The sequence below is a fragment of the Triticum aestivum genome, chromosome 1A, assembly GCF_018294505.1.
Source record: "Triticum aestivum cultivar Chinese Spring chromosome 1A, IWGSC CS RefSeq v2.1, whole genome shotgun sequence".
In the NCBI taxonomy this organism is placed as follows: domain Eukaryota; kingdom Viridiplantae; phylum Streptophyta; class Magnoliopsida; order Poales; family Poaceae; genus Triticum; species Triticum aestivum.
The window spans coordinates 411,426,808-411,498,896 of NC_057794.1; the positions used below are offsets into that span (position 1 = coordinate 411,426,808).

The 72,089-nt window shown below is 45.4% G+C and overlaps 2 protein-coding genes, 1 long non-coding RNA gene and 1 pseudogene across 8 annotated transcripts; 1 reads left to right on the forward strand and 3 right to left on the reverse strand.

Moving 5' to 3' along the window:
• The first annotated feature begins 24,282 nt into the window (after positions 1 to 24,282).
• On the forward strand, positions 24,283 to 33,133 carry LOC123053490 (uncharacterized; annotated as a pseudogene). Its single transcript, XR_006425628.1, has 15 exons — positions 24,283 to 24,449; positions 24,958 to 25,176; positions 25,268 to 25,357; positions 25,748 to 25,813; positions 26,687 to 26,752; positions 26,869 to 26,957; positions 27,045 to 27,090; positions 28,098 to 28,152; positions 28,750 to 28,826; positions 29,686 to 29,787; positions 30,076 to 30,226; positions 30,311 to 30,444; positions 30,516 to 30,620; positions 30,713 to 30,844; positions 32,111 to 33,133. The product of XR_006425628.1 is annotated as an uncharacterized protein (transcript).
• On the reverse strand, positions 33,055 to 36,231 carry LOC123053479 (peptide chain release factor PrfB3, chloroplastic). 3 transcript variants are annotated; one of them, XM_044476958.1, is made up of 6 exons: positions 35,912 to 36,230; positions 35,455 to 35,672; positions 34,953 to 35,153; positions 34,419 to 34,631; positions 33,578 to 33,758; positions 33,055 to 33,491 (listed from the first exon to the last, which is right to left on the reverse strand). In XM_044476958.1, exons 1-6 carry the CDS (start codon positions 36,048 to 36,050, stop codon positions 33,214 to 33,216), a joined length of 1,230 nt encoding a protein of 409 aa, XP_044332893.1. In that variant the 5' UTR covers positions 36,051 to 36,230; the 3' UTR covers positions 33,055 to 33,213. The 3 variants fall into 3 exon arrangements, 2 of the variants coding, with proteins under 2 accessions (XP_044332893.1, XP_044332895.1); XR_006425608.1 differs by having other exon boundaries at positions 33,465 to 33,491; positions 33,578 to 33,765; XM_044476960.1 differs by lacking the exons at positions 33,055 to 33,491; positions 33,578 to 33,758 and adding an exon at positions 33,787 to 34,269 and having other exon boundaries at positions 35,912 to 36,231.
• Positions 36,232 to 37,212: 981 nt separating this feature from the next.
• LOC123053502 (uncharacterized) lies at positions 37,213 to 40,208 on the reverse strand. 3 transcript variants are annotated; one of them, XR_006425633.1, is made up of 4 exons: positions 39,275 to 40,208; positions 39,154 to 39,193; positions 38,571 to 38,741; positions 37,213 to 37,716 (listed from the first exon to the last, which is right to left on the reverse strand). It is a non-coding gene; the product is annotated as an uncharacterized lncRNA (long non-coding RNA). The 3 variants fall into 3 exon arrangements; XR_006425644.1 differs by having other exon boundaries at positions 39,154 to 39,204; XR_006425631.1 differs by lacking the exon at positions 39,154 to 39,193.
• A 10,164-nt stretch (positions 40,209 to 50,372) lies between these two features.
• On the reverse strand, positions 50,373 to 55,054 carry LOC123053507 (uncharacterized). Its single transcript, XM_044476977.1, has 4 exons — positions 54,123 to 55,054; positions 53,777 to 53,928; positions 53,390 to 53,598; positions 50,373 to 50,867 (listed from the first exon to the last, which is right to left on the reverse strand). The coding sequence occupies exons 1-2, from the start codon at positions 54,571 to 54,573 to the stop codon at positions 53,843 to 53,845; spliced, it is 537 nt and encodes a 178-aa protein (XP_044332912.1). The 5' UTR covers positions 54,574 to 55,054; the 3' UTR covers positions 50,373 to 50,867; positions 53,390 to 53,598; positions 53,777 to 53,842.
• Positions 55,055 to 72,089: the final 17,035 nt, after the last annotated feature.

Consider the following 72,089-nt stretch of genomic DNA (forward strand, 5'->3'; position numbering starts at 1 on the left):
GGACTGACATGCAACTCGGTAGGACCGATATGGTTAGGGTTTGGGCATAACGTAATCTCGGTGACACCGATTACACAAACTCAGTGGGACCGATTTTGGTAATAAGCTAACCAGAGAGTTGGTCAGGCAAACTCGGTGGGACCGATTTGCTCTTTCGGTGAGACCGAAAAGTTACAAAAGGAAACACTGAATTTACATTGCATTCTCGGTGGGACCAATTCGCTCTTTTGGTGAGACCGAAAAGTTACGAAAGGGAAACAGAGAGTTTGCCATCCCATCTCGGTGAGACCGAGATCCCTATCGTAGAACCGAAATTGCTAGGGTTTGGCAGTGGCTTATGACAAGTGAAACTCGGTGGCGCCGGATAGAAAGAATCGGTAGGACCGAGTTTGGCTTAGGGTTTAGGTCATATGTGGAAGTGGGAAAGTAGCTGAGGATTTTGGAGCATATCATTAAGCACATGAAGCAAGAGGCTCATTAAGCAACACCTCATCCCTCCTTGATAGTATTGGCTTTTCCTATGGACTCAATGTGATCTTGGATCACTAAAATGTAAAATGAAGAGTCTTGAGCTTGAAGATTTAGCCAATCCTTTGTCCTTAGCATCTTGAAGGAGTTCCCACAACCTTTAGTCCATGCCACTCCATTGTTGAACTTATCTGAAACATACTAGATAGAAATGTTAGTCCAACAAGAGATATGTTGTCATCAATTATCAAAACCACCTAGGGAGCACTTGTGCTTTCAATCTCCCCCTTTTTGGTAATTGATGGCAACATACATCAAAGCTTTAGGTAAAGATATAAAGAACAACAAGTAAAGCTTTGGAAGGACATGTAACAAGCATAGGCTCCCCCTACATGTATGCACTCATGTAAATATGAAATATAGAGGCATGTGAGAGCATAACCATGACAGAGTAGGCAATATGTTACATGTATCTTGGCCATATGCATCAGAGCAAAAGATTATCAAGGAAAATACCTTCATGCTCATGAGTCCTTCTTGCAAACAGTATGTACATAAGCAAGAACTCCTCATACTCATGATTTTGATGCATATAATTACCTTGTGGTCTTGAGTTGGCTTAGGATGGAATGAACCTGCACAAACAAAGTTAGATAACACAGGTACATCCACTAGCCAGAGCAAACAAAAGAAACCACAAGAATACCAAGACTAGGATGACATGTAGAGAGTGAGTACAAGGTACCACATTGGATTCAACATGTCCCCAAGAATAAAGATATGCAATGAATTTGACTGATTTCTTTCCCTTAGGTGTCTTGCTCCCCCTGAATCTTACATGGGATATTGGGAGAAGATAGGGAACAGTAAATCAGAGCTGAAAGATACAAACGGATAGAACTTAATGCAAATACATGTCTTTCCCCCCAAAAGGCATGTGACATCTCTCCTCTTGAACATCAAGCATCTGGGATCCTTGAGTATTTTCTCTCCCTGGAAATCTCTCTCTCCCCCTTAATAACATCTGGGAAATCTCTCTCTCCCCCTTAACAACATCTGGGATCCTTGAGACTTTCTCTCCCCCTTGAGCTTTGATGTGCTTTGATGTGATCTCTTTCTCCTGCAAGCTTTGATGTGATCTCTCTCTCCCCCTTTGACATCAATTTCCAAGAAGGGCTTTCTAGAATCCGTCGTATAGGTTTGGTCCTTGAGACTCAGCACAAAGCATAGGATAAAATTGTGATGCTTGTAGAGGACAAGATTCATTGAGTGGAGCTGGATCAGAAGAAATGTAGAACAAGTGGCAAACTGTTTTTCTGATTGCAAAGTCGGTGGCACCGAGTGGCATATTTCGGTGGTACCGAAAAGATCCGGTTGGACCAAAAATTGCAATTTGGTGAAACCGAGTTTACACAGAGAAAAACACTTGTCACCTCAAGCTCACTAGACATGTAGGATCTCACAAAGATTTGCAATGAATTACCTGAAGGATTTGCAAGGAATTGAATGCAGAAAATGCAGAACAAAAACAAAGAGAAAAGAGAAGAAACTGAAAGATCTAGATGAAGTTTTTTTTTTGAAAAAGAGAAAGAAAATAAACATGCATGAGACAAATGCAATAACACAGAAAAGAACACAAGAGAATTTATCTAGAGTTGGGCGGTGACATAGTCACCTATGTTAGAGTATATTGACTTAGGAGTCAAGTGAGAACACTTGATCATAGGTCATACTCATCGTTTAAGCTCAAAATGGGGTTACCATTTTTCGTTTAAGCATCTTGATGTATTCACATCTTGTTGAGTTGCTTTGACTCATGTCTTGGAGTAAAGCTTCTCTAAGATGGAATAACATACCTTGGGTGGTGGTGTGGTTCTTGCTCATGTAGTTGAACTTGTGTGGGTGCTCAAGGTTGATGTAGCTCATCAAGAATTGGGAGCACCACTTGGAGTTTGAGTTCATCTACCTACATGGGTTAGTTCTTGCAAGGAAGAGCACTTGTGTATCCAAAAATGACAATCATGAAGCTCAACATAGAATTTGTCAAAGGATATGTTTGAATGGTTTTGTGCTTCCTTGTCTTCAACCACCATTGTGTAGAGTCTTGGTGATGTAGAGATTGCTCAAGATGTGAGTGAGTCGCAATCTCATGAAATTAGATTCAACCAAGCACCTACATGGGTTAGACAACATGCAAGGTGCAAATATATCCAAGACATAAGATAGTTATCATAAGAGATATATCATGGATTAGTCATAAGCTCGTGTCTTGCATGTATCCAATGGAGTTTCTACTCCAAGTTCGAAGCATCAATGATGTTCAATTCTCCCCTCAACCTGCAAAACACTTTCTCATCAAGAGGTTTAGTAAATATATCCGCTAATTGCTTATCGGTGCGAACATGCTTAAGATCAATGTCACCCTTAGCAACATGATCTCGAATGAAATGATGACGAACTTCAATATGCTTAGTTCGAGAATGTTGTATAGGATTATGACCAATTTTGATAGCACTTTCATTGTCACAAAGTATTGGAACATGTTTCACATAGATCCCATAATCTTTAAGAGTTTGGGTCATCCAAAGTAATTGAGCACAACATGAACCAGTGGCAATGTATTCCGCTTCGGCGGTGGATAAGGATACCGAGTTTTGTTTCTTGGAAGACCAAGACACAAGAGATCTACCAAGAAATTGACACGTACCCGAAGTGGACTTTCTATCAACCTTGTCTCCGGCATAATCCCAGTCGGAATAGCCAACAAGATCAAAAGAAGACCTCTTAGGATACCAAATGCCAAAATTTGGTGTATGGATTAAATATCTCACTATCCTTTTCACAGCCTTAAGATGACATTCTTTAGGAGCAGCTTGATATCGTGCACACATGCACACACTTAGCATAATATCGGGACGTGAAGCACATAGGTATAACAATGAACCAATCATAGAGCGATAAACCTTTTGATCAACCGGTTCACCATCTTTGGTCAAATCATTATGTCCACTAGTAGGCATGGGTGTATACATACCTTTGCATTCTTGCATATTGAACTTCTTGAATAAGTCCTTGGTGTACTTCGTTTGAGAGACAAATGTACCTTCCTTAGTTTGCTTGATTTGCAAACCGAGAAAGAATTTGAGTTCACTCATCATAGACATCTCAAACTTCTCTGACATTAGCTTTCCAAACTTTTCACTAAAGAGAGGGTTAGTTGAACCAAATATGATATCATCAACATAAATTTGGCATACAAATAGTTCTCCATTAACCCTTTTAGTAAAAAGAGTAGAATCAATTTTACCAATTTCAAAACCACTTGTAATAAGGAACTTGGTCAAGCATTTATACCATGCTCTAGGAGCTTGTTTAAGACCATAAAGAGCTTTGTGAAGTTTGTAAACATGATTTGGTTTCTTAGGATTGATAAAGCCGAGAGGTTGTTTGACATAAACTTCCTCCTCTATTTCACCATTTAGAAAAGCACTTTTAATGTCCATTTGGTACAAGGTGATATTATGGTGATTAGCATAGGCAAGTAAGATGCGAATGGACTCAAGTCTAGCAACGGGAGCATATGTCTCACCATAGTCCATACCTTCGACTTGTGTGTACCCTTGGGCGACGAGACGTGCTTTGTTGCGAACCACTTGTCCATCTTCATCTTGCTTGTTGCGAAACACCCATTTGGTACCAATGATGTTGTGGTTGTTGTCGGGCTTCTCAACCAATGTCCAAACTTGGTTTCTCTCAAAGTTGTGTAGCTCTTCATGCATAGCGTTTATCCAATCCGGATCTTCCAATGCTTCTTCAACCTTCATAGGTTCAATGCTAGAGATGAATGAATAGTTTTCACAAAAGTTAGCTAAACGAGTTTTTGAGCGAGTGATTCTCCCGGTTTGTATATCATTGAGGATTTACTCGACGGGATGATCTTTGGCAATTCTTGCTCGAACTCGTGAGAGCTTTTGCTTGGGTCTTCGTTGAACATCTTCTTCATCTTGTTCTTCTTCTTGGCCTTCTTCATTGTTGACGTCGTCGTTCTCTTGTCGTGGTGGAGAAAGAGGTTGTTGATGTTCGTCTTGATGTATTTCCTCATTTTCTTCATCTTGGTGTGTCCCACTTGTGGATGCTTCCATGTCAATTCTTGGTTCACTTTGTCGTGAAGTAGAAGCTTCCACTTGGACGGATGAAGTACTCTCCTTCACCTCCGTTGGACGAATTTTGCCAATGGACAAGTCTTGGATTGCTTCTGAAGGGTCTTTGTCTCCTACATCAATTGGCAATTGCTCTACTTGCGAGCCATTAGATTCATCAAACTTCACATCTACCGTCTCTTCAACCTTTCGGGTGAAATTGTTGTAGACACGGTAAGTGTGAGAGTTTGATCCATAACCAAGTAGAAAACCTTCATGAGATTTAGGAGCAAACTTTGAACGACGATGCTTATCAAGAATGTAGCACTTTGAGCCGAATACTCGAAAGTATCCAACTTGGGGTTTGTTACCGGTGAGAAGCTCGTATGCCGTCTTGTCGAGTAGCTTGTGAAGATATAAGCGATTTGTTGCGTGACAAGCTGTCTCAACCGCTTTTGCCCAAAAGTGCTTCGGCGTCTTGTATTCATCAAGCATCGTTCTTGCCATTTCGATGAGCGTCCGGTTCTTCCTCTCAACAACTCCATCTTGTTGAGGTGTGTACGTAGCCGAGAACTCGTGTGAAATCCCTTCTTCGTCAAGAAAGGTGTCCACATTTGCGTTCTTGAACTCCGTTTCGTTGTCACTCTGAACCTTCTTGATCTTCACGTCAAACTGATTTTGGGCCTTCCTAGCGAAGTTTCTGAAGATCTTCTAGACCTGCGACTTGTCATTAAGAAAGAACACCCACGTAAATCTTGAAAAATCATCAACTATAACTAGACCAAAAGAATTTCCACCGAGACTCTTGTAGGCGTTGGGACCAAAAAGATCCATATGAAGTAGCTCGAGTGGCCTTCTTGTGGTCATGATGTTCTTCACGGGATGCCTTCCTCCAACCTGTTTACCTGCTTGACAAGCACTGCAAAGTCTATCCTTATCAAATATGACATCATTAACTCCAAGGATATGATTTCCTTTAATAAGCTTGTCAAGGTTTCTCATGCCAACGTGACCTAGTCGTCTATGCCACAACCAACCTTTTGAGGATTTAGCAACAAAGCAAGTTTTAGGTTGTGCCTTTTTAGAGAAATTGACAATGTAAAGATCACCTCTACGCATACCCGTAAAGACCATTTTATGATTGTCTCGACGAAATACTTGGCAATCTACCTCAGTAAATAGGACATTCAAACCGAAATCAGCAAGTCTAGATACTGAAAGTAAGTTGTAGCCAAGAGATTCAACGAGCATGACATTTTGAATGGAACTATCATGTGAGATGGCCACTTTTGAATTATCACCAAAGGTGACATATTTTCGAGGGCCGTCATTTTCAGCAAGCTCACGGAACATCTCTTCATCTCCGGTCATATGATCAGTACATCCACTATCAAGAACCCATTCCTTTCCTCCTGACTCATATCCCCGAAGATTTGCCATAAGACCAAAATGTCTCATTGCATCATCAAGATCGAAGTCACTATCATCATCATCATAGTATCCATGTTCACCATGATCTTGTGACTCATCATTTCCTAGAGAGGGTAATTCATTAGATAAATGATCATCAAAGTGGTCACCTTTATGAATTCTTATAGCTTCGAATATGATATCACTAATGATTCCAACATCTCCTTTAGCTCGCTTGAGATTGGCAAGCTCAAATAGATAATCACCAAAACTAGGATCACTAGAGTTCATCTTACTCAAGGCAATAGATTTATGGAGAATTTCATCCAAATTTTTCAAGGAATGATCGGGAAATCGTTCCTCAAGAAATTTCCATATAGTATAGGAACAATTAAGAGTAGGCAAATTAGCAATCAAATTTTTGGGCAATCCTCTAATGATGAGCTCAATAGTTCTAAGATTGCGAATCATGTCAATATCTTCATCTAGGGTAGGATGCAAAGGATCAATATGAGGTGCACAAGGGCTAGCAATATACTTGTTCAAATGATATTGATTGAAAATTACAAGCATCTCAATTTTTCACTCATGAAAATACTCTCCATCAACAATAGGCACTCTATGTCTAAGACTCCCTAAGGTAGACACATCCATCTTCCTCCAATGGTGATTAAACCAAGGCAATGGAGACCAAAGCTTTGATACCACTTGTAGGATCTAGAAGTAGATGTGTCTAGAGGGGGGGGGGTGATTAGACACTTAGTGCTAAAGTTGCAATTTTTAGGCCTTTTTGGTTTGAGTGGAGTTTTAGGCACAACTTCAACATACACAATACATATCAAGCAAGCATGCAAAGAGTATATGAGCAGCGGAATGTAAAGCATGCAACTTGCAAGAATGTAAGGGGAAGGGTTTGGAGAATTCAAACACAACTGGAGACACGGATGTTTTTCCCGTGGTTCGGATAGGTGGTGCTATCCTACATCCACGTTGATGGAGACTTCAACCCACGAAGGGTAACGGTTGCGCGAGTCCACGGAGAGCTCCACCCACGAAGGGTAATGGTTGCGCGAGTCCATGGAGGGCTCCACCCATGAAGGGTCCACGAAGAAGCAACCACCCACGAAGGGTCCACGAAGAAGCAACCTTGTCTATCCCACCATGGCCATCGCCCACGAAGGACTTGCCTCACTAGCGGTAGATCTTCACGAAGTAGGCGATCTCCTTGCCCTTACAAACTCCTTGGTTCAACTCCACAATCTTGTCAGAGGCTCCCAAGTAACACCTAGACAATCTAGGAGACACCACTCTCCAAGAAGTAACAAATGGTGTGTAGGTAATGAACTCCTTGCTCTTGTGCTTCAAATGATAGCCTCCCCAACACTTAACTCTCTCTCATAGGATTTGGATCTGGTGGAAAGAAGGTTTGAGTGGAAAGCAACTTGGGGAAAGCTAGAGATCAAGATTCATATGGTAGGAATGGAATATCTTGGCCTCAACACATGAGTAGGTAGTTCTCTCTCAGAAATAGGATGCTGGAAGTGTAGGCTTAGTCTGATGGCTCTCTCTACGAATGAAGAGGAGGTGGAGGGGTATATATAGCCTCCACGCAAAATCCAACCGTTACACACGATTTACCAATCTCGGTGGGACCGAATCAACAAACTCGGTCAGACCGAAATAGGAAACCTAGTGACCGTTAGAGATTTTCGGTGGGACCGACTGGATCAACTCGGTGGGACCGATGTGCTAGGGTTAGGGTAAATCCAAAACTCGGTTTGACCGATTACTCAAACTCGATGGGACCGATTTGGGTAATAAGTGAAACAGAGAGTTGGCCAAGCAAACTCGGTGGGGCCGATTGCATATCTCGGTGGGACCAAAAATATTGCAATAGGTAACAGAGAGTTTGCAAGCCCATCTCGGTGAGACCGAGATCCCATCGGTTAGACTGAACTGATTAGGGTTTCTGGCAGTGGCTATGACAGGTGAAACTCGGTGGCGCCGGATAGGAATAATTCGTAGGTCCGAGTTTGGCTTTGGGTTTAGGTCATATGTGGAAGTGGGAAAGTAGCTGAGGATTTTGGAGCATATCATTAAGCACATGAAGCAAGAGGCTCATTAAGCAACACCTCATCCCTCCTTGATAGTATTGGCTTTTCCTATGGACTCAATGTGATCTTGGATCACTAAAATGTAAAATGAAGAGTCTTGAGCTTGAAGCTTTAGCCAATCCTTTGTCCTTAGCATCTTGAAGGAGTTCCCACAACCTTTAGTCCATGCCACTCCATTGTTGAACTTATCTGAAACATGCTAGATAGAAATGTTAGTCCAACAAGAGATATGTTGTCATCAATTATCAAAACCACCTAGGGAACACTTGTGCTTTCAGCCTCCAATCACGCCGCGACCATGACACCGTACACCCGCCGGAAGCAGGCGAACTCGAGGGCCGTGCTCATGGTGGCCCGAGAGCTGCTGCAGTGCAGACTGCTGGAGGGTGGCCGCGACGTGCTGTTGGAGCGGGTGGCGGAGCTCCTAGGCTTCGCCGCCTCGGGGGCTCACCCCTTCTGCACCCAGCTCCCATCTCAAGTCCAGGGCGTCCCGCGCGGGGGCTCCACGCGCGCCCGCGGGCTCCAAGGCTACCCCAGCGCCAGCGAAGCTGTCAGCACCGGACCGGTGGCGGCGCTGCCCCCGCTCCCGGTCCGCGAAGAAGGACTCGACACGACCCGTGGCCCCAGTGGGCGCGTCAGGCAGGACCGCGTGGCACGCGGGGCACTACGGCGTGGCCTTCGGGATGGCGACGTCAGAGGAATACGTGCCCCTCATGATGGACCAAGGACACCCTCACGAGAGCGAACAAGGCTCGCTCCTTAGCCCAAGCTGGGGGGACGAGGCGCCAGAAGCTGAGCCTTTCCGGGAGCCCCGGGACGGACCCACTGGCCACGCTGGAGGCAACGATTATCGGGTACCGCTAATTCTTCAGGAGCAGGCATACGCTAACCATGGATCGCAGGAGGTGCAGGTCGCCACAGCGAGCAGCTGCCCCGCTCCCACAGTCTCCTACCCCTCGGGAGGAGGGCGCAGTGGGCTGCAGGAGAGGGGCCGGGATCCGACATCACCACCGCGGTGTTCGGAGCAAGGTGTTCTCAGGAGGTAGGCCCTCCGTTGGGGAGGTGCCTCAGGGCCTGCCCCCGGCGGAGGACCCGTGGTCGTCGGGGGAACCGCTGGCGACCACTCTACCCCATCGGCGGCGTCCTGGTTTCCGGTCATCGTTGATGGCACTAGATTGTGGCGCAAGGCGGGGCCCTCATCTGGCGATATGAAGCAAGACCAGTACATGTGAAGAAGACCCAGTGCCTGTGAAGCTCGCCGCCCCGTGACACTCTCACGTAATAATGAGTGGGGCTGTACACGCCCCGGAGTCTCAGGGGTGCCGGCCTCAGGCCCTGGGGCTCCCTCCCACGCCCAGTGGCAGCACTTAGCTCCGCGCTGGTGAGAAGACATCCAAGACTAGACTAGGTGCCAGACGCGGCCTTTTGTTTGCTTTCATTGCTTTTCCCTTTGGTTGTCGTTTTCCCCCGCTGGATTCAAGTTGGATTCGAATTTGAGATTTGTGTGTGTTTGGGGAAGGGGTGCTTAGTCTCGTCCGAGCAATTTCTCGCGTTTTGGTTACCACTTAGCCTCAGCTGCCTCCCCTCGCGAGCCCCTCGCGAGCCGGGTCAGGCCTAGCTTGCGCGCAGCCCAGACTGCCGCCGACGTGTCCTCTCAGGAGGGTGTTTTACCGCAGATCCTACGAACCCAATCAGGGAACACTCGAGACACCACAACCTCCCACAGGCTGCCTCAGGGCCAGCACGGGACAAAGGTAAACTAGCCGACCAGCGCGTCGCTTAGGCCAACCACTTGACGCAGGCGCATGGGCAATGTAGCGTCTACTAATACGATGAACACAAGTTTTACATAAGGGGCTCCCCCTCTAAAATGCTCTCACTGCCATCAGGCCAAAATCTGAGTTCTATTCATGCAGGGTAAGGAAGTAGGAACGATGCACAATCAGTCGGATAAATACCCCAATGCATTCTCAGGAGCACCACCCGAGCCGTTGCTGGCGTCGCTAAACTCGCCATCGCTGTCCGCGTCGCAGCCAGCGGCGTCAGGGCCGTTCACCACGCCGCCCTCGCTGGCCGCCACGATCACATCGTCATTGTCTGAAGCGAAGGCCCTGATAAGAGCATCCACATTGTTTTCCACCCAGTGCGCCAGATCGCCTCGGACGGCCTAGGAGACTGGGGCGATGGCGGCGTCAAAATTAAAGTGGGGATCCATGTTCCGGAGGTGGCTGAAGACGCGAGAAAAGGCGCGCCCGAGCAGGGCGCGGCTCCTCTCCTCCACCAACCTGTCAGCCCTGACCGACCGCGCCTCCAGCTGCGTCACCACGTCAGTGAAGAACTGAAGATTGCCAGCATAGTTGACTGTGTGCGGCTCGCCAACAGCCACCTCGCAGATGTTGCCCAAGGCTGTGTTGGCTCTCTCCCGGAGCGTGGTGAGCATGGGGCCATGCTCATGCTCCAGGATCCGCCGCTGACGTATCTCGTCCATGTTCTGGCCCGCGACGACCTCGGCCTCCTCCACCTGCTGGCGGAGAAGGAGCACCTCGGCATGGGAGGCGGTTAACTCACCTTGCGTCACCTCAAGAGCGGCCCGGAAAGCGTCGGCCCGCCGCATCGCCTCCTCCAGCTTGGCCCTCAAGGCAGCAGTCCTGCCTTCAGCTTCGGCCCGGATCAACCCCAGCTTCTCTTCAAACTCGTGCTCGAGGTTCAAATGCGCCAATGCCACTCGACGTCTGACCTCCTCCAAGATGCGGGCTTCCTGTGCAGCGACATCATCCTCCGCCTGCGTCACCAAGCGCTCCCTCGTCTCCAGACGCTCATACTCACGGATACGTTCGGCGGCTTCCAGCGTCAGCGCCTCCTCACGCTTCTGGAGCTCTGCTGAGTCGCCGGAGGCCACCTTCATCGACGTGAGGGCTGCCTCGCGCAGCTCCACCTGCTCCTCCAGTGAGTGGCACCAGGCCAGGAGCTCCCGAGCCCGCTCCTCTGCCATCGTTCGCCGCCGGTCAGCTTTCCGAGCCTCCTTAGCGGCCCAAGATCGGGCCTCCCGAGAGGCCACCAGCGACGCCTTGGCCTCTGCGTCGTCAAGATCGCGCTGAGGCGCGCAAGGGCGATGGCGCCCTCCAGCTCGCGCCTCTCTGCAGCCAGGCGCAGGTCCTCGGCCTCAAGGCGCGCGTCTTCATCGGCAAGCTCCTCTCCAAGCAGGCTTACCGCGTCGGCCGCCCTTCGAAGGAATCCTCGGCGGAGAGCACGACGCTCCCGAGCACGCTCGAGCACGTCTTCCACACCATCATCTGCACCAAGCAAGCGCCGGGGGCCATGAGTCAGCACTCCCCCTCCGGGCTGGGGGCTGGGGGCTGGCACCCTCGCGACGGCCGGGCACGCCGCGTCAGAAGCCCGGCCTGGGGCTAGCCCGTCCCTAGGTGAAGAGCGCAGGAAGCGCCTCAGCCAATCGCAGTCCACAACTAGGCGAGAAGCCCACGACAGGCTGGCTATGCCACTAGAAGGCCCGCGAGGTGCGCAGGGCCACGATACGCCTTGGGGCGGTTCGCCTCGTCGATCGCCCTCACCATAAGGGCTCCACTGCTTGGAGCGCTTGAGGACGGTGGAGGGGGCGAAGCCAAGGGGGACGGCTCCTCAGCCGTCTCCGCAAGCTCGGCTGGAAGGGGCCTGCGGAGCAAGGGTCAGTAAGAGCAACAGAAGGATCGGGAGCTGGGAAAGGAGAAGGCTTACTCATCAGTGGTGAAGTACTTCCTACACTTTAGCAGGCGACAAGGGTAATCGTCGCCCAGGGCCTCCCTTCTCTTCCGGAGGGCCTCAAAGTCCATGCGGAAGCGGCCTAAGAGTTGGGCGCAGGGATCAACCTGCGACGAAGATGGAGCGTCAAGGCGATCTGCGTCAGGGGCGCCTGCCTGATGTGCGCTGCCAATTGCCTCGCCAAGAGAAGCCGCCGGAGCCTCAGGGGCCTCGGTCGTAGGGGCAGAGGGCAGCTGCTTGTCACCCTCAGCCTCAGCGGCACGGGCCCCAATAACTGCTTCCTCGTGAGCATCGCCCGGCGCTGTCACTCCGCCGGGAGCCCCCTTGGCCTCTGGCGCCTCATGCCTCCCTGCTCCACCACTTGAGGAAGAGTCGCCTTGGCCGACTGGAAGGGCAGTCACCACCACTGGGTTCTCGCGAGGCCCCTGAAGGCTGGCGGGGCGCGACCCCCACTCATCAAAAATAGGCATCTGCCTCACAAAATCGCCCCTGCTCTGGCAGAGGTACAACAAGGCCCCTCCCTGCTGGATGCTACCAGGGTTGGGGTCCCCCGTCAGGGTCAAGAGCGCCGTCCTCAGCACTTCAGGCGTCAGGTCCTCTTCCTGGAGCCTCATACGATCATCGCGCCCGCTGAAGGCCCACATCCGGCGGGAGTGGCATTGGAGAGGAGCAACGCGGCGTAGTAGGAACTCCTTCACCACCTTGGGCGCTGTCACGCCCAGTGACCTCAAGAACGCGAAGTGGTGCCAGACGAAGACGAGCCGGGGGCTCTCAAGCGTCTCCTGGCCCCAGCCCGAATTGGGGACAGCAGGCGAAGTTGGCTCCGACAGCAGGGGGCTGGGCACCCCAGCATCCACATACAGCCACCGCTCGCGGAACCCAGCCGCGGGCGGAGGGAGCTTGAAGTCAATCCCAGAGGCCGCCGTCTCAGACGCGGCAACGAAGCTCGCACACGCCCAGCATTGGTTAGGGTCAACAAGGCACATCGAGAAGAAGTGGCGCAGCAAGGCAACCGAAGGAAGGATGCCCATCATAGCCTCGCAAACAAAGGCGAAGACTGAAAGGAGAGTGATGGATTCAGGACCCAGATGCATCATGTGGATCTGATAGTGGAAAAGCACGACATTGAAGAAATCAGAAAAGGGAGGAACCAGACCCGCCCACAGGGCGTTGGCAAAATACGGGACCTCGGTGACTATCCTGTCGATGGAGAAGTGGGACGCGGGCCAGGCCGTCGTCCTCCTGCATTCGTTGAAGATGGTGGCCAGAGCCGAGCTGACCTTGCCCAAGCCCTTGGCAGGGGCCGCCAACAGCGGCGGCCAAGGCGGAGACACGGGTTTCTTCCCTCTTCCCTTCTTCGTCGGAGCCATGGCGATGGGAAGGGGGGAGGTTCAAGATTGGGTTGAAAACAGAAACTAGAGTTCGAGCAGAGGAAGGACAGAGGGCGCTCGAGCAACAGAAAGAGGAACGATTGTGTACGACTACGGGTCCGCCTAGCACGGCACAAAATAAGGAGGGCGTGGGGGAACAGTGCCGCCCACGTCCAATCAACCGCCACGCGGCGCCCAAGGCTGCAGGTTGTTAGGGCCCGCGGTGCTTCGCTCTTGCCCTTCGCCTCCCTGCACAGCCAAGTCCGGGCGCGCCTTGGGCCCGGGGGCTACTGTCGGCGTTCTAGGAACGGGGGTCCCCAGACTTGCCTGCCTGCGGCTTGCGGCGTGGCTCAAGGGGGGCCCAACACGGTCCATCTTCATCAACACAGACCCAACACCCTTGCGAGGGGCCAAGCCTCGCGGGGCGGACGACACGGAGCTTCCTCAGGCACGGCCTCATCAGGCTGACTCGCGAGGAGGCGGAGAGATCAAGGCGGTGAAGGAAATATGCCCTAGAGGTAATAATGAAGTTATCATTTATTTCCTTATATCATGATAAAAGTTTATTATTCATGCTAGAATTGTATTAACCGAAAACATAATACATGTGTGAATACATAGACAAACAGAGTGTCACTAGTATGCCTCTACTTGACTAGCTCGTTAATCAAAGATGGTTATGTTTCCTAACCATGGACAAAGAGTTGTTATTTGATTAACGGGATCACATCATTAGTTGAATGATCTGATTGACATGACCCATTCCATTAGCTTAGCACCCGATCGTTTAGTATGTTGCTATTGCTTTCTTCATGACTTATACATGTTCCTATGACTATGAGATTATGCAACTCCCGTTTGCCAGAGGAACACTTTGTGTGCTACCAAACGTCACAACGTAACTTGGTGATTATAAAGGAGCTCTACAGGTGTCTCCAAAGGTACATGTTGGGTTGGCGTATTTCGGGATTAGGATTTGTAACTCCGATTGTCGGAGAGGTATCTCTGGGCCCTCTCGGTAATGCACATCACTTAAGCCTTGCAAGCATTGCAACTAATGAGTTAGTTGCGGGATGATGTATTACAGAACGAGTAAAGAGACTTGCCGGTAACGAGATTGAACTAGGTATGGGATACCGACGATCGAATCTCGGGCAAGTAACATACCGATGACAAAGGGAATAATGTATGTTGTTATGCGGTCTGACCGATAAAAGATCTTCGTAGAATATGTAGGAGCCAATATGAGCATCCAGGTTCCGTTATTGGTTATTGACCGAAGACGTGTCTCGGTCATGTCTACATTGTTATCGAACCCGTAGGGTCCGCACGCTTAAGGTTACGATGACAGTTATATTATGAGTTTATGCATTTTGATGTACCGAAGGTTGTTCGGAGTCCCGGATGTGATCACGGACATGACGAGGAGTCTCGAAATGGTCTAGACATAAAGATTGATATATTGGAAGCCTATGTTTGGATATCGGAAGTGTTCCGGGTGAAATCGGGATTTTACCGGAGTACCGGGAGGTTACCGAAACCCCCCGGGAGGTATATGGGCCTTAGTGGGCCTTAGTGGAAGAGAGGAGAGGTGGCCAGAGATGGGCCGCGCGCGCCTCCCCCCTTGGTCCGAATTGGACAAGGAGAGGGGGCCGGCCCCCCTTCCTCCTCTCTCTCCTCTCCCCCCCCCCCCTGCACGAATCCTATTCCAACTAGGAAAGGGGGGGTCCTACTCCCAGAGGGAGTAGGACTCCTCCTGGCGTGCCTCTCCTGGCCGGCCGGCCCCCCTCCCTTGAACCTTTATATACGGAGGCAGGGGCACCCCCTAGAGACACAAGTTGATCCACGTGATCATATTCTTAGTCGTGTGCGGTGCCCCCTTCCACCATAGTCCTCGATAATATTGTAGCGGTGCTTAGGCGAAGCCCTGCGACAGTAGTACATCAAGATCGTCACCACGCCGTCGTGCTGATGGAACTTTTCCCCAACACTTTGCTGGATCGGAGTCCGGGGATCGTCATCAAGCTGAACGTGTGCTAGAACTCGGAGGTGCCGTAGTTTCGGTGCTTGATCGGTCGGGTCGTGGAGACGTACGACTACATCAACCAAACGCTTCCGTTGTCGATCTACAAGGGTACGTAGATCACACTCTCCCCCTCTCGTTGCTATGCATCACCATGATCTTGCGTGTGCGTAGGAATTTTTTTGGAATTACTACGAAACCCTACAGTGGCATCCGAGCCTAGGTTTTATATGTTGATGTTATATGCACGAGTAGAACACAAGTGAGTTGTGGGCGATATAAGTCATACTGCTTACCAGCATGTCATACTTTGGTTCGGCGGTATTGTTGGATGAAGCGGCCCGGACCGACATTATGCGTACGCTTACGCGAGACCGGTTCTCCCGACGTGCTTTGCACATAGGTGGCTTGCGGGTGACAGTTTCTCCAATTTTAGTTGAACCAAGTGTGGCTACGCCCGGTCCTTGTGAAGGTTAAAACAACACCAACTTGACAAACTATCGTTGTGGTTTTGATGTGTAGGTAAGATTGGTTCTTGCTTAAGCCCGTAGCAGCCATGTAAAACATGCAACAACAAAGTAGAGGACGTCTAACTTGTTTTTGCAGGGCATGTTGTGATGTGATATGGTCAAGACATGATGCTAAATTTTATTGTATGAGATGATCATGTTTTGTAACCGAGTTATCGACAACTGACAGGAGCCATATGGTTGTCGCTTTATTGTATGCAATGCAATCGCGCTGTAATGCTTTACTTTATCACTAAGCGGTAGCGATAGTCGTGGAAGCATAAGATTGGCGAGACGACAACGATGCTACGATGGAGATCAAGGTGTCGCGCCGGTGACGATGGTGATCATGACGGTGCTTCGGAGATGGAGATCACAAGCACAAGATGATGATGGCCATATCATATCACTTATATTGATTGCATGTGATGTTTATCTTTTATGCATCTTATCTTGCTTTGATTGACGGTAGCATTATAAGATGATCTCTCACTAAATTATCAAGAAGTGTTCTCCCTGAGTATGCACCGTTGTGAAAGTTCTTCGTGCTGAGACACCACGTGATGATCGGGTGTGATAGGCTCTACGTTCAAATACAACGGGTGCAAAATAGTTGCACACGCGGAATACTCAGGTTATACTTGACGAGCCAAGCATATACAGATATGGCCTCGGAACACGGAGACCGAAAGGTCGAGCGTGAATCATATAGTAGATATGATCAACATAGTGATGTTCACCAATGAAACTACTCCATCTCACGTGATGATCGGACATGGTTTAGTTGATTTGGATCACGTAATCACTTAGAGGATTAGAGGGATGTCTATCTAAGTGGGAGTTCTTTAAGTAATATGATTAATTGAACCTAAATTTATCATGAACTTAGTACCTGATAGTATCTTGCTTGTTTATGTATGATTGTAGATAAATGGCCCGTGCTGTTGTTCCGTTGAATTTTAATGCGTTCCTTGAGAAAGCAAAGTTGAAAGATGATGGTAGCAATTACACGAACTGGATCCGTAACTTGAGGATTATCCTCATTGCTGCACAGAAGAATTACGTCCTGGAAGCACCGCTGGGTGCCAGGCCTGCTGCTGGAGCAACACCAGATGTTATGAACGTCTGGCAGAGCAAAGCTGATGACTACTCGATAGTTCAGTGTGCCATGCTTTATGGCTTAGAACCGGGACTTCAACGACGTTTTGAACGTCATGGAGCGTATGATATGTTCCAGGAGTTGAAGTTAATATTTCAAGCAAATGCCCGGATTGAGAGATATGAAGTCTCCAATAAGTTCTATAGCTGCAAGATGGAGGAGAACAGTTCTGTCAGTGAGCATATACTCAAAATGTCTGGGTATAATAATCACTTGATTCAAATGGGAGTTAATCTTCCAGATGATTGCGTCATTGACAGAATTCTCCAATCACTGCCACCAAGCTACAAGAGCTTCGTGATGAACTATAATATGCAAGGGATGAATAAGACTATTCCCGAGCTCTTCGCAATGCTGAAAGCTGCGGAGGTAGAAATCAAAAAGGAGCATTAAGTGTTGATGGTCAACAAGACCACTAGTTTCAAGAAAAAGGGCAAAGGGAAGAAGAAAGGGAACTTCAAGAAGAACAACAAGCAAGTTGCTGCTCAAGAGAAGAAACCCAAGTCTGGACCTAAGCCTGAAACTGAGTGCTTCTACTGCAAGTAGACTGGTCACTGGAAGCGGAACTGCCCCAAGTATTTGGCGGATAAGAAGGATGGCAAGGTAAACAAAGGTATATGTGATATACATGTTATTGATGTGTACCTTACTAATGCTCGCAGTAGCACCTGGGTATTTGATAGTGGTTCTGTTGTTAATATTTGCAACCCAAAACAGGGACTACGGATTAAGCGAAGATTGGCTAAGGACGAGGTGACGATGCGCGTGGGAAACGGTTCCAAAGTCGATGTGATCGCAGTCGGCACGCTACCTCTACATCTACCTTCGGGATTAATATTAGACCTAAATAATTGTTATTTGGTGCCAGCGTTAAGCATGAACATTATATCTGGATATGTTTGATGCGAGACGATTATTCATTTAAATCAGAGAATAATGGTTGTTCTATTTATATGAGTAATATCTTTTATGGTCATGCACCCTTGAAGAGTGGTCTATTCTTATTGAATCTCGATAGTAGTAACACACATATTCATAATGTTGAAGCCAAAAGATGCAGAGTTGATAATGATAGTGCAACCTATTTATGGCACTGCCGTTTAGGTCATATCGGTGTAAAGCGCATGAAGAAACTCCATACTGATGGACTTTTGGAACCACTTGATTATGAATCACTTGGTACTTGCGAACCGTGCCTCATGGGCAAGATGACTAAAACGCCATTCTCCGGTACTATGGAGAGAGCAACAGATTTGTTGGAAATCATACATACAGATGTATGTGGTCCGATGAATATTGAGGCTCGTGGCGGATATCGTTATTTTATCACCTTCACAGATGACTTAAGCAGATATGGGTATATCTACTTAATGAAACATAAGTCTGAAACGTTTAAAAAGTTCAAAGAATTTCAGAGTGAAGTTGAAAATCATCGTAACAAGAAAATAAAGTTTCTACGATCTGATCGTGGAGGAGAATATTTGAGTTACGAGTTTGGTGTACATTTGAAACAATGCGGAATAGTTTCGCAACTCACGCCACCCGGAACACCACAGCGTAATGGTGTGTCCGAACGTCGTAATCGTACTTTACTAGATATGGTGCGATCTATGATGTCTCTTACTGATTTACCGCTATCGTTTTGGGGTTATGCTCTGGAGACGGCCGCATTCACGTTAAATAGGGCACCATCAAAATCCGTTGAGACGACGCCTTATGAACTATGGTTTGGCAAGAAACCAAAGTTGTCGTTTCTGAAAATTTGGGGCTGCGATGCTTATGTGAAAAAGCTTCAACCTGATAAGCTCGAACCCAAATCGGAGAAATGTGTCTTCATAGGATATCCAAAGGAGACTATTGGATACACCTTCTATCACAGATCCGAAGGCAAGACTTTTGTTGCTAAGTTCGGAAACTTTCTGGAGAAGGAGTTTCTCTCGAAAGAAGTGAGTGGGAGGAAAGTAGAACTTGACGAGGTAACTGTACCTGCTCCCTTATTGGAAAGTAGTGCATCACAGAAAACTGTTTCTGTGACACCTACACCAATTAGTGAGGAAGCTAATGATAATGATCATGAAACTTCAGAACAAGATACTACTGAACCTCGTAGATCAACCAGAGTGAGATCCGCACCAGAGTGGTACGGTAATCCTGTTCTGGAAGTCATGCTACTAGATCATGATGAACCTACGAACTATGAAGAAGCGATGGTGAGCCCAGATTCCGCAAAATGGCTTGAAGCCATGAAATCTGAGATGGGATCCATGTATGAGAACAAAGTATGGACTTTGGTTAACTTGCCCGATGATCGGCAAGCAATTGAGAATAAATGGATCTTCAAGAAGAAGACTGACGCCGACGGTAATATTACTGTCTACAAAGCTCGACTTGTCGCAAAAGGGTTTCGGCAAGTTCAAGGGGTTGACTACGATGAGACCTTCTCACCCGTAGCGATGCTTAAGTATGTCCGAATCATGTTAGCAATTGCCGCATTTTATGATTATGAAATTTGGCAGATGGATGTCAAAACTGCATTCCTGAATGGATTTCTGGAAGAAGAGTTGTATATGATGCAACCGGAAGGTTTTGTCGATCCAAAGGGAGCTAACAAAGTGTGCAAGCTCCAGCGATCCATTTATGGACTGGTGCAAGCCTCTCGGAGTTAGAATAAACGCTTTGATAGAGTGATCAAAGCATTTGGTTTTATACAAACTTTTGGAGAAGTCTGTATTTACAAGAAAGTGAGTGGGAGCTCTGTAGCATTTCTGATATTATATGTGGATGACATATTACTGATCGGAAATGATATAGAATTTCTGGATAGCATAAAGGGATACTTGAATAAGAGTTTTTCAATGAAAGACCTCGGTGAAGCTGCTTACATATTAGGCATAAAGATCTATAGAGATAGATCAAGACGTTTAATTGGACTTTCACAAAGCACATACCTTGACAAGATTTTGAAGAAGTTCAAAATGGATCAAGCAAAGAAAGGGTTCTTGCCTGTGTTACAAGGTGTGAAGTTGAGTCAGACTCAATGCCCGACCACTGTAGAAGATAGAGAGAAAATAAAAGATGTTCCCTATGCTTCAGCCATAGGCTCTATCATGTATGCAATGATGTGTACCAGACCTGATGTGTGCCTTGCTATAAGTCTAGCAGGGAGGTACCAAAGTAATCCAGGAGTGGATCACTGGACAGCGGTCAAGAACATCCTGAAGTACCTGAAAAGGACTAAGGATATGTTTCTCATATATGGAGGTGACAAAGAGCTAATCGTAAATGGTTATGTTGATGCAAGCTTTGACACTGATCCGGACGATTCTAAATCGCAAACCGGATACGTGTTTACATTAAATGGTGGAGCTGTCAGTTGGTGCAGTTCTAAACAGAGCGTCGTGGCGGGATCTACGTGTGAAGCGGAATACATAGCTGCTTCGGAAGCAGCGAATGAAGGAGTCTGGATGAAGGAGTTCATATCCGATCTAGGTGTCATACCTAGTGCATCGGGTCCAATGCAAATCTTTTGTGACAATACTGGTGCAATTGCCTTGGCGAAGGAATCCAGATTTCACAAGAGAACCAAGCACATCAAGAGACGCTTCAATTCTATCCGGGATCTAGTCCAGGTGGGAGACATAGAGATTTGCAAGATACATACGGATCTGAATGTTACAGACCCGTTGACTAAGCCTCTTCCACAAGCAAAACATCATCAACACCAAGGCTCCATGGGTGTTAGAATCATTACTGTGTAATCTAGATTATTGACTCTAGTGTAAGTGGGAGACTGAAGGAAATATGCCCTAGAGGCAATAATAAAGTTATTATTTATTTCCTTATATCATGATAAAAGTTTATTATTCATGCTAGAATTGTATTAACCGGAAACATAATACATGTGTGAATACATAGACAAACAGATGTCACTAGTATGCCTCTACTTGACTAGCTCGTTAATCAAAGATGGTTATGTTTCCTAACCATGGACAAAGAGTTGTTATTTGATTAACGGGATCACATCATTAGTTGAATGATCTGATTGACATGACCCATTCCATTAGCTTAGCACCCGATCATTTAGTATGTTGCTATTGCTTTCTTCATGACTTATACATGTTCCTATGACTATGAGATTATGCAACTCCCGTTTGCCAGAGGAACACTTTGTGTGCTACCAAACGTCACAACGTAACTGGGTGATTATAAAGGAGCTCTACAGGTGTCTCCAAAGGTACATGTTGGGTTGGCGTATTTCGAGATTAGGATTTGTCACTCCGATTGTCGGAGAGGTATCTCTGGGCCCTCTCGGTAATGCACATCACTTAAGCCTTGCAAGCATTGCAACTAATGAGTTAGTTGCGGGATGATGTATTACAGAACGAGTAAAGAGACTTGCCGGTAACGAGATTGAACTAGGTATGGGATACCGACGATCGAATCTCGGGCAAGTAACATACCGATGACAAAGGGAACAACGTATGTTGTTATGCGGTCTGACCGATAAAAGATCTTCGTAGAATATGTAGGAGCCAATATGAGCATCCAGGGTCCGCTATTGGTTATTGACCGAAGACGTGTCTCGGTCATGTCTACATTGTTCTCAAACCCGTAGGGTCTGCACGCTTAAGGTTACGATGACAATTATATTATGAGTTTATGCATTTTGATGTACCGAAGGTTGTTCGGAGTCCCGGATGTGATCACGGACATGACGAGGAGTCTCGAAATGGTCGAGACATAAAGATTGATATATTGGAAGCCTATGTTTGGATATCGGAAGTGTTCCGGGTGAAATCGGGATTTTACCGGAGTACCGGGAGGTTACCGGAACCCCCCGGGAGGTATATGGGCCTTAGTGGGCCTTAGTGGAAGAGAGGAGAGGTGGCCAGAGATGGGCCGCGCACCCCTTCCCCCTTGGTCCGAATTGGACAAGGAGAGGGGGCCGGCCCCCCTTCCTCCTCTCTCTCCTCTTCCCCCCCTCCACGAATCCTATTCCAACTAGGAAAGGGGGCGGGAGTCCTACTCCCAGAGGGAGTAGGACTCCTCATGGCGCGCCTCTCCTGGCCGGCCGCCCCCCTCCCTTGAACCTTTATATACGGAGGCAGGGGCACCCCCTAGAGACACAAGTTGATCCACGTGATCATATTCTTAGCCGTGTGCGGTGCCCCCTTCCACCATAGTCCTCGATAATATTGTAGCGGTGCTTAGGCGAAGCCCTGCGACAATAGTACATCAAGATCGTCACCACGCCGTCGTGCTGATGGAACTTTTCCCCGACACTTTGCTGGATCGGAGTCCGGGGATCGTCATCAAGCTGAACGTGTGCTAGAACTCGGAGGTGCCGTAGTTTCGGTGCTTGATCGGTCGGGCCGTGGAGACGTACGACTACATCAACCAAACGCTTCCGTTGTCGATCTACAAGGGTACGTAGATCACACTCTCCCCCTCTCGTTGCTATGCATCACCATGATCTTGCGTGTGCATAGGAATTTTTTTGAAATTACTACGAAACCCTCCAGGCGGGGTACCTCACGAGGTGCCCGTGACGCAAGCCATGACGACCAAGGGCGCCAGGCGGGTGCCAGCCCGCGCAGTGTCCTCCTTTCCTCTTTGGTGCAAAGGGGGCAAGCGCAGCCGCGGAGTACCGAGGCATCAGGCAAAGGTTGCCATTTCAGTGCAACGAGACCAGGAGCAGGAAGACTGCAAGACGGAGGTCATCGTGGAGCCCAGGACGGCGTCACCACCAGAGCTTTGTGCAGGCGAAGACTACTTTTGTCAGGGTAGCTAGTACTAGTTGCCCCCCTTCAAATTAGCCCGCCATTGTTGGCTCCCTTCCCGCTCGATATTTGGGAAGAGGACCAGGGCCTCTATAAATAGGACCAGCCACCCACAGAAGAGAGGGGGGCGGAGGGGTTAAGAGGAGAGGTTCGATAGGAGGTTGAATCAGAGAAAGACAATGAGAGAGAGACAAGGGTGGCTGAACTCCTCCCAGCAGTTCATTGCCCCAGCCAAGAACAGACCCTTGCGAGGCTGTTCCTCCTTGTATCATTCATCATCATCAGCCCAAGAGGCAATCCACCACGCCACAAACTGGAGTAGGGTATTAAACCACAACGGTGGCCCGAACCAGTATAAACCCTGTGTCTCTTGTGTTGTTTTTTCCATAGCTTAGATCTTAGCGAGGCGGAGGGGTGCAGGTAGGTAGGAAGCGAGATCTCCGCGCGCACCCCAGTGTTCGAACCTCAAGGGTCTGCCGGAACCCGAAATCCGACAGACTCGGCGCCTGATGAGCGGAGATGGACTCACGTAGGAGGGTGACGCTGCCTGGCGTCGGCGGCAGCTAGACTGTGCAAGGTTGATGCAGCAGTACAGCTCTGGTTTAGTGGCAGGTGGCTGCGGCGGCCTCATACCCGGGAGACGTCCTGGTTGAGGAGCACGCCGGACTGGTGGGTGCCCATACCCGGTAGACGTCCTGGTTGGGACCTCATGTCTTAGATGTTAGGTTTGGCTGCGAGGTATGTTTGGTATTAGGCCCAGACTTTCAGCGCCCCTTCATCAACTGGATAGAAATAGCGATATATGTTGCTTAGTCGGTGGCTTTAGTCTTACTGTTGTATGACTTTGTAAGATTTTGTGTGAATAATTAATAAAATGGCCGTATGCATTGTCCAGATGCAGAGGCTGGGGTCATCCTACTTTTCTAAAAAAAGGAAAGACAAGAAAAGTTTTGATTTTTATCTTACGTTTTGGTCACAACGTATCAAGTTTGACTTTAGTGGGCAATAACTGCGATGAGCAATGTCATTGGGCTGGCATGCCTTGACTACCTAGCGACTGCTGTAGTTATAATTCACGGTGACTGGTATGGTCGGGGTGGGGTAGCCGATCTTAGTTCAAGAAGATGGGGAAAAACCTACGATTTTTAAATCGCCCGTGAAATCGCCACGATCACGTCACTATTGCCACCAGGGAGCCTCGACGTCATGATAGGATAACCAACGCAAAGTCGTCTAAAAGTCCTGCTAAACGTGCCAAATTCAATAACAACCTTAAAATCCTCTATCTCAACTAAAGAATTGCCGTTCGTGCAAATTTGAGAAAACTAAAGAATTGCCGCCGTCACCGATATTGCAAGCTAGTATGACTGTTGAGAGCCGCCCACGAAATCCTCCCGCGTTTTTGGTCTCGTCGTGGTCTTGTGGATGATGATGCTTTGCAGCAAGATAAAAGTTTCTTTTTGGAAATAAATAAAAGTTGGTACAGTAGACCCGCAAAAAAGAAAGAAAAAAGAAACGATTGTAATTGGGGTAGACTATAAATTTGAACTATACGAAGGACCTGGGCGCACACCGCCACATTAATCCGTAACCTGATTTCTTCTTCTTCTGCTGACAAAGACCCAAATCTGCTCCCCGACCCCGTCCTCTCTCCTCAGTCTCGGAGCCAGGGGCGATCCGTCGACCTCGCCTCTCCGCCGCCGTAATCTCCTTCTTCTCCGGTGCGCCTCTCTTCCCACCTCTCCTCCACTTCGTTCCGCGAGACGTAGGTCCGTTCCTGCCCCGTGGGTTTCCGCGCCAGGGAATTCAGCCTCTTCCTTGGAGCAATTCGAGATTTAGGCCCTCCAAGAAGATGGCTTGACGCGCCGTCAGATTTGGAATTGCTCGATGATTTGAAAATCGCGACGCGATTTTATCCTGATTAGTTCTTTTATATCATGTCCATCCAGAGCCGAACCCTACTGTCCCGTGTACCTTTGCTTCCTCTTCCGCCTGAATCCTGTGACCTACCTTAGCGTTATCGCCGACGCCTCGATCCGGTCGCCGTTTCCGTTTTTCCTCGCCGGGGACACCGCGTTCCTGCCGTCTCCATTGCCATGTGTTTTACTTTTCTCTCTCTTTGTTTTACTGTAGATAGACGAGTAATAATTATAACAACATGCTGCTACTGTTCTTCATGCCTTAGATGTTGAAGTACTAATCGAGTAACTTTTACCATTGTTTTACTAGTTACTACCGTGAGCTGAGTGAGATCGATAAAGAGTGGAGGTCGCCAGTTCAGCCTCAAGAGTGAGGGGAGAGTCTCAGGCTTGGGAACCTTTTCCTTTGGACACATAGCTTGATAAAAGCAACACCCGGGTGTCGCTGAAGAAGCATAGATCGGGGAGTTTTCTTGGCCTGAGAAGTACAGGAGAGGAGAGTAGTGATAGCATGGCTTCAAAGCTTGTGGTTAGTTACTAATCCTTTTTTTATTTCACGAGATCTATTTTAGGGATGCCTTCCTCCAGGAGTAACAAGGGTGAGCACTTCATGCGCTTAGGTTCTTGGAATCCCTTGGGATGTGGATACAGAAGGATTAAAAGAGTACATGAGCAAGTTTGGCCCCCTGGATGATTGCATTGTTATGAAGGTTTGTGACAATTCAACATCCGCAATCAATTTGATGAAGCATAGTCTTTCTTGTGTTGTTCCTAAGTTTTTCAGCGCTGATGTTTTAAATAATTTTATACTTAATATTCATCGTTCTTTAAGCAATGTTGAAAACTGAACTGTCTCTTGTCTAATTGATGGTCTGCCCTCGATCTCGCAAAGGCACACATGGATATTGTTCTTGCAATCAAAACAAGTTTGATTTTGTGTTTTTTATCTTTCTCTATTATGTCATTTGTTTCGTCAAGGGACGACCGAATTTTGTTTTCCTATCTTTGGGCTACATCATTTTTTTACTCAAATCATGTTTTATTGCTCATTTCCAATCCAATAATTTACCAACATGTTTTGTACCTTTACAAAATGTCAGGATCGCTCATCTGGTCGATCTCGTGGTTTTGGATACGTGACGTTTTCGTCAGTAGAGGATGCAAAGGTAATAAACGGGAATCCCTTCAGTTTATTAGGACTTTAGTTGTATCTTATCTGAGGCCAGTGGCAAATGGTAATGCTTACTCTCTATTGTTTACGTTTCATTCCTTGACAATGTACATAACTAACCTCTACATTGCCTTTTGCGACAAAGATCTTTTTGTTTTTACCTCTCTTGTGGTTGTATACTGTACATCTAGTTGATCCCCACTGAGTGTGAGGTTCTCCTCAGTTTTAACGTCCTGTAATGGCATCTTGCTTGTTTATCAACCATTTAAAGAAAATGGGCAACTAGTAGTCACTTAATACATGCTATTGCTTCGCTCAAACCAATCATATTGAACATTATCTAAAGTATAACAGTAAATGTTAAACTAACAAAAATTTGTTAGGTCTAGATGGGTACTTTATCAGTGTTCTAGCCATCAACAATACTCCCTTCGTTCCAAAATATAAGGTGTATTAATTTTCTGATAGTCAAATTTCTTTATGTTTGACCAAGTTTATAGAGAAAAATATCAATAACCACATTACCAGATCATTATCATTAGATCCATCATAAAATTTATTTTCATATTTCATTTATTTGTTATTGTAGATGTGGATATAAACATTGGTCAGATATAGAAAAGTTTGACTTTTAGAAAAAGCTATATACCTTGTATTTTGGAATGGAGGGAGTGTGCCGGAAGTACAGACATTTCTAAGCAAACCAATACATTTTCCTTTGTCTTGGTAATGCTTTAGTCAACTGAATGAAGAAAGTTTTGAGAAGTGATTAGGATATGATTTGATGGCATCTTTTGACTAGTTTAGTTATATATGATTCTCTCCTGTCGCCTCTATTAACTCCGCTTGTCTGTGTACTATTTTTTAGAATGTCGTTAACTCTGAGCATATTCTTGGAGACCGAACTCTGGAAGTGAAGATAGCGACTCCCAAGGTAAATATTAGCAAAAAGTGGGAAATCTCATCTACCATATGCAGCATACGACAGATCTTCAGTGCCAGACCTTTGCTTGCCTTTTTTGGTAACGATGTGATGAGTTCTAAACACAGGAAGAAATGCGAGCTCCAGGAAACAAGAAAGCTACTAGGATATTTGTTGCTCGGATTCCACAGTCTGTGGATGAGTCAATGTTTCGCAGGTGAGCTCCAGCACAATGTTTTGCCATTGTTGATCTATGCAATCTTCAATATATGAACTTGTCTAAGCATTGAGATTGTTTGAACAGGCATTTTCAAACTTTTGGAGAAATAACAGATCTTTATATGCCCAAGGTGAGGAAATTAAGCTGATACGAGATATATAATATTCTAGATCGAAGTGCTGTCATCTAGTTTTGTTCATGTTAGTGTATTTATTACTAAAACTCTGGTAATATACAAACAACAAAAACAGTTGCTGATTGGCATCAATTTTCTGTATGTTAATATCTGCTACCTTCTCTTTTTTGATAGTACATTGAAGATATATTTCCAGCCAACGTTTGCACTGTTTTAGTGGAAGTTACTTTTCACGTTAAAGATCACCAAATTACTGATTTAAAGACTTTACACCTTTCCTGGCCATTCACAATCACTCAAGGAGGCAAATACCAGAGAATGTTCTAGTTTTCTTTTGACTGACAATTAAAATTGATGCTGTGCAAGCATCTTTAGGACATATTTCAATATAATTGAACGCATAAACCTGTTATATAGCCTACCTTAACTTGTTTGGGACTAAAGGCTTTATTGTTGTTGTTGTTGCATAAACCTGTTATACTATGGTCAAGCTACTTCCCCCACACGTGTTCGATTAGGTTTTGAACACCTGACAAGACACAGTGCCTTGATTTGTCAAGTGTGTACTGTTGAAGAGAGATTCGTCCATTTTAACTTAAGAATCTTTGAGACAACTTTCCTTAGAAGTTAGAATGATTTTTCATCTAGTCTTTGGAGCTTCCATATCTAACAAACCCAGATTATTGTGATGGACATAGATGAGGGTTCAAGCTTACAGACTTGTTTACCGCTAGACACCTGTGAAAGCATACAGCCTGTTGAGGAGTCTGGTCAGCTTGCTTGCATCACTTTAGTTAGAATAGACAAGATGGGTGGAATTGGATTTGCACATGCTCAATTTCCTTTATTTTCTAGTCCCTGTAATATCTTTTTTATTTGCTGGCCACCTGTTTGATGCAACCATTCCATGATTATGTCCAAAATATTCTACAGAGAAATTGCAGTTTGAGTCAAGATGCTTCTGCTAACATGGGTTTTGTTCTCCCACTGATCTCGTGCAGGAACTGGGTTCAAAAGAACATCGTGGAATTGGGTTTGTCACTTTCCGGAGTGCAGGTACGTGTATAGAATCTTCTAAGAGACGTGTTATTTAATTAATACATTGGTAGATCAGATTGAACTAAATAGAGGAAAAATGTTACTCCCTCCAATCCTGTTTAATTTGTATGTACATTGTATAGAGGCTGTGTCAATTAATTTGGATCAGGGGAGTATAACTTCGGTCTTCCATGTGATGCAAAAACATTGCCTTTGTACTATAGCAATATAATGGTGGGACTGGTGCTTGTAGTGCCGCCGTAGTACAGCAAGACCCCCTATGAATTTCACCATCACCCATAACCTTAAATTCACGCAGTAGGGTTGTAGCAGCAATGCCCGCACTAGCTTACATTTTTAACTGATTATTGTCTGTTTTGTAACTAGAGTTTTGACTCAGATCTACGATCTTACATTCTTCTGCCTAAGTGCTTATTTGTTCTCATCTACTTCACTTGTGCATGAGGCATGAGCTAGGATTTGACTTTAATTTGGAAGCTGCATTCCTAAATTATTCTTGGAACTTCCATTTGCTTCACCATTTACCACGAGTAATATAGTGCTCCTCAACAACCTGTTTAGCTTTAGTTTGTAACTTTCAACTGTAATTTGTAGAATGCGTGGACAATGTCATGCAAGAAAATCATGAGATTGATGGTTCAACAGTTGTTGTTGATCGTGCAACTCCGAAGGTACATTTCGCAATTCACTTAGCTCAGTGTTTGAACTTGGAATACATGTATTATTCTGTGTGCCCCATCTCTAATACTTAAACTAGAACTAACACTCAGGGTTGACGACTTGACACTATCGTTTAGTCTAGGAAGTAGGAAGGATTGTTTTGGGGTTGAACTGGTCCGGGTTGTAATATCTAATCATACCATGATCCTACCAATTTACTCCTTCTAGTGCTTGCAAAGTAGTGGATTGTTTTGCGGTTGAACTGGTCCGGGTCATGATATCCAATCGTACCATGATCCTACCAATTTACTCCTTCTAGTGCTTGAAAAGGGGTTATATTGGACATGGGCATGATCCCCAAAATGCAACTTTGATTACTTATTCCTATTGCAATGTATGTATAAAGTTGAACAAAACTTTATTGTGATTTTTGTCAAGATAAACCTATATGTATGATTATCATGTGTCCAATCTGAACATTTTTGAAGATACATATGCAGTCAGAGTTTTTGAAGTTTGACTTTGCTATGTCCACAACGACCAATTTTATGAATTTTGAGGGAGTAATAATACATACAATACAATTCATTATAACTATGTACCCTTTTTATCTTTATTTATGTATTAATGTGTTACTTAAGAAGTTGGAAGGTCATAGCAAATGTATATGCTTTTCTTGTTTGATGAACCTGTACAAACAAATGTTTCTATACAGGTTGAAAATTGTTGTAATGGTAGAATTAATGAAGAACTGTAGCATCTAACAGTAATAAATGATACATTTTCAATGTACTGGAAAATGGAGGCAGTATGAAAGCATATAAAGAACATAAACACAGACTAAATGCTAAATTCTGCTTACAAATGTAGGTCCGCAGGATCATGATCCTAAAGATGCTACAATTAGCATTCGGATGCGACCATGATCCTATAAAGGGCTTCTTTGGAACGAAGAAATCGAAACACTCAGGGGTGTGAAAAGCAACATGATTATACTCAGGGATGTGAAAAGCAATATGATTATACTCAGGGATGTGAAAAGCACATGATTATAGTGTTATGGCTTGGTGATCCCATATGAGACAACCACAATAATTGCTCAACAGAGCTGTTTGAATACTGCACAGACATGCACACATTTTGAGATTAGGTTTTACCTGATTAAAGAGAGATAAAGAGATCAAGGACAACGGCTTTGGTAGCCTCACACTCGTGCTCTAGTTATCCACTTACGATATTGCTTTCCCTCCTACATAGCAGGATGAAGAAGTCAGGCACCCTCCAAGGAGGGGGGGAGGAGCACAGGGCGAGGGTGGTTATGGCTCGTATAATGCATACATTACAGCTGCTACCAGATATGCAGCTCTGGGCGTACCAACACTGTATGATCATCCTGGACCAGCTTATGGAAGTAAGTCTTGAGCTCTACACTTTGCCTGATATTTTGACTTGGAAACAATTGATTGTTACTGAATGTTGCATCAAAATTGGCTAGGAGGTTACTTGAATGAGCCCCCTGTATCAAGCAAAAAGATTTTTATTGGTAGACTCCCACAAGAAGCAAATACTGATGATTTATGGGATTATTTTGGCCGATTTGGCAGAATTGTGGATGCATACATTCCAAAGGTTTGGCTCTGCCCATCATTATTGGTAGTGTTTAGTCTTTTGACAACTTACAAACCCTAGTGCTATCGTAGGATCCTAAAAAGAGCGGCCACCGTGGTTTTGGTTTTGTTACTTTTGCTGAGGATGGTGTAGCAGATCGTGTAGCGCGAAGAAGTCATGAAATTTTGGGACAGGAGGTGAGAAAACAAGAGCCACTGCCTCAGCTCAGCCTGCCAAAAATGTCAGTGTGGAGATTAATTCATTGATCTGCCTTGTGTTTTCTCCCCAGGTTGCTGTAGACTCAGCTGCACCTGTTGAGGGTGGCCCCAGTCGAGGCGGTTACATGGAACCACCTGCGCCACATGGAGCTTACAGCCCGATGATGTCTTATGGCCAGTTCTCTGGCAGTCTTGGTTATGATGTAAGTAGAGAGCAGTAACTAAAGCTACTACTGTTTTCATCTTCTTCATATATATTTTTGTGAAGCGGCATAGGCTTTAAATTAGTTTCCCACTCGCTCTTCGACTTTCTTGATTATCACTTGTGAGTTGCGAGACGTTGGCTAACAAATCTTTCTCACGTTTCAGTATGGTTATGGTCCCAGTGGAAGTAGCAGCAGATCAAGAGTACAGCCACGGTACAAACCGTACTGAGGCATTTTCTTGGAGCATCTATGCGACGTGATAGCGAAGGAGATGCTAGTATGACCATGATAGTGAAAAAAAGGATGTTCCGTTGTCAGGATTCTATGGTACCGTGTATACTTATGTTTGTTTTTGTCCAGGATATGCGTAACCCTTTTTGTTCATGACGATTTTTCTGTATTCATGTGCCACCGGAAATTTGATCATATGGTGCGGCAGACTCTGAACATCACCGATTATGCTAGCTGGCACTGGCAGATGGGTTAGCTGTGCAGTTATTTTTTTTTCCGTGTGGTGGTTAGCTGTGCAGTTTTATTACGTTTTTCAGCGTTGGGCCTATTTGGTTTGCTCGTTCCTTGGGTAAATTCGGCTAGCCAAGGTTCCGGTTGCCCAAGTTTTATCCGAGGATTACTCTGAAAAATGCACATGTGTTGCCACCATCTGGCAATTACTGAATCAAAGGCTAAATTCTTCAGACATCTACTGCAACGCGCACCCTTCCCTTGGTTTTGGTAAAGTGATTTAACCTACCGGGCCTTGTTAGCTGTTACCATCTTTTCTTAGTTTGCTGTTGCAGCATTGTTGCCTCATAAGGACGTCGATAACTGCCCGATGTGTGGCATGTAGTAACACCGCCCACACGTTTTTTACACTAAAGTTGTCATCCGAAAAAAACAAATCTCAAAAAAACTGAAATTTGCCATCCAAACAGTGCTTCACAACTAAAATTGTCATCCAGTTGTAACTAAAGCTGTCATCAAAAAACGTGTAGGCAAAATTATTTCATGTCACATGTGTGGACGTTATCATTTGGGGAAAAAATGGTTGCAGCACTGTCGCTGATTTTAGTACAATGTTGTACGAAACTAAGCAGACCAGTCAGACAAGCACGATTTCACAACCCATTACCATGTCAAACTAGCCCAGGTCAACAAGTACTCCCTAAACTAATATAAAAGTATTTAGATTATCATTTTAGTATTCTAAACACTTTTATATTAGTTTACGGAGGGAGTACTACTGCGATGATGTGCATGACCCAGTGCCTCGTGCTACCAAGTGACCAGTTCTTGCTGGCTACCCATCTTCTTTCGCCGTTGTCAAATAACCTGCCATGGAGAACCCGGCGTTCACGGCGGAGCTCGACGTCACACGGGGTTCATCCTACGGCAGGTTCGTCTCCGGCGTGCGCGACCAGCTCGTGCTCCATGCCGGCGCGACGCGCCACCTGGAGCTCGTCTTGCTTCCAGCCCAGTCCGAGGACCCCGGCAAGGCTCCATGGTTCGGCGTCACGCTCCGTTGCGGCTCCGGGCGCTCGGCGCTGCTCCGCATACGCGCAGACAACCTCTACCTCTCCGGTTACCGGAGCTCAGACGGTCTGTGGTCCGAGTTCCTCGGTGGCTCTCTCATCGCTGGCGCGACGCCGATTTCGTTCGGCGATAGCTACGGCGACATGGCGAGAGTGGCCGAGACGGCACTCGAGGCACTCACCCTCGGCAAGGAGGAGCTCCAAGCCGCGGCGGAGCGCCTCACGGCCAGCGCCGGCACTCAGCAGGAGATCGCAAGATCGCTGATGACCATGTCGGTGATGGTTTGTGAGGCCATCAGGTTCAGGAGCGTCGGCGGCGCGCTCAGCCACATGATGTGCAACGCTGCCCGGCGAGGGGTGCTGCCGGCGCACATGGTCGAGCAGGTGAAGAACTGGAGGAGCCTGTCCGAGTACTGGCTCGGGGCCGTCCTCTACGCACAGCCGTTCCTGCCGTACATAGAGGCCGACGGCAGCCAGCACTATGGCCACATCCCCCAGCACCTGCTCGCGCCGGCGAAGATCGACTGCCAGGACCACGCCATGATGGCGCTCGGCGTCGCGCTGAACCGGCAGAGGGGGCTGCAGGACAAGCACCCGGCGGCCTTCGACGAGCATTGGCGCGCCGTGCGCGCCCACGCTCGCAAGCTTGACAGGGAAAGAGCATCTGCATCCGGCACATGAGTCGGAGGCTTGGAGTAAGCTCTTTCCTATACCTGGTATATTTACCTTTTTGGCTTGAAATGTGACCCATGTTACAGAAGTTATTCTCCGGTAATGAGCTATATCTGTATCAGCAAAAATGGATTTACAGAACTGCACACGAATTCTTGCGTATCGTCATCCATGTCTTGAAACAATACGACCCCTGATGAACGGTTCGATGTCGCCTTCCAGGACCGAGTTGAGGTCGGACAACTGGATGCCCGTGTTAAGATCATGGACGAATTCCTGGGGCCCGAACATGTATCGTCTCGTCTCGCGGTTGCATCTTTCCTCCACAGCTTGTTTCTCGATCATCTTCGGGTTTGGTACTCTTAGTTCTCTTGTTATGATGAGGAGCTTTGCTTTCAGCCTGCTCACGGCTTTTAGCTTGTTTGCGAAATAGCTTCTTTCACCTGTGGAGAGACCAACCCAGTACATTTAGCCTGCAGCTATATGCGGGTTCCCACTTGCGTGAACATTCTACATTTATGTCCATTACCTGAGCTTTCGGCAGTAACTCCGCTTGGTATGTGCTGAACTCTCACAGTGGCACCATTTCTTCGGTCTCGATTTTTAAATTCACTGGGTAACGGAGAAATCTCCAGATCATTGTCATCCAAGTGAAAATTAACCGGTCTATCCAAGAAGAGAGGAATTATATCGACTCTAGCTGAAATCGCCTGGAAGCTTTGGTAGATTTAGAGTTAGCCATTCTGATGTGAAGCATTGTTATGAAAAGATCATGATAAAAATAAATCCATTCTAGTATCAAGCATCACAGGGAAAAGATCACAGTAAAACACCCTTCTGATGCAAAACGGCATAAGGAGAAAGTTATGCCAAAAATTGCACACACAATCTGGGCCTCCAGAACATTGTACCACAGTTTCTCCAGAAAACTAAATGAAAAGGGTTTGAACTGGGGAGACTTAACATTCTAGAACCCAGAGGCCAAAGGTCACAAGTGGGACTTCACAGAATGCGTGGGTTGTGATTTACACCAATATAATTGGGTGTAAAGAAAATGCTGAATTCTGAAGCAATATCTTGAAAATGTAAATTCAATTTGAACATTTTAAATTTTGTATTGAAGTCCATGTCTTAATTTGTTCCAGTTCTTGAGGGAGCGTGACATACTTCTATCCTTTACTCAGCATCTAGGTGGTACTTCTATATTTTGCAAGTTGCTCACTGACATAGATATATTCAGTACATGCACACGAGTCAGCTCTATTGAAATGGTTCTGAAAGTACGACTAAGGTTTTATTGATATAGCATTTGTGTTTAATTGTTTGGACTGAAAAATATCATAACAAATAGGAATAGAAAATGGAATCACCTTGCCAGTGCCAGAATTTTCAACGGAAGAGTAGATCATTCTGTGCATTCCTTTTTCTCCAGAAAGGGTACCAAACATGTACTCTGATTCAATCTCCATTGCTGCAAACTGGGTATGACCACTTGTTGATGCGATCTTCTCTACCAGTCCTTCTTTGCAACCTTGCCTTTGTGCCCAACTTGTATACATGTCAAATAGCTTCTCTGCCCATAGCTGCAATCAGAAAAAGATTTCAAAAGGGTGGGGATAATCAAAGGACTAGGCTCAGATAAACATGGACAGATGTACTTCTATACTATATCATTGAAGTGCTGATAACTGCTGACTAAGATTTGGAACAAATATTAGCAATAGCCATCCTTCACATTTGTTGTCTTAATAGCATATTACATAAATCCAATTTAAGACATTAATGACAACAGAATCATGAAGTAGAGTGGTATTATGGTCAGTGCTACATTGGTGTTGCCTAATTGTAACAGCATCAAGCTTTGATCATATTTAACTTAACCAATGTCGCGACAATCAACCGACCTCTGAAGCGACACCCTCTGATCCAGCAGTGACCATGATACAAGCTCCTTCCTTGTCATATGGACCCTTAAGAAGCTCGTACATCTGGTAACGATCTAGAAACTCACTAGCATCCAAAGAGATATCATATGCTTGCTTAAATAGCTCTCCGTTTATGACATCCATGCCTGCTAGTTGACTTATCAGCTTAGCCTCTTCAGCCTGCACATTAGATCTAATGAACAACAATAACAGAATATGCTAAACTCTAATCCATCATTTCCGCAGTTCACAATGAAAGCAAAAAGGGAAGGACACTGATTCATAATTTCTGAAGTGGCAAAGGGAAGTAACTGCGCACATCGTTTAGTCCATCTTCTGCTTCTCAAGCATGATCCTTGTGCCTTTATATAGCATAACTGTTTTATATAGCATGCTATATAAAGCATATTTTGAGGGGTTCAAATTTTGGACAAAGTAAAACAGTTCACTGAACTCACATTATGCATCTATAAGCAAGCACCTTATATAGAAGGTCTTTGAGATGATCAACCGCTCTGATGGCATCAGACAGGGCAGAGAGCGTCTCGTGTGACTTGGCCGGATTGTCCCACAAGTTATGGCTTTGCAGTACTTCTTCATGCTCGATTCTCCGTGCTTCCTCCCTCTCCAGTGCATTGGATGCAGACAACTCCACCCGGATAACCGCATCTTCGATCCTCCTTTTCCAGGAGTACAAGCCTTAATAAAATTAACCAACAGATGTCATTAGAATCAGTTCTTTTAGTTCTTGTTTTATGCTAGCAGTTTAGCAAGACGTTCAAATCTGACTCGCACATTGGGTGCATTCAGGTGGCACATTTTACTCAAATTCAACTGTACGGTCAGTACGATCTTAATCATGGAAAAAGTGTAGGACCATATAATTTCCAATCATTCTAATTGATTGATTCACTAAACAACTGCGAAGGCGGACCTACCGAGCTCCTTGTAGGTGGTGGCAGTGTCACCACGGCCGTCCGCCGGGAGGGCCGCGGGGAGGGAGAGGCGGCCAGCGCGGGAGCGGATCGCCGACGCCCGAGCGGAGGCTGCCGCCGGCGGCGAGGCTGCCGTGGCCATGGCTGTTGTAAGAATGCGAGCGGTGGCCGGCGCGGATGATGTGCGCTCGTGATTTTCAGAGGGGTTCGGGGGCGCGGTGTGCGGCGGAGGAAGGTGTAGCGAAGCTCAAGGTGTAGCCTGGCGTGGTGTGGCTCACACGCGCCTGATCCTCCGCCCAATCGCCACAGCCCACAAGGCACAGGCCAACTTTTCCGTGCTTCATCAGCTCGTTTATGCAACCAGATTTTTTATTTTGTTTTAGAAAAAACTTCTGATCTACTTCATCAAACATTACAAAGAACACGAGAAGTAATAAAAATAACATTCATGTTCAACTATCTAGGGACAACTACAAGCACTTAGCGAGCCAAAGGCACGTCGTCGTCATTGCCCCGCTCTCACTAGAGCCAGACAAACTTTGTTGTGGTAGACAGTCACAAAGTCGTCGTGCTAAGTCCTGCACACCAGAACATTAACCACTACTGATGAAGAGAAGCGTATATCGAAAGAATACAACCTGTACATGCATGAGCGCAGACGAATAAAGACCAAATCCACACAGACCCACCGAAGACAATCACCAACCGAATCTAGCGAGATCCACCAAAGATACACCTCCACACCTTCTCTGACGATGCGAGACGCACCACTGGACGGGGGCTAGGCGGGGAGAATTTATGCCCTGTTCAAGAAGAAGACGCCACGTCGCCTTTCTAAATAGAACACAAACTTTAAACAAACTAAAAAACACCTAAAAATGAAGCATGAGTTATCCCGCCAACAAGGGTCAGAATCCATTGTGCCTCCATGGCCCTAAGACCACGGGAGACAAGGTAGATCGAGGCAGCACCGGCGGGAGGCGAAGAACCCTAAGGCCACGTGAATTCAATTGTACAACAGATTATAAAACAATAACACCCAACACTGTTCAACAACCGCAAACTGAGTCGTAATCTGTTATTTTGACAAAATACCAAGTCGCATGTCACCAGAGGCGAACCTAGGCTGGCATCAGGCGCTAGACCGTCTTCGAGCACGGTAATTACTTACACTAATATAATGCCCGTGCATTGCCACGGGCTTCTGAAATATTTTGCTGATTGGAGGTGCCCGTGCGTTGCTACGAGCAAATGCTTGTAAATAAATCAAACCGACTATTATTTTGAAAAAATGAAATAGATGATTAAATAAACAATACTTGATTCAGACATATATTTTACATTGCAAAACCACCATCTCTTCCATTGTTTCTTCCCTAAATCAATCACATCTAACGTTTGTAGGTAACATGAATATGCATGAAAAAACAAGGTGATTTTATAAATTTATGAGTTACTCATGGGTTGTCCTCTTAATTTGTCATGAGACTACTCCACCAGAAATTGAGCTTAGAAATCACCACAATGATTGTCCTCAATGAGTTTGCCATCTTCCTTCACAATGATTGTGTGGAGCCTTCGAGAATGAACACGAGCATTGATAAAAGGTAACATTTATAGCACGATCACACTCTAACCTTGGGGCACAACTTCGCTTTCTTTCCATGCCAGCTCCCTTCGGTATTTCCCTCTTTTCTCTCAGCTCCGACACCTCCATCCGTCCTTCCTAATCCTCTATTCTTTGTCCTTCCCTCATTGCATGTCCACCACTCCCACAGCTCCGCTACCGCACTCAGTTCCCCAACTGGCTGAAAAATATGGTGGATTGACATAAAAAACTGGTTGCCACGGGCTTCTGAAATATTTTGCTGAAGTTATATAAAGAAAATGCATGCTAAATTTCACAGCTAGGATAATATAACATGGTCACAATTGCATAATAATTGAAGTCCACTTCACTTGTAATATAAACTGATAACAAAATGGCAAACTAACAATGAATATATATAAAGTGATGATCCAACTCAAAATCTATTACAAACTATTGAGATCTACTTGATGCGCTTAAGAAATTCTCGCACAATATTATGAAAGTTGTCTTTAGCTTCATTTGCATGATGTTTGAGAAAGTATAATAAAAAGTTGCTTCCTCAACTCATACCCATCATGCAAAAGTATATGTTTCACGTGGAAGGTCTAAGCACATGTGTAACGGAAAATACTCGCTGTGCAAACCGGCTTTGCCAAGTCTTTACCATTCGACAAGAGCATAAAATGGAAAAAATATTATTATATTAAATATGATGATAAGAAAAATAAATGGTTGTATTATGAATTAATTACCCGCCTACGCTCATTGGAATACCATTAGGAAATAAACGTTGCCATTTTGATATATCAGAATGCTATCCTGATAGCTTTATTTTGAGTGCTTCTTTGAATTCTCTCACAAAACCTTTTGATTTCACTAAGTGCCTCGGATTTTCCATCTCCAACGGTTGTGTTGTATGAATAGGGTCCAAAATAGATAATCGATGTGCCTTTGTGGATAACGTACAAGATATATCGATCGATGAATTCACATGGAAGATAAATCTACAAGTGGTAGCTATTAGAAACAACAATAAACAATGACAAACAATGGACAAAAGACCTTACTTACCATGTTGCATGATGAGATGTTACTGTCTATCCCAGGCAGCTATCAAGCAAAGTTGTCATTCCAACCCAATAGAAAAACTCCACTCCACCCCATGACGCACCCTTCACTTTTCCTATTGGACTCTCTCCTTCACTCTCGATTTCCCGCTATAAGACCCCACCTCGTCATGCGCTGCAACAGAGACAATTGTTTTTTCATATTTACAATATAATAGAGTGAAACTATATACCATATTTTATTTTTCCTGGGAGCATAATGGACTAACTTGTCAATGTAACCTCGGTTGTATACTACATCTACATCCCTGTCGATGAACATGTGCACTATTGAACTACCTATGCATCTACATCTCTATGAAGATACATATATAACTGCATCTTGGATGAACACTATTGTCAGTTTACTCGCATGAGCCATTCAAGGAAAGTAGTCTCTCTGTTCTAGTGTACCTAGATGTACGATGAAACAAACTTGTGAACCAAAGCAATTTGAGTTGACGGATGGACAGAGGAAGCGGGGCAAAGATGATTTATTTATGGGCGATGGTGAATTGCTACAAATACGTATACTCCATCACTCCTACCTTCCATGCATGTCAGCATCCGGTGCTACCGCTTGATTCCCTGAAGATTCCCTAACAAATCATTTCATATAAACTACTGTACCTAGCAATGTAAAAATACAAAAATGATAGAATCACTAACCTATATAGAAAAAATGGCACACTTCCGACCGTCCTACTGTTTTGGCTTCAATTTGCCTCACCTTGCATGTCACTGCATCCTTAGGAAAAACAAACACATTGATAATTATAATTAAGAACTTCACCTACAACAAAACAGAACCGGGAGAAACTCATCGCTGTCATTGTCTTCCAAGGCCCTCATTGTCCTCTGGTAATATAGTTTGAGAGAAGTCCATATTACCCTCTCAAACTTGTCTTAGGCTTCACTTTACAAACCTCAACATTGTGTTCATTCAAGTTTCATCCTTCAACTTCATAAACCATTCATAATTATATGGGGTCTGCTTCAGTATAGCCACCTTAAGCGGGTCAATGGTGGAGATGAAAACTTACCCCTAAGGCACATAGGACATGACGGTCAAGTTAAGTACTAACCGCTTTATTAATCGGTGTATGTATGGCTCACATCGACATTGTTTTTTAACTTAAACATAACATAGACTTAGGTACTTATTGTCGAAAACCCCAATTTATGACCTGTAGGAATTTAGTATTACATATGAATTTAGTACTCCCACTGTTCCACTTTATAATGCGCCTTTGTGTGTAGCGTTTATACCAATGCCTGAGCTGACATTCTCATTTGGACAAGAATTGCCCTCCAGCTGCTCGCTCTGTCACAGCACGTGGGTGTCTGCTGCTGCGTCCCTGTGAACAGTCCAGGGCTACTTTAGTCCAAAGCAGCTTATGCGCACTACATTTCGGAATCTAGGCAAAAAACTATGTGCATTAGAATATGGAATGAAGGGAGTATTACCATGTAGTAGTTCGGCAAGAAAATTTGCAGGAATCAGTTTAGGCAGAAGAATTGCTAGTTTCTATTAATTCAATCCTCAAGGACATTTACAAACCAAAGTGATTTCGTTAAAGCTTTTCTTACATGACATCCTTAGGCATGTATGTGTTGGGGAACGTTGCAGAAAATTAAAATTTTTCCTACGGTTTCACCAAGATCCATCTATGAGTTCATCTAAGCAACGAGTCAAGGGAGAGAGTTTGCATCTACATACCACTTGTAGATCGCGTGCGGAAGCTTGCAAGGTGATGATGTAGTCGTACTCGACGTGATTCGAATCACCGATGACCAAGTGCTGAACGGACAGCACCTCCGCGTTCAACACACGTACGGGACGGGAGACGTCTCCTCCTTCTTGATCCAGCAAGGGGGAAGGAGAGGTTGAGGAAGACAGCTCCACCGGCAGCACGACGGCGTGGTGATGGTGGAGAGGCAGTACTCCGACAGGGCTTCGCCAAGCACACAACGGAGGAGGAGAGGTGTTGGGGAGGGGAGGGCTGCGCCTTGGAGGGTGGTGCGGCTGCCCTCCCCTCACCCCTCTATTTATAGGGGGAAGGGAGAAGGGGGCCGGCCCCCTAGAACCCATCTAGGGGGGGGTGCGGCGGCCTAGGGGAGAGGGGAGAGGGTGGCTTGCCCCCCAAGCCAAGGGGGGCGCCCCCTCTAGGGTTCCCCCCTCAACCCTAGGCGCATGGGCCCAAGGGAGGGGGTGCGGCCAGCCCACCAGGGGCTGGCTCCCTGCCCCACGCAGCCCATGTGGCCCCCCGGGAGGGGTGGCCCCTCCCGGTGGACCCCCGGAACCCTTCCGGTGGCCCCGGTACAATACCGGTATGACCCCGAAACTTCCCGGTGTCCGTTTGACAACTTCCCATATATAAATCTTTACCTCCGGACCCTTCCGGATCTCCTCGTGACGTCCAGGATCCCATCCGGGACTCCGAACAACATTCGGTAGTCACATACTAGTCTTCCTAATAACCCTAGCGTCACCGAACCTTAAGTGTGTAGACCCTACGGGTTCGGGAGACATGCAGACATGACCGAGACGCTCTCAGTCAATAACCAACAGCGGGATCTGGATACCCATGATGGCTCCCACATGCTCCTCGATGTTGTCATCGGATGAACCACGATGTCGAGGATTCGATCAAACCCTGTATGCAATTCCCTTTGTCAATCGGTACGTTACTTGCCCGAGACTCGATCGTCGGTATCCCAATACCTTGTTCAGTCTCGTTACCGGCAAGTCACTTTACTCGTACCGTAATGCATGATCCCGTGTCCAACACCTTGGTCACATTGAGCTCATTATGATGATGCATTACCGAGTGGGCCCAGAGATACCTCTCCGTCATACGGAGTGACAAATCCCAGTCTCGATCCGTGTCAACCCAACAGATACTTTCGGAGATACCTGTAATGCACCTTTATAGTCACCCAGTTACGTTGTGACGTTTGATACACCCAAGGCACTCTTACGGTATCCGGGAGTTACACGATCTCATGGTCGAAGGAAGAGATACTTGACACTGGCAAAGCTCTAGCAAAACGAACTACACGATCTTTTATGCTATGCTTAGGATTGGGTCTTGTCCATCACATCATTCTCCTAATGATGTGATCCCGTTATCAACGACATCCAATGTCCATAGTCAGGAAACCATGACTATCTGTTGATCACAACGAGCTAGTCAACTAGAGGCTCACCAGGGACATATTGTGGTCTAAGTATTCACACGTGTATTACGATTTCCGGATAATACAGTTATAGCATGAATAAAAGACATTTATCATGAACATTGAAATATAATAATACTTTTATTATTGCCTCTAGGGCATATTTCCAACAGTCTCCCACTTGCACTAGAGTCACCAATCTAGTTACATTGTGATGAATCGAACACCCATAGAGTTCTGGTGTTGATCATGTTTTGCACGCGAGAGAGGTTTAGTCAGCGGATCTGCGACATTCAGATCCGTGTGCACTTTGCAAATCTCTATGTCTCCATCTTGAACATTTTCACGGATGGAGTTGAAACGACGCTTGATGTGCCTGGTCTTCTTGTGAAACCTGGGCTCCTTGGCGAGGGCAATAGCTCCAGTGTTGTCACAGAAGAGTTTGATCGGCCCCGACGCATTGGGTATGACTCCTAGGTCGGTGATGAACTCCTTCACCCAAATCGCTTCATGCGCTGCCTCCGAGGCTGCCATGTACTCCGCTTCACACGTAGATCCCGCCACGACGCTCTGCTTGCAGCTGCACCAGCTTACTGCTCCACCATTCAACATATACACGTATCCGGTTTGTGACTTAGAGTCATCCAGATCTGAGTCGAAGCTAGCGTCGACGTAACCCTTTACGACGAGCTCTTCGTCTCTTCCATAAACGAGAAACATGTCCTTCGTCCTTTTCAGGTACTTCAGGATATTCTTGACCGCTGTCCAGTGTTCCTTGCCGGGATTACTTTGGTATCTTGCTACCAAACTTACGGCAAGGTTTACATCGGGTCTGGTACACAGCATGGCATACATAATAGATCCTATGGCTGAAGCATAGGGGATGACACTCATCTCTTCTTTATCTTTTGCCGTGGTCGGTGACTGAGCCGAGCTCAATCTCACACCTTGTAACATAGGCAAGAACCCCTTCTTGGACTGATCCATTTTGAACCTCTTCAAAATCTTATCAAGGTATGTGCTTTGTGAAAGACCTATGAGGCGTCTCGATCTATCTCTATAGATCTTGATGCCTAATATATAAGCAGCTTCTCCAAGGTCCTTCATTGAAAAACACTTATTCAAGTAGGCCTTAATGCTGTCCAGAAATTCTATATTATTTCCCATCAAGAGTATGTCATCTACATATAATATGAGAAATGCTACAGAGCTCCCACTCACTTTCTTGTAAACGCAGGCTTCTCCATAAGTCTGCATAAACCCAAACGCTTTGATCATCTCATCAAAGCGAATGTTCCAACTCCGAGATGCTTGCACCAGTCCATAAATGGATCGCTGGAGCTTGCATACTTTGTTAGCGTTCCGAGGATCGACAAAACCTTCCGGCTGCATCATATACAGTTCTTCCTTAAGATGCCCGTTAAGGAATGCCGTTTTGACGTCCATTTGCCATATCTCATAATCATAGTATGCGGCAATTGCTAACATGATTCGGACGGACTTCAGCTTCGCTACGGGAGAGAAAGTCTCGTCGTAGTCAATCCCTTGAACTTGTCGATAACCCTTAGCGACAAGTCGAGCCTTATAGATGGTAACATTTCCATCCGCGTCCGTCTTCTTCTTAAAAATCCATTTGTTTTCTATCGCTCGCCGATCATCGGGCAAGTCTGTCAAAGTCCATACTTTGTTTTCATACATGGATTCTATCTCGGATTTCATGGCTTCAAGCCATTTGTTGGAATCCGGGCCCGCCATCGCTTCTTCATAGTTCGAAGGTTCATTGTTGTCTAACAACATGATTTCCAGGACAGGGTTGCCGTACCACTCTGGTGCGGAACGTGTCCTTGTGGACCTACGAAGTTCAGCAGTAACTTGATCCGAAGTACCTTGATCATCATCATTGTTTTCCTCTTCAGTTGGTGTGGGCATCACAGGAACGGTTTCCTGCGCTGCGCCACTTTCCCGCTCAAGAGGTAGTACTTCATCGAGTTCTACTTTCCTCCCACTTACTTCTTTCGAGAGAAACTCTTTTTCCAGAAAGCATCCGTTCTTGGCAACAAAGATCTTGCCTTCGGATCTTAAGTAGAAGGTATACCCGACAGTTTCCTTAGGGTATCCTATGAATACGCATTTTTCCGACTTGGGTTCGAGCTTTTCAGGTTGAAGTTTCTTGACATAAGCATCGCATCCCCAAACTTTTAGAAACGACAGCTTAGGTTTCTTTCCAAACCATAATTCATACGGTGTCGTCTCAACGGATTTAGACGGTGCCCTATTTAAAGTGAATGTAGCTGTCTCTAGAGCGTATCCCCAAAATGATAGCGGTAAATCGGTAAGAGACATCATAGACCGCACCATATCCAATAGGGTGCGATTACGACGTTCGGACACACCGTTTCGCTGAGGTGTTCCAGGCGGCGTGAGCTGTGAAACGATTCCACATTTCCTTAAGTGTGTACCAAATTCGTGACTTAAGTATTCTCCTCCACGATCTGATCGTAAGAATTTTATCTTTCGGTCACGTTGATTCTCTACCTCATTCTGAAATTCCTTGAACTTTTCAAAGGTCTCAGACTTGTGTTTCATTAAGTAGACATACCCATATCTACTCAAGTCATCTGTGAGAGTGAGAACATAACGATATCCTCCGCGAGCCTCAACGCTCATTGGACCGCACACATCGGTATGTATGATTTCCAACAAGTTGGTTGCTCGCTCCATTGTTCCGGAGAACGGAGTCTTGGTCATTTTGCCCAAAAGGCATGGTTCGCACGTGTCAAACGATTCATAATCAAGAGACTCTAAAAGTCCATCGGCATGGAGCTTCTTCATGCGCTTGACACCAATGTGACCAAGGCGGCAGTGCCACAAGTATGTGGGACTATCGTTATCAACTTTAAATCTTTTGGCATCTACACTATGAACATGTGTAATATTACGCTCGAGATTCATTAAGAATAAACCATTGACCATCGGAGCATGACCATAAAACATATCTCTCATATAAATCGAACAACCATTATTCTCAGACTTAAATGAGTAGCCATCTCGTATTAAACGAGATCCAGATACAATGTTCATGCTCAAACTTGGCACTAAATAACAATTATTAAGGTTCAAAACTAATCCCGTAGGTAAATGTAGAGGCAGCGTGCCGACGGCGATCACATCGACTCTGGAACCATTCCCGACGCGCATCGTCACCTCGTCCTTCGCCAGTCTCCGTTTATTCCGCAGCTCCTGCTGTGAGTTACAAATATGAGCAACGGCACCGGTATCAAATACCCAGGAGTTACTACGAGTACTGGTAAGGTACACATCAATCACATGTATATCAAATATACCTTTGGTGTTGCCGGCCTTCTTATCCGCTAAGTATTTGGGGCAGTTCCGCTTCCAGTGACCCTTCCCCTTGCAATAAAAGCACTCAGTCTCAGGCTTGGGTCCATTCTTTGACTTCTTCCCGGTAACTGGCTTACCAGGCGCGGCAACATCTTTGCCGTCCTTCTTGAAGTTCTTCTTACCCTTGCCCTTCTTGAACTTAGTGGTCTTATTGACCATCAACACTTGATGTTCTTTCTTGATTTCAGCCTCTGCTGACTTCAGCATCGAGAACACTTCAGGAATGGTCTTTTCCATCCCCTGCATGTTGTAGTTCATCACAAAGCTCTTGTAGCTTGGTGGGAGCGACTGGAGGATTCTGTCAATGACCGCCTCATCTGGGAGGTTAATGTTCAGCTGGGTCATACGGTTGTGCAACCCAGACATCTTCAGGATGTGCTCACTGACAGAACTGTTTTCCTCCATCTTACAACTGTAGAACTTGTCGGAGACATCATATCTCTCGACCCGGGCATGAGCTTGAAAAACTAGTTTCAGCTCTTCGAACATCTCATATGCTCCGTGGTGCTCAAAACGCTTTTGGAGCCCCGGTTCTAAGCTGTAAAGCATGCCGCACTGAACGAGGGAGTAATCATCAGCACGAGACTGCCAAGCATTCATAATGTCTTGGTTCTCTGGGACGGGAGCGTCACCTAGCGGTCCTTCTAGGACATATTGTTTCCTGGCAGCTATGAGGATGATCCTCAGGTTCCGGACCCAGTCCGTATAGTTGCTGCCATCATCTTTCAGCTTGGTTTTCTCTAGGAACGCGTTGAAGTTCATGTTGACATTAGCGTTGGCCATTGATCTACAAGACATATTTGCAAAGGTTTTAGACTAAGTTCATGATAATAAAGTTCTAATCAAATTATGAACTCCCACTTAGATTAGACATCCCTCTAGTCATCTAAGTGTTACACGATCCGAGTCGACTAGCCCGTGTCCGATCATCACGTGAGACGGACTAGTCATCGTCGGTGAACATTCTCATGTTGATCGTATCTTCCATACGATTCGTGTTCGACCTTTCGGTCTCCGTGTTCCGAGGCCATGTCTGCACATGCTAGGCTCGTCAAGTTAACCCTAAGTGTTTTCGCTGTGTAAAACTGTCTTACACCCGTTGTATGTGAACGTAAGAATCCATCACACCCGATCATCACGTGGTGCTTAGAAGCGACGAACTGTAGCAACGGTGCACAGTTAGGGGAGAACACTTCTTGAAATTTTTGTAAGGGATCATCTTATTTACTACCGTCGTCCTAAGTAAACAAGATGCATAAACATAATAAACATCACATGCAATTATATAGTTGTGACATGATATGGCCAATATCATATAGCTCCATTGATCTTCATCTTCGGGGCTCCATGATCATCTTGTCACCGGCTTGACACCATGATCTCCATCATCATGATCTCCATCATCGTGTCTTCATGAAGTTGTCACGCCAACGACTACTTCTACTTCTATGACTAACGTTTAGCAATAAAGTAAAGTAGTTTACATGGCGTTATTCAATGACACGCAGGTCATACAAAAAATAAAGACAACTCCTATGGCTCCTGCCGGTTGTCATACTCATCGACATGCAAGTCGTGAATCCTATTACAAAGAACATGATCTCATACATCACAATTCATCATTCATCACAACTTCTGGCCATATCACATCACATGATCAATCGCTGCAAAAACAAGTTAGACGTCCTCTAATTGTTGTTGCATCTTTTACGTGGCTGCAATTGGGTTCTAGCAAGAACGTTTTCTTACCTACGAATCACCACAACGTGATTTTGTCAACTTCTATTTACCCTTCATAAGGGCCCTGTTCATCGATTCCGCTCCAACTAAAGTGGGAGAGACAGACACCCGCCAGCCACCTTATGCAACTAGTGCATGTCAGTCGGTGGAACCGGTCTCACGTAAGCGTACGTGTAAGGTTGGTCCGGGCCGCTTCATCCCACAATACCGTTGAGCAAGAAAAGACTAGTAGAGGCAAGTAAGATGACAAAATCCACGCCCACAACAAAATTGTGTTCTACTCGTGCAAAGAGAACTACGCATAGACCTAGCTCATGATGCCACTGTTGGGGAACGTTGCAGAAAATTAAAATTTTTCCTACGGTTTCACCAAGATCCATCTATGAGTTCATCTAAGCAACGAGTCAAGGGAGAGAGTTTGCATCTACATACCACTTGTAGATCGCGTGCGGAAGCTTGCAAGGTGATGATGTAGTCGTACTCGACGTGATTCGAATCACCGATGACCAAGTGCTGAACGGACAGCACCTCCGCGTTCAACACACGTACGGGACGGGAGACGTCTCCTCCTTCTTGATCCAGCAAGGGGGAAGGAGAGGTTGAGGAAGACAGCTCCACCGGCAGCACGACGGCGTGGTGATGGTGGAGAGGCAGTACTCCGACAGGGCTTCGCCAAGCACACAACGGAGGAGGAGAGGTGTTGGGGAGGGGAGGGCTGCGCCTTGGAGGGTGGTGCGGCTGCCCTCCCCTCACCCCTCTATTTATAGGGGGAAGGGAGAAGGGGGCCGGCCCCCTAGAACCCATCTAGGGGGGGTGCGGCGGCCTAGGGGAGAGGGGAGAGGGTGGCTTGCCCCCCAAGCCAAGGGGGGCGCCCCCTCTAGGGTTCCCCCTCAACCCTAGGCGCATGGGCCCAAGGGAGGGGGTGCGGCCAGCCCACCAGGGGCTGGCTCCCTGCCCCACGCAGCCCATGTGGCCCCCCGGGAGGGGTGGCCCCTCCCGGTGGACCCCCGGAACCCTTCCGGTGGCCCCGGTACAATACCGGTATGACCCCGAAACTTCCCGGTGTCCGTTTGACAACTTCCCATATATAAATCTTTACCTCCGGACCCTTCCGGATCTCCTCGTGACGTCCAGGATCCCATCCGGGACTCCGAACAACATTCGGTAGTCACATACTAGTCTTCCTAATAACCCTAGCGTCACCGAACCTTAAGTGTGTAGACCCTACGGGTTCGGGAGACATGCAGACATGACCGAGACGCTCTCAGTCAATAACCAACAGCGGGATCTGGATACCCATGATGGCTCCCACATGCTCCTCGATGTTGTCATCGGATGAACCACGATGTCGAGGATTCGATCAAACCCTGTATGCAATTCCCTTTGTCAATCGGTACGTTACTTGCCCGAGACTCGATCGTCGGTATCCCAATACCTTGTTCAGTCTCGTTACCGGCAAGTCACTTTACTCGTACCGTAATGCATGATCCCGTGTCCAACACCTTGGTCACATTGAGCTCATTATGATGATGCATTACCGAGTGGGCCCAGAGATACCTCTCCGTCATACGGAGTGACAAATCCCAGTCTCGATCCGTGTCAACCCAACAGATACTTTCGGAGATACCTGTAATGCACCTTTATAGTCACCCAGTTACGTTGTGACGTTTGATACACCCAAGGCACTCTTACGGTATCCGGGAGTTACACGATCTCATGGTCGAAGGAAGAGATACTTGACACCGGCAAAGCTCTAGCAAAACGAACTACACGATCTTTTATGCTATGCTTAGGATTGGGTCTTGTCCATCACATCATTCTCCTAATGATGTGATCCCGTTATCAACGACATCCAATGTCCATAGTCAGGAAACCATGACTATCTGTTGATCACAACGAGCTAGTCAACTAGAGGCTCACCAGGGACATATTGTGGTCTAAGTATTCACACGTGTATTACGATTTCCGGATAATACAGTTACAGCATGAATAAAAGACATTTATCATGAACATTGAAATATAATAATACTTTTATTATTGCCTCTAGGGCATATTTCCAACAGTATGTGCTTGGACTAGGCAAGTGCAGTCTATTGACCAGGTCACCAGGAATACTTCATCAAAAGCAAGCTAGGCAGAAGAAGAAGCAGTTGGTTGTGCCAGAATAAATAATTTACAACTCCAATTTTGTATCAGAAGTTTAAGAGGAAGAATAAAATTTACCAGATTCTAGAGAGTCTAAACATCAACAGTGATTTGTTCTTGTTTGAATACCAAGAAAAGAAAAGACAGTTACATGTACTACTAATCCTTCCTTTAAACTAAGGGAAAATAGCTTAGAGCATACCTTCTCTATCCATGCATTTATTTCTTTAGTGAACAGAAGCAGATCCGTTCGAATTCAAAATCATAAGCAACACGGCTCGGTGAAACAAAATATACACCATGAATGTTGAAAGGCTTGTTTGCTTGTCCTATCCTAATGCTCTTTCCATAGGACAATATAAATAAGAATCAAATCATAACCAGGGATCAGAAATTAAGGAATGCCACCAGTCTGACAAGTGGAATCCGCAAATTAAACAACTTGGCTTCCCATCTCAATACACAGTTCAACTATGCACAAAAACTATTTAACAACTATTAAACGTGCGGGTACTGCTATACTGCCTAATCAGCTGTGTACAGATAAGATAACCATTTAATCTGCAACAACAAAATCAAGTAGATACATTAGGTTTAGTGCCTACTCTGCATCATGATATTTGACCTCTAAGCTGCATCCGAGTTGTTATATTTTTTCTTTAACTGTGCACTTAACTGAAACTCTGAAGTTGAGCCAGTTCCTCATCTTGCACTATTTCACTACAAAGATTGAGCAAATAAGTACAAAGAATAACAAAACTTAACCTAGCAAAGAATGCATGTCTATTTGGCCATCCTAAGAAAATATCAGTAATGTATCCCATAGTTATTTGCAAGATGGCCTGACTAATCTGGATAGCGATCACATGTTCATTCATTGTCATATAACAGTAAAAAAAGAAAATCCTTATACTCATTTATCATTTAATTAGAACATCGGTTTAATCCACCAAGTTAGCGTGTAAGTTTCTAAAAGGGATAACGAAAATAAAACACAGCTATAGGTCTAGATGTCTATCAAGATCCAGTTGCACAATAGAATCTCAAACTACTGAGCCAGAACTGTGTTATTCAAAGGTTGAACCCTGAATTGAATAGTCAATATAATCTTCTGAATGAACATGCAAACTTAGATATATGGTTGTACAGGGGTGCATAACATTCAGTGGAAGCACCATCAAGAGGAAAAATATCCTGCGATAATAATCCACATTCCTGGGTGATCAAACATTCCAACCTATCACCATATTACCATATAAAAACTTGAAATGCTTGTTAGTGTTAAATAAACCCTCGTGCATGAAAAATATATGATTATTATATATTAATTAACAGTATTGATTACAATGAGAGAGCAATCCAAGCAGTACAATAAGAACTATTGCATCTTGAGGTATAGATTAGAACAAGAGAAACAAAAGAAAAATGTTCACCATTGAGAAAATCCTCGGAGATTAGCACCCCGAACTTTAGCTTTCCTTCAGAAATAAGGGTGGGGAATCTTAAGCTCCACAATTTTGTGCCGCCAATAGTTGATGCCTTCATAAGCTGCAAGGACCAATCTATAGCAGCACATGCAGCTCCACTATTGCAGCTTGAATGTCCACATCAGTATTCTGGTAAAATCAGAACATGTTCAGTATTTTGGTTAAAAAAATGCAGACCACAATTGTCTGTCATATGGTGCCTTGCCACTGGGTGTACCGCTACCATCTCCCGCAGCAACTCCAGTGGCGTCCCTTCCGATCAGGGGCCTCCAGATCAGCGCCCAGCACAAGCAGTGCGCATACGGCTGCTACACGGCCGTCCCCGCCATGACATGCAACAACATCAACCCGTCAGTAATTTTAAAAAGGGGTGTGGTGTTCTATTTTAGACGTGGCTCTTCTTTAGGCTTGGACATAATTTCAAATCTCTTTTTCTGTGAGTTCATCGGGACACAAAGTTCTTTACGTATTCTAAAAAGAACTATCATGCACACTGTGTTCCAATATTTGTCTAACAGCTAGTATAAATCACAATTCATTCCCGATAAGGGAAATAAGAAATTTTTAATAGCATTCAACTTGCATAAATATAACAACATTAATAATTAATCATTTTTTCTTCAAACTCTCATGGTCTCAAGGAAAATTTTCGGAAGGCAAATGCTATCTACCAATTGCACAAGTCCCGCTGCAAAATCACAAAAGAAAAGAAACTTTTTCGATCTGAGGCTATAGTTCCCCTTTTTTATCGGACATCAGGGATAGAGCCGATTTTATGGTCTTTGTGATGAGCTCAACAGGTCAGATCATACAGAAGTTAATTTCGATATGGAAGGTTACTTGCAAACAGTAATGCTTAGGTCAGATCATACAGAAATAACTTATATGATTTGGCTACCGTGGCCAGAAAGAGGACTTGGGATAGATAGCATGCCATGACCACAACTTGTTTCTACTGGAAACTAATTAATATAGACTAAATTACTTATATGGTGCTCACCATGAATAGTTGCAATGCCCTCCCTAGAAAAAACGAATTTGAATCAGAGATCGATATAAGTTATAGCTCTTTCAACATCGTTGATGAGAAATATAACTGTTGCACCATGCTAGGCACTCAGATAAACTCCAAACATATTGTCTATTTATTTGCAAGAAATTTCAACAATCTACAATTAGTAAGAAAATTTAGGGATCAAAATGGTAAACTGTTTTAGGACCTTGCAACAAAAAAAACACTAAATCAGTAAAACTTGCAAAGACACAATTGCTGATCATGTGCTACTATTCTCAAAATTTCTGAGATCTCGTAAACTGAAGGCACTTCTATTTAGCCTAAATAGAGTGTCGCGATATTTGATTTTGACGAATTTCTTTTGGAACTCAGTGAAGGCAGACGATGTAGTTATACTTGTACGTGCATAGCCGCCAGGCCGGACTTTGTCCCAATATCAATTATGATTCCCTCCACCATAAGAATTACACCACGAGCTTAGCACCTTAGCTTGTTCAGAATTTCAGCGAAGGCATATTGAACAAAGATATAGATCTGAAAACAATTAGGATCATGTCTTGTGATAATTTTGACTAAATAACTAAAGAATAAGATGAAATTGCCTCCAAAAGCCAAATCGTGCAACCTAAAAATCTTGAGAAAATGTTGTCATGAGCGAAACCAAAAGTAAGTTGCCGCGGCGGAAAGCACTACCATTAGTTCTCGGTCATGTTCAATTAGTTTAATTATGCGTCTTAGTTCTAAATTGCTGCATTTTACTACTCCCTCCGTTCCTAAATATAAGTCTTTATAGAGATTTCACTATGGACTACATACGGAGCAAAATGAGTGAATCTACATTCTAAAATGCATGTGGTTCATAGTGGAATCTCTACAAAGACTTATATTTAGGAACGGAGGGAGTATTTTCTAACGTACTATGATCAATCATAACTGAGAAATGTCCACTTTCATGAGTTCTGATTTGGCTCTGTGCCATTGTACTGATTATATCATTACATGCTCACTTTCTCCAGCTCCACTAAATCTCCACCATGGACTGAAATTGGAAACGTATCTGGTAACAGTGTCCTAACCAATCCCAGGTGCGTATTACTCCCTCCGTCCCATAATGTAAGACGTTTTTTGTCACTATTGTAGTGTCAAAAAACGTCTTACATTATGGGACAGAGGGAGTAGCTTTTAAGCACCGGCTCAGAAGGAGATACAAAGTACTATACTAACTCCTAGATCAGTGCACCGTAAAAAAAACTCCTAGGTCAGTGTTTCTTGTATAGCATTGCCTATAATTTGAAAGATTATGCAGTCTGCTACTTGGAAACATGTTACACGAGCAATTCTTTTGAGGTTGTCCAACTATTACTGGAAATGGCGTTTTCCATCTAAAAATACATTCATTCACTGTATTTAAGTTTTTTAACATTTGCAGCAAGGGAACCTAAGAAATATATGTATTCCCTATAAATGGTGGATAAAACTATACACAAACATCATACCATTGTGTCAACTGCCCAAAAGAACTGTTGATAAAACCATACGGAAGGCAACTGAACTTCTTTGCAAAGACTGAATGAAAGGATGATAGATAGTCTATACTAATTTATAATACACTTAGAAACAAAAACATATATGATATACTAATATATTGTATAGACAAAACACTGCCATTAGTTCTATACTTCTAGTGCATGCTGTAGACATAGAGAAGACAATCGTTTACATTGCAGTATTTTATGGGCTGCTAAAAAAACAAACACCTTAAACTACAGAGGGCATGGGCAACAAAGAACACCTAGTCACAATGGTGACACTCACCGGCAAGCAAGCAGCGCATGCACAACGCAACCGTCTTAACCCCTTCACTCAATTCTTCATCATGTAGTTGAACTGCTTCCACCCCAGTTGCTGCACCTCGTCGTCCCTGAGGCGTTCAATGCCCAGCTAGAAGAAGGTGTTCTTTGAGGTGGCACCGGATGCAGCAGAACACTGGATACAGTAGGCATCGGCTAGCTCGGAGGCGTGCCCTGCATGCACCACCCAATCATGAGGTTACCACCAATCATTAGTTAGTTTTGCCATGCACTGGAAAAGACCATATATCCATATTGGGAACAAAATCTCACTGCGACAATATCTCTAACAGTTCAGAAATACTACAAAACAACACAATAACACACATAGTAGCAGTAGCAAGCAACATACCCTGCACTCTTCCATCGAGTAAACATCCTCTCCCTGCTACCTCCACCCCCACCCAAATCTCAGTTCTCACTGCTCTCTGACGTAGCAAACACAACATGAAGCAAGCCTCTCTAGCCTCCCCCAATCTGAACAAATAGCAGCAGCATCTCCAACTAAATCAGAGGAAATAGGTGAGTGACTAATCATGCTAAAATATAAAAGATGACAGAAATTGCAACACATGATTGGACACTGAAAATTCTAGTGTTTATAAGTAGCTGACAGTTCTGAACAAGCACAAATTGCAAGCATACTGCATAAATGATTAGATAAGCAAACCATCAGGATTCAGGAAGCAAGAACTCACCGGTGGTCGGAGTCACCCAGGCGCACCGGCTCCTCCCTCGGACGGCCTCCGGCGTCACCGGAGCGGCAACCTCCGCGACATCGGCGTGCTTCTCCACCACCTTAGACGCAGCCTTCCCACGCTTGGGCGCGGTCGGCCGGGACCAACCCCTCTCGGTCCTTCCGCCTGGGGCCTGGCCGCGGAGCGACTCCACAGAGGCCTCCGAGGAGCAGGACGCGTTGAGGTTCACCACCGGCGCATCTTGCAGCTTCCTCGGCGGAGGCAATGGGGACGAGTTCCCCTTCCTAGCGCCGTCGTCGCCAACAGCAGTGGCGGCCCCCGCGTCCTTCTTCGCGCCCTGCAACTCATCCTCTTTGGCCGGGTCAGCGGCCGGAGGCTTCTCTGGCGCCTTCCACATCGGCTTGGGAGAAGGTTTCCACGCAGCCATCGGGGCCTTGTTGCACCCCGGCATCAGCACCGGCCTTGCGTACGCCTCCGACGCCGCGACGTTGAGGGACCTGACCCACCGACAGGAGGAAGGAAGAACGGGGCGGCGGCGCGTCCTCCTGGAGGAGGGAGGAGCAGGGGCGGTGGCATGCCGGGAGGAGGTCAGGAGTGTGTGGGAGGGGCGCGGATAGGCGGCATGGGCGGGCGGGTGCGAGGGAGGAGGTGGGGGCGGGGCGGCCGGGATCCAGGGAGGTTGGGGGTCGGGCGGCGCCGGGAGTGAGGGAGAAGGTGGGGGCAGGGCGACCACCGTATCGGGGGAGGAGATGTGGGGGGCGGGCGGCGCCAGGAGCCGGGGAGGAGGTCGGGGGCTGGCGGCGCCGGGCGGAGGCGAAGGGATCTGGAGGGTGGCAGCGAAGGGACGAAGGTCGGCGGCGGGCGAACGAGGGCAGAGAGTCGGGCGACTGTTTCTCGCTCGAGGGTGCGGGAGTTTGGTCAGTGATTTTTTTTCGTTGTTTAATCTTCGCCGGTTTGTTTTTGTTCGTGACAGATGGGTTCTACGGGAGGTTAGGCGCGTGGGGGCGGGTGGGGGACTCGATCGCGGGTTTTTTTTTGGTTTTTCGTGGCTAAGAGGAAGGTGGGAGGAAGTACCAAAAAAGTACCAAAAAAACCAGATGAAGTGGGACGAAAATAAAACCCGAAACGCAACCTACCAACTGAGACATTAGAATTAGAGATATCAAAGGATTTCGACGTCACAATCTGGGTCACTACCAGGCACGGGGTTAAAATCACAAGTGAGAGTCATGCTGAAATCAAGGGATAAAGTTAACACGTAGGTCGAGTAGTGTAGCATCTTTGGGCATGCCCTTGTTCTGTCTTCGCCCCTGTGTGTCAATACGTGCGTTCATGGTACTATCGAAGTTGGACTAAAATATGACCATATCTTTTTACCACACATAAATTTAAAACAGGTATTTCACCAATGTTTTTGGAAAGAGAGGGGTCCCCCTCCCCCCCTGTTGGGGAACGTAGCAGAAATTCAAAATTTTTCTACGTGTCACCAAGATCTATCTATGGAGAGACCAGCAACGAGGGGAAGGAGAGTGCATCTACATACCCTTGTAGATCGCTAAGCGGAAGCGTTCAAGAGAACGGGGTTGAAGGAGTCGTACTCGTCGTGATCCAAATCACCGGAGATCCTAGTGCCGAACGGACGGCACCTCCGCGTTCAACACACGTACAACCCGGTGACGTCTCCCATGCCTTGATCCAACAAGGAGAGAGGGAGAGGTTGAGGAAAACTCCATCCAGCAGCAGCACAACGGCGTGGTGGTGGTGGAGGAGCGTGGCAATCCTGCAGGGCTTCGCCAAGCACCACGGGAGAGGAGAAGGACTTGGGAGAGGGGAGAGGGCTGCGCCAGAACCTTGGTATGGCTGCCCTCCCACCCCCACATATATATAGGGGCAAGGGAGATGGGGGCGCAGCCTTGGCCCTTCCTCCAAGGAAGGGTGCGGCTAGGGAGGAGTCCCTCCTCCCCAAGGCACCTCGGAGGTGCCTTCCCCCTTTAGGACTCTTCCTTTCCTTATCCTTTGGCGCATGGGCCTCTTGGGGCTGGTGCCCTTGGCCCATATAGGCCAAGGTGCACATCCCTACAGCCCATGTGGCCCCCCGGGGCAGGTGGCCCCACCCGATGGACCCCCAGGACCCTTCCGGTGGTCCCGGTACAATACCGGTGACCCCAAAACTTGTCCGGTGACCAAAACAGGACTTCCCATGTATAAATCTTTACCTCCAGACCATTCCGGAACTCCTCGTGACATCCGGGATCTCATCCGGGACTCCGAACAACATTCGGTAACCACATACAAACTTCCTTTATAACCCTAGTGTCATCGAACCTTAAGTGTGTAGACCCTACGGGTTCGGGAGACATGCAGACATGACCGAGACGTTCTCCGGTCAATAACCAACAGCGGGATCTGGATACCCATGTTGGCTCCCACATGTTCCACGATGATCTCATCAGATGAACCACGATGTCAAGGACTTAATCAATCCCGTATACAATTCCCTTTGTCTATCGGTACGATACTTGCCCGAGATTCGATCGTCGGTATCCCGATACCTTGTTCAATCTCGTTACCGGCAAGTCTCTTTACTCGTTCCGTAACACATCATCCCGTGATCAACTCCTTGATCACATTGTGCACATTATGATGATGTCCTACCGAGTGGGCCCAGAGATACCTCTCCGTTTACACGGAGTGACAAATCCCAGTCTCGATTCGTGCCAACCCAACAGACACTTTCGGAGATACCTGTAGTGTACCTTTATAGCCACCCAGTTACGTTGTGACGTTTGGCACACCCAAAGCACTCCTACGGTATCCGGGAGTTGCACAATCTCATGGTCTAAGGAAATTATACTTGACATTAGAAAAGCTTTAGCATACGAACTACACGATCTAGTGCTATGCTTAGGATTGGGTCTTGTCCATCACATCATTCTCCTAATGATGTGATCCCGTTATCAATGACATCCAATGTCCATGGTCAGGAAACCGTAACCATCTATTGATCAACGAGCTAGTCAACTAGAGGCTTACTAGGGACATGGTGTTGTCTATGTATCCACACATGTATCTGAGTTTCCTATCAATACAATTCTAGCATGGATAATAAATGATTATCATGAACAAGGAAATATAATAATAACTAATTTATTATTGCCTCTAGGGCATATTTCCAACAGTCTCCCACTTGCACTAGAGTCAATAATCTAGTTCACATCGATATGTGATTAACACTCAAGGTCACATCCCCATGTGACTAACACCCAAAGAGTTTACTAGAGTCAATCATCTAGTTCACATTTACCATGTGATTAACACTCGATGAGTTCTAGATTTGATCATGTTATGCTTGTGAGAGAGGTTATAGTCAACGGGTCAGAACCTTTCAGATCCGTGTGTGCTTTACAAATCTCCATGTCATCTCCTAGATGCAACTACCACGCTCTATTTGGAGCTATTCCAAATAACTGTTCTACTATACGAATCCAGTTTACTACTCAGAATAATCTGGATTAGTGTCAAAGTTTGCATCGGTGTAACCCTTTACAACGAACTCTTTTACCACCTCCATAATCGAGAAAATTCCTTAGTCCACTAGTTACTAAGGATAACTTTGACCGCTGTCCTATGATCCATTCTTGGATCACTCTTGTACCCCTTGACTGACTCATGGCAAGGCACACTTCAGGTGCGGTACACAACACAACATACTGTAGAGCCTATGTCTTAAGCATAGGGGATGACCTTCGTCCTTTCTCTCTATTCTGCCGTGGTCGAGCTTTAAGTCTTAACTTCATACCTTACCACTCAGGCAAGAACTCCTTCTTTGACTGATCCATCTTGAACACCTTCAAGATCATGTCAAGGTATGTGCTCATTTGAAAGTACCATTAAGCGTTTTGATCTATCCTTATAGATCTTGATGCTCAATGTTCAAGTAGCTTAATTCCGGTTTTCCATTGAAAAACACCTTTCCAAATAACCCTATATGCTTTCCAGAAATTCTACGTCATTTCTGATCAACAATATGTCAACAACATATATTCATCAGAAATTCTATAGTGCTCCCACTCACTTCTTTGGAAATACAAGTTTCTCATAAACTTTGTATAAACCCAAAATCTTTGATCATCATCAAAGCATACATTCCAACTCCGAGATGCTTACTCCAGTCCCTAGAAGGATTGCTGGAGCTTCGCATACTTATTAGCATCTTTCAGGATTGACAAAACCTTCCGGTTTGTATCACATACAACCTTTCCTCAAAAAAATCGTTGAGAAAACGATGTTCTGGCATCCTATCTGCAAGATTTCATAAATAATGCAGTAATCGCTAATATAATCCCAACAGACTCTTAGCATCGCTACGAGTGAGAAAGTCCCATCGTAGTCAACTTCTTGAACTTGTTGGAAAACATCTTAATGACAAGTCGAGCTTTCTTAATGGTGATACTTACCATCATTGTCCGTCTTCCTTTTAAAATCCATATGTACCCAACAGCCTTACGACCATCAAGTAGTTCTTCCAAAGTCTACACTTTGTTTTCATACATGGATCCTCTCTCGGATTTTATGGCCTTGAGCCATTTATCGGAATCCAGGCCCACCATCGCTTCTCCATAGCTCGTAGGTTTATTGTTGTCTAGCAACATAACTTCCAAGACAGGATTACGTACCACTCTGAAGTAGCATGCATCCTTGTCATCCCACGAGGTTTGGTAGTGAATTGATCTGAAGTTTCATGATCACTATCATAAGCTTCCACTTTAATTGATGTAGGTGCCACAGGAACAACTTCCTGTGCCCTGCTACACACTAGTTGAAGAAACGGTTCAATAACCTCATCAAGTCTCCACCATCCTCCCACTCAATTCTTTCGAGAGAAACTTTTCCTCGAGAAAGGACCCGATTCTAGAAACAATCCCTTATTGCTTTCGGATCTGAGACAGGAGGTATACCCAACTGTTTTGGGTGTCCTATGAAGATGCATTTATCCGCTTTGGGTTCGAGCTTATCAGCCTGAAACTTCTTTCACATAAGCGTCGCAGCCCCAAACTTTTAAGAAATGACAGCTTAGGTTTCTCTAAACCATAGTTCATACGGTGTCATATCATCGGAATTACGTGGTGCCCTATTTAAAGTGAATGCGGTTGTCTCTAATGCCTAACCCATAAACTATTGTGGTAATTCGATAAGAGACATCATGGTATGCATCATATCCAATAGGGTGCAATTATGATGTTCGGACACACCATCACACTATGGTGTTCCAGGCTGTATTAGTTGTGAAACAATTTCCACAATGTCTTAATTCTGTGCCAAACTCGTAATTCAGGTATTCATCTCTATGATCATATCATAGATATTTTATCCTCTTGTCACGACTATCTTTCAACTTCACCCTGAAATTACTTGAACCTTTCAATAATTCAGACTCGTGATTCATCAAGTAAATATACTCAACATCTACTCAAATCATCTGTGAAGTAAGAACATAACGATATCCACTACACGCCTCAGCACTCATTGGACTGCACACATCAAAATGTATTACTTCCAGCAAGTTGCTTTCTGGTTCCATTTTACTGAAACCGAGGCTTTCAGTCATCTTGCCCATGTGGTATGATTTGCATGTCTCAAGTGATTCAAAATCAAGTGAGTTCAAACGGTCCATCTGCATGGAGTTTCTTCATGCATATACACCAATAGACATGGTTCGCATGTCTCAAACTTTTCAAAAATGAGTGAGCCCAAAGATGCATCAACATGGAGCTTCTTCATGCGTTTTATACCGATATGACTTGCGTGGCAGTGCCACAAGTAGGTGGTACTATCATTACTATCTTTTGGCATGAACATGTGTATCACTACGATCGAGATTCAATAAACCATTCATTTTAGGTGCAAGACCATTGAAGATGTTATTCAAATAAACAGAGTAACCGTTATTCTCCTTAAATGAATAATCGTATTGCGATAGACATAATCTAATCATGTCTATGCTCAACGCAAACACCAATCTCGATGGTAGAGGGAGCGTAAGATATTTGATCAACCTTGGAAATACTTCCAACACATATCGTCATCTCACCTTTAGCTAGTCTCCGTTTATTCCGTAGCTTTTATTTCGAGTTACTAACACTTAGCAACCGAACCGGTATCTAATACCCTGGTGCTACTAGGAGTACTAGTAAAGTACACATTAACATAATACATCCAATATTCTTCTATCGACCTTGCCAGCCTTCTTATCTACCAAGTATCTAGGGTAATTCTGCTCCAGTGGCTGTTCCCTTTATTACAGAAGCACTTAGTCTCGGGTTTGGGTTCAACCTTGGGTTTCTTCACTAGAGCAGCAGCTGATTTGTCGTTTCATGAAGCATCCCTTTTTGCCCTTGCCCTTCTTGAAACTAGTGGTTTCACCAACCATCAACAATTGATGCTCCTTCTTGATCTCTACTTTTGTGGTGTCAAACATCGCGAATATCTCAAGGATCATCATATATGTCCCCGATACATTATAGTTCATCACGAAGCTCTAGCAGCTTGGTGGTAATGACTTCGGAGAAACATCACTATCTCATTTGGAAGATCAACTCCCACTCGATTCAAATGATTGTTGTACTCAGACAATCTGAGCACAAGCTCAACAATTGAGCTTTTCTCCCTTAGTTTGCAGGCTAAGAAAATCGTCGGAGGTCTTATACCTCTTGACGTGGGCACGAGCCTGAAATCCCAATTTCAGCCCTCGAAACATCTCATATGTTTCGCGACGTTTCAAAACGTCTTTGGTGCCTCAACTCTAAACCGTTTAACTGAACTATCACGTAGTTATCAAAACGTGTATGTCAGGTGTTCGCAACATCCACAGACAACGTTCGAGGTTCAGCACACTGAGCGGTGCATTAAGGACATAAGCCTTCTAAGAAGCAATGAGGACAATCCTCAGTTTACGGACCTAGTCCGCATAATTGCTACTATCAACTTTCAACTAATTTTTCTCTAGGAACATATCTAAACAGTAGAACTAAAGCGGGAGCTACGACATAATTTGCGAAGACCTTTTGACTATGTTCAGGATAATTAAGTTCATCTTATGAACTCCCACTCAGATAGACATCCCTCTAGTCGTCTAAGTGATTACATGATCCGAGTCAACTAGGCCGTGTCCGATCATCACGTGAGACGGACTAGTCAACGTCGGTGAACATCTTCATGTTGATCGTATCTTCTATACGACTCATGCTCGACCTTTCGGTCTTCTGTGTTCCGAGGCCATGTCTGTACATGCTAGGCTCATCAAGTCAACCTAAGTGTTTGCATGTGTAAATCTGTCTTACACCCGTTGTATGTGAACGTTGGAATCTATCACACCCGATCATCACGTGATGCTTAGAAACGAACGAACTGTCGCAACGGTGCACAGTTAGGGGGAACACTTTCTTGAAATTTTAATGAGGGATCATCTTCTTTACTACCGTCGTTCTAAGCAAATAAGATGTATAAACATGATAAACATCACATGCAATCAAATAATAGTGACATGATATGGCCAATATCATATAGCTCCTTTGATCTCCATCTTGGGGCTCCATGATCATCTTGTCACCGGCAATGACACCATGATCTCCATCATCATGATCTCCATCATCGTGTCTTCATGAAGTTGTCTCGCCAACTATTACTTCTACTACTACAGCTAACGGTTAGCAATAAAGTAAAGTAATTACATGACGTTTATGTTGACACGCAGGTCATAAATAAATTAAGACAACTCCTATGGCTCCTGCCGGTTGTCATATTCATCGACATGCAAGTCGTGATTCCTATTACAAAAACATGATCAATCTCATACATCACATATATCATTCATCACATCCTTTTGGCCATATCACATCACATAGCATACCCTGCAAAAACAAGTTAGACGTCCTCTAATTGTTGTTTGCATGTTTTACGTGGCTGCTATGGGTTTCTAGCAAGAATGTTTCTTACCTACGCAAAACCACAACGTGATATGCCAATTGCTATTTACCCTTCATAAGGACCCTTTTCATCGAATCCGATCCGACTAAAGTGGGAGAGACAGACACCCGCTAGCCACCTTATGCAACTAGTGCATGTCAATCGGTGGAACCAGTCTCACGTAAGAGTACGTGTAAGGTTGGTCCGGGCCGCTTCATCCCACGATGCCGCCGAATCAAGATAAGACTAGTAACGGCAAGTAAATTGACAAAATCGACGCCCACAACTACTTTGTGTTCTACTCGTGCATAGTAACTACGCAAAGACCTAGCTCATGATGCCACTGTGGGGAACGTAGCAGAAATTCAAAATTTTCCTACGTGTCACCAAGATCTATCTATGGAGAGACCAGCAACAAGGGGAAGGAGAGTGCATCTACATACCCTTGTAGATCGCTAAGCGGAAGCGTTCAAGAGAACGGGGTTGAAGGAGTCGTACTCGTCGTGATCCAAATCATCGGAGATCCAAGTGCCGAACGGACGGCACCTCCGCGTTTAACACACGTACAGCCCGGTGACGTCTCCCATGCCTTGATCCAGCAAGGAGAGAGGGAGAGGTTGAAGAAGACTCCATCCAGCAGCAGCACAACGGCGTGGTGGTGGTGGAGGAGCGTGGCAATCCTGCAGGGCTTCGCCAAGCACCACGGGAGAGGAGAAGGACTTGGGAGAGGGGAGAGGGCTGCGCCAGAACCTTGGTATGGCTGCCCTCCCACCCCCACATATATATAGGGGCAAGGGAGGGGGGGGGGGCGCAGCCTTGGCCCTTCCTCCAAGGAAGGGTGCGGCTAGGAAGGAGTCCCTCCTCCCCAAGGCACCTCGGAGGTGCCTTCCCCCTTTAGGACTCTTCCTTTCCTTATCCTTTGGCGCATGGGCCTCTTGGGGCTGGTGCCCTTGGCCCATATAGGCCAAGGTGCACACCCCTACAGCCCATGTGGCCCCTCGAGGCAGGTGGCCCCACCCGGTGGACCCCCGGGACCCTTCCGGTGGTCCCGGTACAATACCGGTGACCCCGAAACTTGTCCGGTGACCAAAACAGGACTTTCCATATATAAATCTTTACCTCCGGACCATTCCGGAACTCCTCGTGACGTCTGGGATCTCATACGGGACTCTGAACAACATTCGGTAACCACATACAAACTTCCTTTATAACCCTAGTGTCATCGAACCTTAAGTGTGTAGACCCTACGGGTTCGGGAGACATGCAGACATGACCGAGACGTTCTCCGGTCAATAACCAACAGCGGGATCTGGATACCCATGTTGGCTCCCACATGTTCCACGATGATCTCATCGGATGAACCACGATGTCAAGGACTTAATCAATCCCGTATACAATTCCCTTTGTCTATCGGTACGATACTTGCCCGAGATTCGATCGTCGGTATCCCGATACCTTGTTCAATCTCGTTACCGGCAAGTCTCTTTACTCGTTCCGTAACACATCATCCCATGATCAACTCCTTGATCACATTGTGCACATTATGATGATGTCCTACCGAGTGGGCCCAGAGATACCTCTCCGTTTACACGGAGTGACAAATCCCAGTCTCGATTCGTGCCAACCCAACAGACACTTTCGGAGATACCTGTAGTGTACCTTTATAGCCACCCAGTTATGTTGTGACGTTTGACACACCCAAAGCACTCCTACGGTATCCGGGAGTTGCACAATCTCATGGTCTAAGGAAATTATACTTGACATTAGAAAAGCTTTAGCATACGAACTACACGATCTAGTGCTATGCTTAGGATTGGGTCTTGTCCATCACATCATTCTCCTAATGATGTGATCCCGTTATCAACGACATCCAATGTCCATGGTCAGGAAACCGTAACCATCTATTGATCAACGAGCTAGTCAACTAGAGGCTTACTAGGGACATGGTGTTGTCTATGTATCCACACATGTATCTGAGTTTCCTATCAATATAATTCTAGCATGGATAATAAACGATTATCATGAACAAGGAAATATAATAATAACTAATTTATTATTGCCTCTAGGGCATATTTCCACCCCCCCGCTCCATTTCATAGCATGAAGCAACAACAGTTCACATCATTCACGCCTGCTAGCGTGGTCAGGCCAGATCAAAGCGAGTAGGCTCCCAACACGGGTGTCTACAAAACCAGGTTGTAAGTATTTTCTTCTGCGCGCGTACTTTATTCTTGAACTCATTGTAGTATCCACACCAATTAGCATGAGAAAATTTACATTGTGGCAGTTCTTTTCCCATATGATTTTGGGCTTTGTGCGCCCACTAGATATGAGAGCTATGGCCATTTCCACTAAACACTTTTAGCGAAAATATGGTTTCATGTTAATAACAAGTGATTTTTTGTGGAATGTTAATAACAAGTGATTAGAAGACTAATGATAATACATCAATCCATAGTCACCGGAAATAATGGTATGCATGGGGATAAAAGAAATATAAAAGTGCATATTTTATACTATGAAATCCTCTCTTTCCATAGTTGTATTTGGTCTGACAAAGTATGGTATTCTATGCGATTAACGCCCACAAATTTGATACAATGTTCACTTAAAAAAATGGTCGCAAATTTATAGAAAATATTCACCTTTGCAATTAATTTTTTTAAATGTTCACCTTTTTCAAAATATGTTCATGTGTTAAAAAATGTTTTCATTTTCAATCTTTAATTTTTTTTCATGTTTTTATAAAATTTTCGCAAATTTTAAAAATATTCAGTTTTTAAATTCATTTTCAATCTTTAAAAAACTTTTCAAAAATGTTCATATTTTTTAATATATGTTCACGTGTTAAAAATGTTTGAATTTTAATTTTTTCAAAACCATTCATTTTTGAAAAAAATGTTCACAATTTTTTCTAAAAATGTTCATACTCTATGAAATATCATTTTCGATGTATTTTTTTGCAAAAAAATAATGAAAAAAACTAAAAAAAGGGCACTACAATAGCTAGGTCGCTACAGTATAACTAGTAGAATGCCCGTGCGTTGTTATGGGTTGTGCCATGAATATATTTTTACGGTTGTATATATAAACGTAATGCATGTCAAATTTTGCATGTATAAAAACGATATCCCGTAACAATTGAAAAGTAATTGAAATCCATTCAGTTTGCAATGTAAGTTCATAAGAAATCTAACAGAAAGTTGTATGTAGAGTGCAATAATCCAACTAATTATCTGTTACAAACTTAGATCTACTTGATGGGTTTAAGATATTTCCATACAATGTGAGGACTGTTGTCTTTAACTTTATTTGCTTGGTACAATGTGAGTCGCCCGTGCGTTGCTATGGGCTAGAATGTATATAAATGAATCAAACAAATGATTAAGGTCGTCTCCAAGGTCAAAACTCAATTCTCCCTCATATGCCCGAGGGTGTTCGGATATCAAACGAACGCCCATGAGACTTCCCAAAATTCAACTGTCTGAAACAGTCTGGCCCCCCAAATCCCCAGCACAACAAAGTTCAAGTCCTAGAGTTGACACTGGTGCTCGCATTTTTCTGGATCTATTTCAGGCCTTTCATCGATGTGCGTTCAGAGGAGACGTTCCCGAGGACTATGAAGGAGTCGGTGACGACTTCGTCAATCTCAAGATAATGTGTCAGTTCATTCTCTCGAAGGTGCTCATAGGGGTATGGTGTACACGCGTGCATTCATATGGGTGAGTGTTTGTGTGTATGTATGATCATCCGCGTTTAAAGTGTGTTAAAAAAAGATACGTCCCATTGCGGCATTGCCCATTGGAAGGTTGCGTTTAAGAAGGATCTTTATTTGGTTTCTTTTAGAGTTAATTACAGAACATCACATATACTCCCTTATCTTGTGGTTGACCACTTTTCGTAACTCTTCCTCCCTTTCTTTTTATATTACCATGTAAACCTCCTTCTATCTCATTGTATCTGTTAGTCTAGCCCAAACACTGTACTCTTTTGTACATTTTTGCTAACTTATTAGTGGAAAATCTAAAGATCATAAGTTAGGTATATGTGAAGGAAAAAAAATACATATTTACACTTATTTTCATAGATAGACCACCATGGATAAGCATCTCTGCAGCCCAATTTTTGCAATTGCATTCGGCCTTGATTCACAAAACACTTTGAAACCAAAAACACTCATAGCCAAGCGATTACCTTCACGTCCATCCTGGAGATTTGGGGTCAATCTAACTAATCAATATAAACAAACATCCCTCTTGGAACCTAGCTAGCCCACTAATTCCAAACAAGCCAACCTTTCATGCACAACGGAACAAAACCACCAGCATTCCATGCACAAAGAAACGACAATTGCAGGTCCTACCAGGATCTAGGCAAGGAACAAAAGGCATAGAGGCACATTCCACTAAAAAAGCAAAGAGAATAATACTCCCTTTACCAGAAAAAAGACAAGAAACAAAAGGTCCTCATTGGCCAAACTGCATACCAATCATATCACCATTCAACAATGGACCTAGCCCTGGAAACGAAGAGGAGTGGAAACGAGGAGGATACAAAGGGTTGACCTGCAGATCCACGAAGGGAGACACACCAGGCTGCTACCAAACGATGCACAGGCACATATCAATGAACGCACCGACCAGGGGATCGACCAAAAGCACAAGAATCCGGTAACAGCGGACCAATCAGCATGAAAACAAAGAAAAATCATTGATGAGCAGCAGCAAACGAGCAAGAAGAACAAGGGGCATACAATGAAATGACGCGAAGACCAACTCCAGGAACGAGTGGGGCTTCTTCTTCTTCCCCCGCGGCATCCTGTTCCTCTCCCCCACGACCTCCATGGCCTCCACCCCTTCCTCCCAGCTCTCACATGTTGGCGTACAAGCAAGAGGAGGCAAAGGAAGGGCGCTCACCACAACTCCTCTCACCCGTCCCTGTGGTGGCACCCTCTATTGCATTTTGCTGCCGCCGGCGGTGGCGTAGCCTTGTGACGGGAAGAGGCTGCGGGGAGAGAGCGCGCGCGAGGAGGGTGCGCGAGGAGGCGGCGTCGCCGGGGAACTGGACGGCAGGGGTCCGATGGGCTGGGCGAAGGAGACGGCGGCGGCGTGGCGAGCTGCTAGGGTTAGGGTTCGGGTAAAGGAGGCGTAGAGGAGGAGGGACGAGCGAGTGCGGGAGGAAGCGGCGACAGCCATCCTCCCCTACACAGTTGACCCGCGACGCCTACACCCCCGGCGACCGCGACACGAACACACGAAGGCACCCGCATGGGTTGATGACACCGGCGACGCCTCCCTCTCTGGTCGCTTCCTTCACAGCGTCGTCCAGTAGGTGGCGGCAATGGCATGGCGGCGGCGGATGGGAGGATGTTTTGTGGCGGCGGAGGCGGACGCGGAGGATGGGGGCGGCAACGGCGGATGGGGAAGAACGCAGGCGGCGGCTCGCGCACGCGAGAGAGAGATGTGCGGGAGAGAGAGAGAGAGATCGAGTGGGGAGGATGCAGTGAATCTAAGATGAGCACGTGTTGACCTAAGACGTGAAATGACGAAAATACCCTCGCGGGGGCACCGTAATATCGGCGGTGGCATGAGATCTTTACAGTGGGGTGAAATTGTTCATTCCTACAGTGCCAACTCTTCAATCCGACAGTGCAGGTTATCTAGGAGCTCGACCTGACGGCCCACATCCGATCAAGCAGGCAGATCCAACGGCCAGGGATCCAAACGGCTGAGGAGCTGGGAGGATCCCTGTCAATCTTATTTCTCGATGCTACACAAACAGAGGCACACTCAAGTCTGGAGATCGCTTTCTCGTCATCATCTTACAACAAAAAACAAGCCTCATGCCAAATCCTCATGGTGCTAGTCATATATGTTTGAAACTTGTTTCTGTATGCAAATTGATGAACTGAAGATTTGATTAGCAGCTAGCTTGTTGATTCATTTAGCACCATGTGGTGATCTAGTCTATTAAGTTGACTGTACCTAAAAAGTTCTTTATAGTTTACAAAAAATTATATCCACCCAACAAAATTCATAATGGTATCATTCTCTAGATATTGAGATTTACATGCAGAGGAAGGCTGCCCATTGCTTTTACACGTGATAGTTGGGTCTATCATCTGGAATTATTGCTAATCTATTTAGCTTGGAACAGATCTCTTCCTGATAGGTCTGATTAATATACTCATTTGTTTTCAGAAAAAAATTACATAAATTGGTATTGTTGGATACCTCCAAAAAACACCTTTAGAAATAATATCATATTTTCCCCTTTTTTGCTTTTTCTTCTAGAGACAACTTAAAAACGGGCATTCAACTTAAAAACAAGCTACAATGCATATGTATTAGCACTTGATATACGATCCTGACAAGAGGATCAGTTGTAATACAATATGTAATGCACATTTGTCCAGCTTAAACTATGTCTAAAATCAAATTATCCAAAAAGTACCTTTTTGTCTTACTTCATGTGGCATTTTAGCAAATGGATATATCTCAAAGTAAAACTGACCACTAAAATCCCAACAAGAACTATGTCAAATGACTGAAGATGTATTCTTTCATGAAGCTTTCTCATATAATTTGATGTAATCACATTGCAAGAACTATGCTTCTAAACTTTGTCGAGATGAGAATTCATATCAGAGCTACCACAAAATAATCAGACCATTATATCGATGGGGTATCACCAAGGAGTATGTTTTATACCACAATAATTGGGATATGGCACATTGCCTTCTCCGGAAAGCTAATCCCTACATGGAACTTAAGAAGTACCTCTTAAAATATATCTCAAAGGAAGCATCGGCTCTGGCGAGCAAAGAAACTCACCATATACCGCTCCCAAATCCAAAGGATTTTTTTTCTAAAGAAGAGATATATTTACTACAACACCGGGAGGAATGATATTTTCTCACCTTCAGTCCAGGCCCCATGGAAAACATTTCCACATTACACAAGCACACATTGAAAATCCAGGGCTAAGATGTATATGCAATAGTTAGTTTACACTCTTGCATTACCAAAGCAAATGATTTGATCACTTCCAAGTTCAAACATTAACTTGTCTAGTTCATCAGGTAAAAAAACATTACCTTGTCTAAGACATAACTTCTGATAACGTGTAGGTGCAGACGTTTCTTTCATATACACTTTATAATGTAATTTTTGGGTCTGAAAGGTTATCACGTAGAACTTCAGTTCAAGTAGGAAATCTTGATTCAGGAAAAAAAACATTACCTTGTCTAAGACCCGACTTCTGATAAAGTGTAGGTGCAGACCTTTTCTTCGTATACACCTTATAAAGTAATTTTTGGCTCAAGGTTATCATATAAAACTTCAGTTCAAGTACAAAATCATGATAATACCACAAGGAATAAACAGGAACAATTAAAAAAATATAGGGGTCTGCATCCTAGCTTCTCCGAATGAAGAACTTCCAGATTGTGACCAACGCCGTAATAAAAACTCTTACAAGCTCCCGTCCTTCCTCCGGCTGATTACATCATCTCAACCAAGTTAAACTGTATTAGTTTACCTATGTTAAATGTCTAAGATGAGGCTGTTTCATGATAGAAGTAGGTCATATATGTCTTGGGCTGCATAATAATTAATAAAAAATATGAATGCCAGGAACAGTACAATGGTAAGGCATGACAACAAAGAAGGGAACCAATCATCAACTGTATAACTGTACTTCCGTGAACCCACAATAATAATGCATACGGGTAAGATCGTGTACAAATTCATAGTGCTCGAGAGATAAAAGTCTAAATAAAGCTGTACAAGTTCATAGTGTTCGGCTGTGACCTGGACACTGAGATAAGTGGTGGATATGCCGACGTCTTTGGCGAACTATAGGAGAATGCAAATTTCGAGTCCAACATGGTAGGACCATGGGTACTGGCAATTGTGGTCTCAATGTCTCAGTTCTGAAAGAGTAACTAAACTTTGAATAAACATAAATATTCAGTCTCGTACCTGACATTAGCTAATTTGCTACTTCTTATCTGTATAGACTGCAAATGTGTTACACACGTTAGACCAGATACGAGTTTGACATGAATCTGCAATAAATCATCATGTACAAGTTAGACCATGTACGAGCTAATTTGCTGCTTCCTATCGATATGCATGTTCTTGTCATCTGATTGATTATGAGTTTGACACGAATCCTTATGAATTGAATATTTAGATTTGTAACTTACTGTACCAAACATCCTTCCAGCAGCTTAAGTAGTACGGGAATAAAAATGGGCAAACTGTACCTGCCAGCACAAGGCAATGGAGGAACCGCAACCCCGGATCCAAACTGTACCTGTCCAACTATGGCATCCACGTTGATCCACTCCACTGCGTCGATGGCTGGAGGATGAACGGCACATCAGCGTTGCAGGATGTGTGGGGCTTCGATGCGAGTGCTACAGGTGGAATAGACGGTGGGAATTGTTGGCGATCTCGCGGCGAGAGCTAGTGGTCGCTCGGTTGTGGGTTCTGGTCATGGAGGGAGGGTAAGGCGGCGAGATCGGCTTTGAGATCGGCGGCAGAGATTCCGAGGGTAACAAGTCCTCCGTGGGTGGACAAAGGCCAGGGGACCGTCACAACACGGGGTGGAGGGAGGCCACCGATCGGAGCGTGGGGAGGACGCCGTTGGAGTGCAGCGAGGCCGGCGGCGTACACATGGCAGCGTGCATCCTCCTCTTCCTCATGTCACACACGTGTCGGTTCGCAGCCAGGGGTGCATCGCGGTATGGGAGTGTGGGGGGGCCGCCGCCAGGCATGGGGCGAGGAGATGGCAGGCACGGGGCGAGGAGATGGCAGGCATCCTCCTCTACTCCTCTCCTCCCTCGATACATGCGGCGGCTAGGGTTTGTGGAAGGGGAGACAGACCTACAGGTGTTTACCGGGTTTTTTTTCCTGGTTTTTTCTGTTACGAGGGAGAGAAAAATCGGTGGGGAGAATAGGTGGGACGAGGGGGAGGAGAGGTGGGACTTCCTTCGATCGATGGGTGGAAGCGAGCGAGCGAACGGAAGACGTACGTACTCATCTATTAGGAGTAGAGATTGTCACTGCCACTGTTCCTACATCCTACTCGTGGCACCAGTGGGCCGGACTAGTCGGTAGTTTGCCCTGTGCGTTCATGCGAGTGTGCCGCGGCGAGTGGCATATAGAAGCTCTCCGTAATCAGAGCCACGTTGGAAAGAACTGCAAAAAGAAGTGTAATCAGCCACGTTCTCCAAAGGAAGAGGCAAAAAAGCCGCGCTGGGCCGCCGGCGGATCGATGGTCGTCCGGCCACCCGTTCCAATCTGGACTCTTTACCTCCTTGTCGCTTTTTCTTTGTCACGGACGAAAATGGTCACGGCGACTTGTATGATTTCCGTACATACTCGAAGCCTCAAATTGCAAATTTTAAAATTTATTTACACTTGCGGGCGCAACTGAACGAACAGACAACACGTGTGCAAAGCTTTTTGGGCCAGGTACGTACACCCTGAGGCAGGTTCTGCGCTGGTTCTGCCGTTTGATGAAGCTAAGAGCAATTCTAATGGACCGATCTAAATGAAGGGTGATTATTCACTTTTTATTCGTTTGGGTCGGTTAGGCGGACACGAACGTCCGCTTCCGCGTTTGGGTTGGCGCTTGTGCCTAACGCTGGCCCGATCCATTTTGATGGCGTTAGATAAAAAATAGAATGCATACATATTAAAAAAACATCATTAGTTAAACATTACAGCCGGCCACGAAGGCCGGCGAGAGTTGATAACCCACAAGTATAGGGGATCGCAACAGTTTTCGAGGGTAGAGTATTCAACCCAAATTTATTAATTCGATATAAGGGGAGTCAAAAAATATTCTTAAGTATTAGCAGTTGAGTTGTCAATTCAACCATACCTGGAAACTTAATATCTGCAGCAAGATATTTAGTAGTAAAGTAATATGATAGTGATGGTAACGGTGGCAAAAGGTAACGGTAGCAAAAGTAATATTTTTGAGTTTTAT

Excerpts from the sequence above, each read along its gene's own strand:
- LOC123053479 (XM_044476958.1), bottom strand. The coding sequence starts at position 36,050 with ATGGCCACGGCAGCCTCGCCGCCGGCGGCAGCCTCCGCTCGGGCGTCG. Across the intron at positions 35,673-35,911 it reads CACCACCTACAAGGAGCTCG|GCTTGTACTCCTGGAAAAGG; the intron begins GTAGGTCCGCCT and ends AATTTTATTAAG. Across the intron at positions 33,759-34,418 it reads AAAATTCTGGCACTGGCAAG|GCGATTTCAGCTAGAGTCGA; the intron begins GTGATTCCATTT and ends CAAAGCTTCCAG.
- LOC123053507 (XM_044476977.1), bottom strand. The coding sequence starts at position 54,573 with ATGCCGGGGTGCAACAAGGCCCCGATGGCTGCGTGGAAACCTTCTCCC. Across the intron at positions 53,929-54,122 it reads CTGGGTGACTCCGACCACCG|TTGGAGATGCTGCTGCTATT; the intron begins GTGAGTTCTTGC and ends CCTCTGATTTAG.